This window comes from Balaenoptera musculus, chromosome 18, assembly GCF_009873245.2.
Source record: "Balaenoptera musculus isolate JJ_BM4_2016_0621 chromosome 18, mBalMus1.pri.v3, whole genome shotgun sequence".
NCBI classification, from domain to species: domain Eukaryota; kingdom Metazoa; phylum Chordata; class Mammalia; order Artiodactyla; family Balaenopteridae; genus Balaenoptera; species Balaenoptera musculus.
The window spans coordinates 64,111,815-64,183,903 of NC_045802.1; the positions used below are offsets into that span (position 1 = coordinate 64,111,815).

A 72,089-nucleotide genomic window follows, 5' to 3' on the forward strand; every position below is an offset into this window, starting at 1 on the left:
AAACCACCAGCTGGGAAGTATTCATTCTTTACTACAGTTAACCATGATTATTACAAATCCATCACTTATTTCAAAAATGCCCTTTTAAATAAAAGAACCTATGTAAATAAAGTTATCACAAATATAACATTTAACTGTAAGCAACATGATAATCTAGCTCATATTACTACTATGTTGATTTCTATTAAGCAAAGTGATTTCTACAAAACAGTTAAAGAACTTTAGGATAATTCCATGTAAAAAGCAGACTCTAACAAATTCTATTTGGAAATAAACTGGAACCAATTTCATCGAAAGGAAAAACTTCCAAATGGGTTTTGAGAAAAAAATAATAAAACCACAGCCACTCTTATCAACAATATTTATCTTAATTCGCTCTTTGGATAAATGGACTATAGTCAAAATATACACACAAATATGAAAATTGACATTGATTTTTCAAATACTAACTTGTGAAATAGCTAGAAAGATGTAGCCACAATTCTGTCTGTTCACACAGACATTCCCAATTTAGTGCAGATACATCTCCATTCCACAGATACATTTATTTGCTGATATAAACATGTGGCCAAACATATTTTGTCGGCTCATGAATGGAGCACACAGTGAAGCCAGGAGGAATTAGATGCCTGCCTTTGTAGCTCACTTAAGGAGCTCATGTTCTTGCACATGTTGAAATAGAAAGCAGAGCAAGAAAACGGAAATTTTACCAGTGAGTGTTCAAGTTTGGAGAGAAGCAGAAAGAAGACAAACAAACTGGATTCAAGGCAAGCAGAAGAATATTTACCTTGAATAAAGCCATCTGCCCTTCGATAGGAACTAATGTCTGTAGAGTTTTAAAATAAAAGAAAAAATTGACTTAGGCAGTAACGGTCATCTATTCTTTTAAAGAAGAATGTGATGAGCTCTATATCACGTGCCAGACACAGTTCTGGGTACCAGAGCAAGACGCCATGAAGAACTGAGACAAAATGGGGTAGTGACTAAGGAGGAGATGCCCCTTGAGACCGGTGGTCCAGAAGAGGCTCCCCGGGTGATACTCAGGCTGTGACCTAATCATGGGAAGAAGATGCCATGTGCAGACATGGGGACAGAGATTTCCAGGCAGAGTAAAAGCAAATGTAAGGATCTACAGAAATGAGGACTAGTAAGTGAGTTGTTGGATAGTGGGAGATGGATGGAAAGTTAAACAGGGGAGGCAATGCTTAAAAAACCCTGGTCTTTTACCACCTGGTGAAGCCAGAGCCCTGAAAGGACCCATCCCTACACAGCAGGCCTGCTGGTGGCACTTATTAGTATTTTAAAGCACATTTTAGCAAAGAAGTATGCTAAGGTCTTTATGTATATACTTAATCTTTATAGGATCTCTAAGATGTAGGAATAATAATGCTTGTTTTATACTGAATAAAATGAAACACAGTGAGATTAATTAACTTGCAGAGCCACACAGGCGAGGCCATGATAGGAACTGAGATCTGTAACAAGTAGGCAGAAAAGTGGCAGTATATAAGGATAATTTTGGTTTTTTATTACACACAGAATTGAATTTTCTGAGGGTGTTCTGAGAATTGGCAACAAGTATATGAACAGGCATTCACAGATGTTTCCTTGCACAGAGGATATATATTAAAACTTTATTCCAAGATGTAGTGCCATTTAGTTGCTCTCTGTTTTCAATTTTTTTCAAAATTAAAATCCTAAGTAGACAAACGACTGATTCTGGGTTTTTTGCATAACATTGAACTTAAAGCCATTGTGAACCAAAGTTTGATGCCTAGGACAGGAACATACGTACCAAATCTGCTTTCCTCTTGTTTGTCAAGTTGGCTTAAACATCATGTTCACAGAAAGCAAATCATCCACAGAAAGCAAATCAGGCTTAGCCCGACTCTCAGGGGTTCTTCCTATACATTAGCCTTGTCTATAATTTATTGTCCGTTCAGACAGTCAAGTGGACCCAAAATATAAATCAAAACTATCCAACGAAGGGCTTCCCTGGTGGCGCAGTGGTTAAGAATCCACCTGCCAATGCAGAGGACACGGATTCGAGTCCTGGTCCAGGAAGATCCCACATGCCGTGGAGCAACTAAGCCCGCACGTCACAACTACTGAGCCTGCGCTCTAGAGCCCACGTGCCACAACTACTGAAGCCCGCATGTCTAGAACCTGTGCTCTGCAACAAGAGAAGCCACAGCAATGAGAAGCCCCGCGCACCACACGAAGAGTAGCCCCCCACTCTCTGCAACTAGAGAAAGCCCCGCGCAAACAACGAAGACCCAAAGCAGCCAAAAATAAAATAATTAATTAATTTTTTAAAAAAGAGTAAAGAATCAAAATAAAATTTTTAAAAATTTAAAAAAGAAAACAAACTATCCAGCTGTTAGTCAATGCAAACAGACAACTGGTCTGGCTGCTTTGTTGACTAACTTGACTGCATCTTGAAAGTATGACATTGAGACCCAGCTGAATCGAAGTCCTTGCGATGGTTTTCTCAGTTAAAGTAAGGACCAGATTGTGGAGTACCATGTGTCTTTCTTCTTCACGGAGTTAGAGCTCCTTTTATTGTTGGATTCCGCCTCATGTCGTTACCCTCCTTACCTGAGAGAATTGAGGTTACTGATTACAGGTTTTATCCCGCTTTAAAAGGTACTCTTTGGGCATTTCATAAAGGTAGGTGAATATCAAATTAGAGAAAGGTTGGTTTGTAAAACTCTATTTCCTACTCTTTCATGATATCAAATGCCTTGTATTTACATAAAGCATTTCACCCAAGGGAGCTTTCGAATTCATTTTCTTTGATAATCTTCACCACACCTTTCATGAAGTAGGCAGGAATTATCATCCTTATTTTCCAGATCAGAGACGCTTCCTGGTGCAGCCAAGGTCTTCTCAGTCAGTTTATTCTCTCCCTTTCTGCTTCTTTTTCTCTCCCTCACCCCTAATCTACCCAAATCTTGAGGACTTTAATGTGAATCTTTCTGGCTCCTATCAACCTCTCACTTATTTATAGAACCAGCCCCCAGTAGCTCAGCCGCAGAAACCCAGTAACAAATCCTCCAAGCCGAGTCTTAGTAGAATGATATCCCAAGAGTCTTCTAATTCATCTCTGGTCCTGAATCACATACTGTGAATCAGCATATGAATTCCTATGTGTGAAAAATTAGATGTCCTCAAATTATATCAAGCCAAAGAAATTTCACCCAAATAGCTTTATTAAAAAGCTTGTTGATAACACCATAATGATTTCACTGCTATTTGTTTGTTTGAACCATTGCATATGAATTAGCATGTTAAGGCTATATTCCTACAGCCAAAGATAAGCCCAGATTCTGTGCATGTGTTTGTTTTTAAGCTTGAGGGCCTTTTATGTTTAATTGAAAAGAGAAAATTTTACATTGAGCAGCGTATTAGTAGACATACAGCACGAGCCATGAGAAACGTGAAGGCAAAATTAATTTCTCCAGGAAAGAAATAAAAAAGACTTCCCCTACATCCAAAATCTTTCTTCCACTGGAGAATCCTATGACCTTTCCCCTCCTGGGGCCTCACGAGCAGGGAGAGTGATATAGGATGGCATGAAGGAGGTAAAATGAAGCAAGAGAAAAGAATAGAAATCCAGTGCCATTTGAAACACATGAGGATTTCCCTGGTGGTCCAGCGGTTAAGACTACGCGCTTCCCCTGCAAGGGGTGTGGGTTCAATCCCTGGTCAGGGAAGTTCCGCATGCCATGTGGTGTGGCCCAAAACAAAACAAAACAAAACACACACACAAACACACACACACAAAGTGAAACACGTGATGTTGTCTACGTTATTTTGATCAATTCTGAACCTTCACTGTGAAAGTCTCCTCTCAAAGGGAAGACTCCCTACAGACAATATAAAATAACGGCACTTAATGAAAAACTTAAAAAGAAATCACAGAGAAATGCCAACAAGCATATGAAAAGGTGCTCAACATCACTAATCATCAGGGAAATGCAAATCAAAATGACAATGAGCTAACACCGTATGCCAGGTAGGATGGCCACCATCAAATAAATAAATAAATAAAAGTCACACGTGTTGGTGAGGATGCAGAGAAATTGGAACCCTTGTGCACTATTGCTGGGAATATAAAATGGTGCAACCACTGTGGAAAACAGTATGAAGCATCCTTTAGAAACTAAACATAGGAAAAAAAAAAAAAACTAAACATATTCAGCAATACCACCCTTTCAGGTACATACCCAAGGAAACTGAAAACAGGATCTTGAAGGGAGATTAGCACTCGCATGTTCACTGCAGTACTATTCACAATAGCCAAGAGGTAGACACAATCTACACGTCCATCAGTGCATGAATGGATGAAGAAAACGTGGTGGATGCGTGTGATGGAATACTAGTCAGCCTTAAAAAAGAAGGAAATCCTTTCATATGCTACAAGATGGATGAAACGGGAGGACCTTACGAATGGTGGTTGCTAAGGGGTGGGGGAGTGGAGGTGCTAAGGGGTGGGGGGGTGGAGGTGCCAAGGAGAAGGGGAGTTGCTGGTCAGTGAGTTACGTTTTACAAGATGAAAATTTTCTAGAGATCTATTGCACAAGGAGACACATAGACTGTACTATACACTTAAAAATTATTAAGATGGTAAATTTTATGTTATGTGGCTTTCACCACAATATAAATAAATAAATAAGTAGATAGATGATTAGATAGATAGGTAAATAGATAGATAGATAGATGATAGATAGATAATAGATAGATAGATAGATAAGAATGTATGCGCCCTGTTTCCAAGAAGTCAAGGGTCTAATGTAAGCGTGGGAATAGAGAGCAAACTCATGAACAGCTGACTGTATAATTGCTGCAATAAATACAGGCTTTCACCATGCACCATGGAGTAAAGAGAAAGGCAAAGGGGTGCTGTGGAAAGAAAACTGGTTTTAAAAAGACAACACAAGAAACCTCAGAGGAACTGTGGTACATTGAATGATTAAATACTCTTCTCCACTCACAAGGTATAAATAAGAAGTCTCTACATCCCAAATTGTCCGAGACAGTCCCAGTTATATCTGTTGTTCCAATATAATTATTAATAGCACCCTTTCATTCTCTGGAGAGTATCCCTTGTTTTAATGATAAATTACACAGTCACCCTCGGTATGAATAATGGCTATTCACAAGATCAATTTGCACTCAAATGTGCATGACACCTTATAGTTTTTCAAAACATCCACCCAACTGAAGACGTACTGGGTAATATTACTGACAACTAAGCTTCCTATTTAAATTCACCCTGCCTACTTCTATTGAAAAACATCTGGAATTAGAATCAAGAATCCAAAAATAACTCTGACATCATCAAGTACACTATATAATCCCAGCTCATAAATGCCCACCTCTAAACATCTCAAAATGGACCATACTTGGAACTTGATCCCAGGTGAATGACCCCTCCTGCTTTTCAGTAATTTTGCTGGGTATGTCAGTGAACAAAACCTCTGACAGTTGGTACTGCCCCAGAAGTTGTATTCTGGCTCCATTTGCTGCTGCTGGAAGGAGGCAGTTGGAAGCACGTTTTCTCCATTTGCGATCTTAGCAGTCCCAAAACAAGTACAATCATTTCCTTTTGTTTCTTGAGTCACGTGCACGATCAATATTTTGATGAATAACTCTCAACCTATAGCTCTCAGCCTATCTCCTGCCCCAGCACAGATGACACATGATGTTCACATCAAGTGGTACCAATAACTTCCTATGCATTAAACGTACCCCCCCACCTTTCTCTCCCACTCAAATGAGCATATCAGAATGCAAGGAAGCAATGGGTATGAAGTTATCATAGAGTTAATGAGGAATTCACCCTAACTCACAAATTTTGCTCATTCAATTATTATTTCTAACTACTTGCAGCACTCTCCAGTTGATTCCTACCTTGGATTTATAAAACTGTGCACTGTTCCCTTAACATCTGGGAGGATGTGTTCCAAAGAGAACAAAGTGTGATATAAAAAGTGCCACCTGCTGACACCCAACATATAAAAAGATACCCCTTGGATTGAAGGTCCCTGGCAGAAAGGAACTTACTTTTGATTAAATCAGCCAGCCCTTCAAAGGCTAATTCAGGCTCTGTTTTGTAGGCTCATTTATTTCTAAAGATATTCTTTAAGGATCAGCTGGACATAAATGTGTAGATTTGCATTGTCTATAGAATAAATATGAAGCCTCCTTTTAGAATATTAAAATATGATACAAATAATATTACATAAGACTTGCAAGATCTAGCCAGCGATCTAAATTCAATTCATATATTTATAATATATGTTTGGGAAGATATATAATTGATCAATACATATTCCCTCTCCTCAAGGACAAAACAACCACACCTACTAAAAAAAGAATAAGAGCAGAAACACCAATAAAGACAATGCCTAAAAATTCCTCTAAGCCCTTCCCATATAGTAATTCATCTTACTCTAAAAATAAAATATTTTTTAAAAATAGTAGGTACTCTTATTGTCCTAATTAGACAGATGAGGAAACTGAGGCACTGACAAGCTAAATGACTCTCCCAAAGTCACACATAGCTAGAATTTAGAAGATATAGAAAAATGCTGAAATCATTATTCACAATAGCCAATATTTGGATAATAACATTGTGTCCATCAGCAGATGAATGGATAAAGAAAATGTGGTATATATACAATGAAATGTTATTCATCCACAAGAAAGAAGGAAATCCTGCCATTTGCAATAACATGGATGGACTCTGAGGTCATTGTGCTAAGTGAAATGTCAGATGGAAAAAGACAAACAACGTATGATATCACATATGTGGAATCTTAAAAAAGTTGAACTCAGAGAGTAGAATGGTGGTTAGCAGGGGCAAATGGGGAGATGTTGGTCAAAGATGTTGGTCAGACTTCCTGTTATAAGATGAATAATTTCTGGGCATCTAGTGTACAGCATGGTGATTATAGCTTATAATAATGTATTTATACTAGGAAGTTGCAAAGAGAGTAGATCTTAAATGTTCTCAACATACAAAAAATTGGTTATTATGTGACAATGGAGGCGTTAGCTAAGGCTATGGTGGTAATCACTTTGCAATATATTAAGTGTATCACATCAACACCTTGTACACCTAAACGTACACAATGTTATATGTCAATTATATCTCAATAAAAGGTGGAGAAAAAGAAAAATGCTGAAATCACCAGAGCTGGAAACACAGTGTGGTTACTTGAAAAGGCACACAGCTCCCACAAAACAGAGCTCAAGTTCCACCTGCTGTGCAGTAGCATGAAGGAAGGAGAGATCCCACCTGTGGAAATAATGAGCTAGTGTGGACTCCACTGCAGGCAAAGTAATGAAAAATAGTCAGTGATCATCTCATTTCCATATATGCTTTTACTCTGTCAGGATTTTTCAGATTGTGTTTCCTGTACATACCCTGGAGTATGGGGAGAATGCGTAGTTCTGGAAGGATATACATTAAGCCATATGTATATGCACATTAATATATATGGGCTAGAATAATTGATCAAAAGGAGACCTGGGTGGGTTTTTTTTCCCAACTCCACATACTCCAAAGAAACAAACGAGGCAAAATATTGACTAGCAAATTTCCTGTTCAAGCTTATGGGGTCTTGATGACATCGAGATAAGCCGCGGTGGCTTTGTGCTACTTAAGAGACCATCTAACCTCTTGACTGAATCACAGCTTTATCATCATACTTTCCTATTTATTACTCTGTGTGCAGCACCTCGTCCTCTAGAGTGCTGTCAGAAAATCCCATTCCAGCGGCTGAATTAGCCTAATCACAGTTCTTTTCTATCCCAGCCCTGTTCTGGCCTTGGGGAGAGAATCAGGAGCATAGGGGAGAGGAGAGTTCCGATGTCCACTGACAGCTAGAAGAAGGGGCTTGACATTTCTTCCACGCTCCCAGTCACTCTCTACTTCGCCCTAAGCCTTTATTAACCCAGTGTGGAATGTGGCAATTTCCTAAGCTGCGGTCATTACAGTAAATGCCATTTCTCCCCATAAGGCTCCCGTTAGCTGCTGTGTTCCTTGTGCTTATTTAGCTCATGATATTTCATGCCAAATATTTGAGAGACAGTGCTCAGAAATCGCCAGGCAGCTCCACTGTGAAATACAGTGTTCCCAGCCATCAGGGGAAAGAGTAGGCTGCAGGGATTTTGTGTTTTGTATTTGCTTTCCATTCATTATGTGTTTCTTGCTGAGTCTGACTTTTCCACAAATATTGAAGCTGGAGCTGACTCATGACTCTCTATTAACACCAACTCATGCTGGTGATTATGCATCTTTGGAAAGTGCTTAATAAATACTATTTAAAAATTCTGCTTTATGGTGATGGCAATCGTGCCAGATGTGACATTGTGTTTTTAGACAAAAGCAATCTTGAAAAGGTTTCAAGGTAACATTTAAAATGTAATCCTGTATTTGGTTGCCTAGCAAGATGCCTCATAAGTGTTTAAAATACATAAGAGGTTTGAGTTCAGATAAAGAATGTGTTACCAGATGGTGACAGTAATTACCCTGTTCCCAAACTCGAAGTGTATTTACCCTGTCTTTTGCCTACCAAGTTGCCAATACACCATCCAGCTTTCCAACTGGAGCGCACCATTTCATATTTCCTGCTGGTACCCATATATTAGTGAACGTGTGCTTTTATTAACAGTGTAAGACAAGAATATTTCAGTCATGTTGTTACACCTACTGCCTGATATAGATCATAAAGGACAAGGATAAAATTTAATTTGCAATAACTCTTTGGAGCCAGAGTAATAGTTGCCCAGGAGTCCTCTGTCAGAGCATTCTTGGCTTTTCATTAAGTACCCAGCCACTAAATTCTTTTCAACTCTGGCAGAAGTAGCCAGGGAACAGTCTGGAAGCTCTATAAAAGGCATTCTCCTAATCTTCAAATCGTTGGAAAGACACTTTAGCGTCTGTTAAAATATTTTTTTTCCTTCTAATCTGCCTGAAACTAATAGGGAGAAAATTCTAAGATGTTTCTTAATTAAGCAATAAGAAATGGTGGAGGGTGGTCTGTGCTGAGTTAATCACAGTTGTAAAGCATGAAAAAAGGAAAAGCGTTAAGTACCTCTAGATCCTTAGGCGTCTAATTTCCCTCTGAATGTGCCTTATTGCTATTATAAAGAAATCTTTTCTTATTTCAAAACAGGAAGATCCAAATATGGAAAAGCTCATGTGCAAGGAAAAGGATCAAGGCTATGAGTGAGGCAGAAAAAAAAAAAAAAAAAAAAGCAGCAAATTTTTCCCTTTGGTCTGGAGAGGGGAAGGAAGAGGGATATTTTGAAACTAGGACTCAGAACCCCTTACACTCTCCTTACCAGCAAATCTGGAGCTCCCCAGAGAAGCACTGCAACTCAAACTTGCTATCTCTTCAGGCCATTGGCCCAGTAGTTGCTCCTGCTATGTTTATTCAACTCTGAGATTAACACTAGGAATTCACTCTGGAACAGTCTTTTACACTTCTCACCTCTGTGAAAACTTTACTCATGCCTTAGGTGACCTAATTTTATGGATTGACTTGTTAACAATAGCTACAATAGCAACACAAACCAGAAAACCTCTATCTGCTCTGCCATTATAACTGTGATTTTCATTCTCATAAGAATTGGATGGAATAAGTCCACCATGCCACCAACACACTTCATATTGTTCATCTTTTCACTTTCATTTGATGTTTTATTCCCGGAAGAGACCAAAATCTTTTGGTTTGAAACTTTACATTAAATACTAGAGTTAAGTACCTAACTGGTGTTTTTGTACTTCCTCCTCAGCACAGTCAATCCTCATGATTTGAAGATTCCATATTCGCGAATTTGTCTACTTGCTAAAATTTATTTGAAAGCCCCAAATCAATACTCAGGCATTTCTACAGTTGTCCACAGACATGCATATGCACAGAAGTGAAAAACGTGAGTCCCTTGATGCACACATCCCAGCTGAGGTCGAACAAGATGGTGCTCTGCTCTCTCATTTCAGCTCTCCTACTATAAATGACCGTCCTTTTTGCAGTCTATTTAGGGCCATGCTGTTCACATTTTTGTGCTTTTTTGTTGGTGATTTTGCTGTTTAATGGCCCCCACTGTCTAGCATTCCTAAACTCAAGGAGTCTATGATGTGTCTTACAGACAAAATGCATGTGTTAGGTAAGCTTCGCTCAGGCATGTAATGTTCTGGGCTGTGAGTTCAATGTTAATGAATTGCCAATTTACATTAAATAAGAAGTCTTTAAACAAAAACATACATAAAACAAAGTTATGTAGAGATGGGTTGATGAAAATGTCAGAGGGTCGCAGGAACCTAACCCGGTATTATTTCCCCCAGAAGCAATGATTCAGTATTTGCTAATTCAGGGTTTGCTGTGACTTTATGGAACGTAATTACCATGAATAACAAGAATCAACTGTATAATCAAAATTGTTTACCTTTATGTTCTTCCCGACTCAGCTGGCTCTAACCAAAACTGGTAACATTTGCAGTGGTCTTGAGGGTAAATCAAATCCGTTTTCAAGGAGGTGTTGTTTTTGGTCTCTACTTTCAGCATCTTGATTATAGATTGTTTAAAACTCTTTTGGTTTCAGCCACAAGTGGACCTCATTAAGACCATGTTTCCCAACCTTCCCCTCCTTATAATATGTGTTGTTCTGATGTCAACAGATGTAGCTACTTGAGCCCAGAAAAGCCCTGGCCGGCTTTGGCCCTTCCCACAAGCAGAGGGCTGAGAAAATCAATACGGTGGCCTGCCTCAGCTCTGCTCCAAAGAATAAGAGAGGCTAAGATGAGCTATCGTAAGGAATGTTTGGAAGCCTTCTTCCAGACTTTTGCTGGGCTGGGGAATCCATTGATGCCCATATGCATTTATAGGGTAGAGGGAATCCTTCTTCCACCTCAGTCAGTACCTCCAGCAGAAAGAGCTACATAATCTACCAGGCCCATCACAAAATGAAAATGTCAGGTGCCTTGTGCAGGAAAAAAGCGCAGTTACACGTATAAAATAGAAACCTTTTCCCTTTCTTCCATGATCTCTCTCCCAGCTTGTCATGGTGTTTTTCAATTTGCTATTTAATGTTGTAAAAAATGAAACTACAGCATACATTGTATTGATCATTTTTATATTGTGCACTGACACTTTTAAATGAAAATATAAGTGTATCTGACTCTGGCAGAAATCACTGACATTACACAATCCATGTCCATTCTTTTATCCAAATTCCTGACACCAATGCCAGTTTATTATCATTCTATTTTGAAACCAATCCTATTTTCCCACTCTCTGAACCCCAAAACAAAACAAAGGAACAAAAATCTTCACTCCATCTTTGAGTTTTTTAGTTCACAATAAATTACCAAACCATAGATGAAGACACTGCCCAAGGTTATCTGTGCTCCCTCTGTAATGATGTAAGAACTGGCATAATCAACTATATGTTACAAAACAAACCCTACACGTGAGTATGCATGTTTTCTTGAAGGTTCGACTGCTAATTATAAAAGCCAATGTATTCCTAGATTTTATTTAGCTAAGAAACTCCACGCTAAATTTGGTATCCCACGCTGTAATTAAATTATGTCCAGAAAGATGTTATCAGTTCCTCTCTCCTTTTGCTTCATTTTATCCTTTTGATATTTTTAATTTTCCTCCATCTTACATTTTATTTGCCTTTGTCAGCCAAAGTTTCTGAAGATAAGTAAGGCAAAAATCCCTCAGAAATGAAACGGTCCTCCAGTCCTTTTTATAATCACAAAGCATGAACTTCAGATTCATTAGCTGAGATTCTATGAATGATTGCTGAACATCTATGTGCCAGCACCACTTTTAGTGTCTTCACATGTGTTACCTAACTCAGTCCTTGCAACCAACCTATGAAGGAGGCACTGTCATCGTTTTGTGAAAGAAACTTGAGGGTCAGAGAACATGTATAGTTTGTCCAGCATCTAGAACCAGCAAATGTTAGAAAAAGAATTTAGAGCCAGCTTTCTGTTTCTTAGTTCAGTGTTCTTTCTGTTATATCCTATAGTTTCTCCTCTTTAGTTTAGCAGAGTCTTAAAGATCCTTTAATCCACACCCCCTCGCCCCCCACCAACTTTACAAAATGGCAAAATGAACCTCGGAGAGGTCAGGTTGGTTACCCAAAATCACTCTGCCAGTAAATGGAAAACTTGGGGCTAGATCTCAGTCTCCTGTCTCCCGGCCCACAACTGTGGATCTCCCCATGCTCTTTCTTTACCGCCCTCCTGCAGTTTAATCCTCCCCATCTTCCTGACCTCTAGGGTCACATTGCAGAGTTCCAAGGTTTGCAAAGGAAAAGCTGCCAGGTTTGGAGGGGAGATGATCCCTTCCCTCTGCAAAGAAAGGGGACGTTGAGTTCAGAAGCAAGACCGGCCCGATGCCAAACCCCATGTTCCTGGGGCAACCGGTACCCTGGGAGATGACTGCGTGAGGCACCAGAAGAGCTGCGCTCACCTCAGCAGCCTGAGGAGGTCCCGTCTTAAAGGGAAAGGGACAGCAATGGGCAACCGTGCCCGGATCCCTTAGCTAGGAGGGGACCAGGGCCATCTGTGGGCTGTTTACAAACAGTTTTCAAAATCCATGCCGGGGGCTTCCCTGGTGGCGCAGTGGTTGAGAATCCGCCTGCCAATGCAGGGGACACGGGTTCGAGCCCTGGTCTGGGAAGATCCCACGTGCCGCGGAGCAACTAGGCCCGTGAGCCACAACTACTGAGCCTGCGCGTCTGGAGCCTGTGCTCCGCAACAAGAGAGGCCGCGATGGTGAGAGGCCCGCGCACCGCGATGAAGAGTGGCCCCCGCTTGCCGCAACTAGAGAAGGCCCTCGCACAGAAACGAAGACCCAACACAGCCATAAATAAATAAATAAAAGAACGTGAATTTCTTTAAAAAAAAAAAAAAAGCAAACTGGGCTATTCATTTCAGTAACAGTCAAGTGGTCTTAGTTTGCATTCAATTTAAAAAAAAAAAAAAAATCCATACCGGGGGGATCGTGAGAAGTTACCACAAGAATAATTGATGAATTAGCAGTGCCTTTTACCTCCTGGTTGAAGTCAGACTGAAGACTGCATGGGCCCCAGCGGTGCTGAGTCATTCAAGAAGGGGGAAGCCCTGAGGTGGGAATCCCACATTTCTTGCTGGTGGATCAGATGTCATTTAACCTGAAACAAAAGAGACATGGTCATATCTGGACCCCAAGGTTGCGACCTCAGTCGTGCCTGTTACTTTTGGAAAAGGACTTTTTAATTAGGGTTAAGAATACAAATTTCTATTTATTAGTTGAATTGGGAACAGTGATGAGTGATAAAAGGGCCAAAGTATATTTGCCTTTGTTTCCTTAAATTTTGTTCAGTAAATATACAATCTCCAGGGTTGGGGGTCATGGGGGGGGATGTAGAGTTCATCTCGCTTAGGTTTAACAGTTTACATAAATAGACATTAGTTTGACCTGGTTAACGGTCTAATGGAAAGAATAGTCTGATTGGGACTGCAAATTAAAATTAGCCCCAGCCAAGTGCCATTCACCTGACAACAGCCGATTCTAATTCCAGTGATAGTCAATATCCGAAGATGTTGAAGCTGAAAATCCAACAACAGATACAGATTCCCAGAGAGTGAAAAACATTCTCAAATTTTTAAGTACACCTCACCATTTCCACACAATCTTAATGATATATTTTTCAGAATTTTTATTATTCTTTCTGTTCTTTTCCTTCACAATTAAACCCATAGATGACCAGCTTACATTCCGTCGAGGCTACATCAACCCTCACTAGATTTCCATCTTTGTCCCCAGTGTACTAAATGTGTGAAACTTATCATTAGCATTAATCTTTCTTTTGCTTCATTTTTTTACTCACTTTTCTAAAATATTAAGGAGTAAACATGAAATTAAATATTCAGAAAAGCACACAAGTACTGCAGGGAGAAAAACCTAACAATTCTTGAACCGAGCTGTCGCCTGGCAGGCAACCCCCAGGGTGGAGCAGTTCATAATTTTCATCGGTTCCCTGATCTATGCAAATCCAAAGTGCAATTTGTAAGACAGACTAAGAGTATCAATGCATAATTTTTGGAAGAATATGTTCTACAATGGCCAAATATGTGAAAAACAAACAAAATATGCAAAGACGAAAAAGTGACCTCTGGAAGGTTAAAATGACAAATTGAAACCTTCAAGGATCCAGGCAAGCGCTAAGCAAGGCAGTGGGGCTCATGGGGCTGAGCAAGCGGGGAATCTCTTCATTCCTCCTGCCTGTGAGGCAGGAAATAGCTCACCCTCCAGCCTAAGGCGGGGAGTCAGCCCTTTCCCTTCTGACTCTGATTCTCTCTCACTTCAAAGCCAAACCAAGGGATGAAAACCAAGGAAAGGGCAGAATCCAAAGAATATCTGTGGGAAATCTAACCTGAGTCCATTCTTAAAGTTCTTCATCTCTTAGAAAGAACTGGTAGCTGGGAACATTTTCTCTGGCTTCAGGAGCAGAAAAAATGAAATCGGTAATGAAGCAGAAACACCACGTCAATTGCTTAAAGTTCACTCACATTTAACGTTTCACACCCCATTTACAGTCCAGTTCTTTCTCCACCAAGTGAAAAAGGCAGTGGTGTCCTCTGGGGCTTAACAGAATGGCTGGCTCTCCTTGAAGTGCCCCTCTCTCTGTGTCCCTCCCTCCTTCCCTTTCTTCCTCTCCAGGGGTGAGAGGTCTTCATGCCAATGGAAACCACCTGTGGCTCAGTGACACGCCCACCCCTCACCTGAGCACCAGGAAATTGCACAGCTCCTTCCATCATGAATAAAAGAGCAGTGATCCTTCTGCAGAGCCCTGCTTTGTTTTTCAGCTATCTTTGCCTACTCTGCAGAGCCTTCTTTTGAGTTTGGAGTCACAGTTTCCTGTCGTGATCTATGAAATTGAAACCTGCAGCGTTGCTTTCACACACCAGGCATTCCAAAGGGATTTGACAAATAATATCAACATTTATTGAGTGACTTCTTCGTTCCAGGCTGTTATAGGCTGAATTATATCCCCCCCCAAATTCATATGTTGAAATTTCAACCACCAGAACCTCAGAATGTAATCATACTTGGAGATAAGGTCTTTAAAGGGGTAAGTTAAAATGAGGCCAGTAGGGTGGGCCCCAATCTAATCTGATTGGTGTTCTTATAAGAAGAGGAAATTTGGACACACAAAGGGACACCAGGGGTACAAGTACACAGAGGAAAGACCACGTGAAGAGACAGCAAGATGGTGGTTGTCTGCACCCCTGCCAGCACCTTGATCTTGGACTTCTAGCCTCCAGAAGTGTGAAAAAATAAATTTCTGTTGTTTGAGTCCCTAGTCTAATACACAGGCAGTATTCTCAAGAAGTTAAATATATGAACTCAGTTCATTCTTAAAACAACCTATGTGTGTACAGAGTAGGAGGAACATTATTAATATCCTTTCACAGACAAGGAAACTAAAGCCCAGAGCAGTTAAAAATTAAAAAGTCAAAAAAGGTTAGGTGGCAAATAAGTGACTGAGCTGGAATTTAAATGCCACATACTGAATGACTACACTCTACTCAGAGGAGCACTTCCTTAGGCATTGATATGTTTCTCTTGTAATCTTAAAAGAACAAAGAAGAATTTCTTTTTACTCAACTGAAGGCATGGATTATGGTGTCTGGAAATAAATATTAAATAAATGAACTCCTCTATTTCCTCACTTTAATTTTATATTCCCTGAAGATGAGTTTATCAGTCAGGATTTTTCATATGGTAAGAGAAAAACCAATTTAAACTGGCCTAAATTAAGAAAAAGTGGGGTACTCCTTGGCTGCTTCAAACACTCCCTCAAGGAGACAAAATGGCTGCTGTGATTACAGACCTCACATCTTCCTACCATATCACTCAGGGACGAGACCGTGACTTTTGGCTTTATTTCCTAGAATCCTCAGTAAAAATCCCTTTCTGTTGTTTTGGCTATCAGTTTTGCATTCACAGCTGAAACACTGCAGTCAAGGTTATGGAGAAGAGTAATTGGTTTAAGACGATTAGGTTTCCACCAAAATCACAGAGCTGAGGGTATCAGGAGAGAGACGGTGGAGACTTCCCAAAGTCTTGTTAAATTTTCCAGGGGTTAGGGAAAGGAAGGATTGGGGAGTTATTGTTTAGTGGGTACAGAGTTTCTGTTTGGGATGATGAAAAATTCTGGAAACAGATGGGGGTGATGGTAGTACAACATTGTGGGTGTACTTAATGCCACTGTATTGTACACTTAAAAACGGTTAAAATGGAAAATTTTATGTTATATATGTTTTGTCACAAAAATTAATTTTTAAAAAAAATAGCTTTCTTAATATGTTTCACTTCCATGCCAGCCAAGGCCAGTTCGTGTTTCATCCCCAAAGTGCCCTTTTGCCATTGAAAATAGCCCTTGGGAGCCCTCCCTAACCACTGAACCAGTGCCAAGGGCAAGAAAAGGTACCTGCCAAGTGTCAACAGAGAATTATGTTCGGATTGTACAGAACACTGACTTGTGACCGGGCTCAGGAAACACGGTGCTATTCATGGGAGCTGAGAGCCCTTATCTTCAACTGCCAGAGATTTCACACAGGGAGATAATTAAGGTCAAATCACTTACTGGTGGTTTGAATAGGGGAAAAAAATAGTGGGCTTTTTAAGTAACATATTTTTTTTCGTGGCCTTTTTAGTGTACAGAGGAAGGGAATAAGTTCTAGTGGGGGTAAGCTGACAGATATAAACAGGGAATGAGCTGCAGAGTCTTTCTGTTCTCCTGTGACTCTGTGTAGTTAGGTACATACCCAAAAGTCTCAGCAAAACTTCCAGAGTGCACGGAGTTCTTTTCCTCTGACAGCTACAACACAGGTGAGCAGATTGCCCTGTGATAAAAGCCACTCGGTGGTATCCTCTCTCCAGCAAGCAGAAAAGCAGGTAGTTTCCTGCCATCTAGCTGCAAGGTGAGTTCCCAGTAGTTTGATGTTCTGAGTAGCTGTAGTTTAAAAACAATGAATTCACATACATTACGGCCAGCATCAACCTCAGAACGATTTTATCCTGCCTGCCTTTGTGCAGCTAAGATGGAAAATGTGGGCTGTGACAAACTGTAGCAGAAAAGGAACAAATTTGCATGTCACTGGGTTGGAAGAGCTCTTTGACTGTCAGAGAGACCCGAGGAGGCTGTCAGGCGCTGGCAGACGACAGCACCAGGATGCACCAGATCTCCGCTCTGGACGGCTGACAGCAAACGATTTTGAGTCAGCACAGGATCAAAGAGTTGGGACTGCCTCAAGGAAAAGTGTTAAAAACACAAAGACGCCCACATCTTGATAAGAGCACCTGGCTGAAAAGAGAAATGCACAGAAAGGAAGAAAAACGACCTTGAGTCTATAAAATGTTAACAAGCCTCAGAATTGTAAAATGCCTGAAGGGAAAAGAAAATGTTCAGCTCAAATCAGAGTTTCAGAGCCGAAAAGGTTGGAAGTTATGTGCTGGCCACAACTGAAGAGGAGAAAGTGGTACAGTACTGCTCGGATTATGACTGAGATTACATTTCTGTTTTCAAGGCTGATCATTCGCTTGAGTTACTTGTGAGACAAAGTATCCACACGTGTGGCTTAGCTGAGCATCACTCCTTGGTGTGTAACGCAAGATTTTTGAAATACAAATATTCTTTTAAGAAGGAAAAAGCTGATTAGCAGCAACAGTCAAGACAAAACTCCCCCCCCCCCTTTTTTTTTAAACCAGGAAAACAAGGTTTATTCAAGTAGCAAAGAATCGTAATTTGGGACGTACAACTATGGGAAATCACATGCAAGTCCCCAAAACTTGCCTTTTTTAAAGAAGCAGAAATATTAGAAATGAGACTTTAAGTAGAAATATAAATAATAAATTTGCTGCTTTGGAAATTAAGTTTTCAGCAAAGTGTGCCACATAGTAACATATTTATCAATAGGGAGTAAATGAATGATTCTCCTCCGGGGAAGACTGCAGCATTCTAAGTGTCTTGAATCTGATTTCCCCATTTCTGCTTTGAGGATTTTTTTTTTTTTTTCCTTTTCCCTACTCACCATAAAAACAGCTACTGTCACCATGTCTGGAATCCCCATTCAGAGAGAACCACCAGAGAAAGAGAATAACAGATAGAGCCAGCTGGAAAATTTGAGCCCCAATTTTTTCACTTAAACAAAACCTCTCAGAATAAACAAACAAATGCCTTGCCTGTTTCCCCCCTCTAATCTTTACCTGGGTATACATACTAGAAGAAAGAGCTTCACAAAAACTAGATAGAGACCATGTTTTCTTTATTATTTGAGATTCTTCATCTTTTCAATCACCTAATATAAGATAAGCCACTGTGGGCACCCAAGTAAACATTTGCTTTTGGTACCACCATGGCAATAGTCCCATCTTGAAAAGTGAATTTTCCACAGTAAAGGACATTTTCTGACATTGCTCACACCCACACCCAAATTCAGATATTTATATCTGGTTTCAATTCACTGATCCAGTATTTTTTCTAAAAACTTTACCGAAATTTACCACCTTCTCAGTAACAGTTTTTTCTTTTATTTAATTTTATTTATTTATTTATTTATTTATTTATTTATTTATTTATTTATTTATTTATTTATATTTTTGGCTGCGTTGGGTCTTCACTGTTGCACACAGGCTTTCTCTAGTTGTGGCTAGCGGGGGCTATTGCTGTGGCCTCTCTTGTTGCGGAGCACGGGCTCTAGGCACGAGGACTTTAGTAGTTGCAGCACGTGGGCTCAGTAGTTGTGGCTCGTGGGCTATAGAGCGCAGGCTCAGTAGTTGTGGCACGTGGGCTTAGTTGCTCTGCGGCATGTGGGATCTTCCCGGACCAGGGGTTGAACCTGTGTCCCCTGCATTGGCAGGCGGATTCTTAACCACTGCGCCACCAGGGAAGCCCTCAATAACTGTTTTTAGTTGAAAAAGAAATAGTCCCTTTCTCCAGCTGCAGTATGATCATATAAATAATATTTGACTAAATTATACCCTCTGTGTATCTGACAAGCATAAAAGAGTTTTGCCCAGTGGCCTGAAATGTTCCCCCAGATTTTTATGGCTTGCAGGGGGACATTTAACATTTCAAAGTACGTTAGAAAGGAAAGTCTAAGAGCTTTAATTATCTGATTACCTTGCCTGCACAGGAAATCATTTCCTTCTAAATATTGTGCTTTATCTGTTCTGAGTTTTGAATTGATGGCAGGTCTTCTAGCATTTGTTTTTTGCTCTGACCCCAGGCAATTAACCACGCACGGTAGAGGAAAATAGCTATAAGAACTTTACCAAAATTGTGCGATTTTCTAATAAAACACAAGAGGGCAGGTTTTGCTTTATTGTGAGCCTAATTCCTCTCAATCAAAATGGTCATTTGTGCTCATTACAAATTCAGAAACACCCAGTAACATACAAAGTGAACGAGTAATCAGAGTGTCTACTCTGACAGTGAAATCTCTAGTATTTTAATAAAAAGGGACAAGTTTAAGCTTCTCTCAGTTATGTTTGGGAGACACTGTGACAGTTTTAGCTTTGTTATAAACCAGCAAAGGAGCAGAGAATGGCTAGAAGAAAGGACCAAATTCCGTCATATTACATCCAAGAATTCTGGCTTGAATCAATGTGGGAAATAACATAAGTGGGTTAATGGTTTCTGCCAAATAGAAATTCTGTTAGTGATAATATGCAGGGCATTCAGGCCTTGAATAAGAAGCTTGTGTGTTTGTTTGTTTTGTTTAGTTTTCAAAAATTTTATACTATTGCTCACAATTTTCTTGTGTGTTGTTTTCAAGCTTTCATTAAACTACCTACCCAAGTATAATTAAATTCACAGAAATTATTTTCATCTTGAACTGCCATTATAAGTAAAGTATCATGTCATCTTTGAGAATTTCTTAAGTTTCACCAATGGGTCCATCCATGTAAGAAAGGCACTGATTTTGCCTCGCTAAATCATTTGCCCACTAACTCCTTCCATGGAAACAAGGCTTTTAAGACATCAGATGGTGGAAGGCCCTATCATGATACTGTGAGGTCTTAACTTTCTACCCTTGTCTGTATAAGTGGTAGAATTAGGGCCTACCAATGGTGGGGAGAAGATACACCCAAGAAGAAAATATGGCTGAAAAGTAGCCCCTCGTATTAGGTTGTATGGAGTAAAATTCTATCTGGCATAGGTACAACTCAGAATCTGAAAGATAGGTTGCTATTCATTTCATGGCAGGGATACAAGACCTCATTATCTTATGTTTTATCCAGTACATGTCAAAACATATGCCAGAAGCCCTGAATGAAAAGTTCTACTTTGAGATTAGTTTATTCATTCAAAAAATATTTACAGAGTACTCAGGATGAGCAAGGCCCTGGAGAAATAGGAAGAGTTGGGTTTTGCCACTGCATTGAAGAGAGTAGCTATCTCCCACTGAGGGGGTAGGGGGTAGGGTGGGGAAGGTGAATTGGCTCTTTTATGTGCCTGTATCAATTAACCACCACCATTTTCTAAGTATTTACTTAAAGTGCTTTGATACAATGGCACTGGAGCTGTACAGAGAGCTGTACAACCTGACCTCTGGAAGCTTCAAGTCTAGAAGTGGAAGCGAACGCCATGTAACCATTACCTCTATTGGCTCTAATTTCCTTCTTCTGGGCGTCTCCAACAAGCTGACTGAGCTGGAAGGCTCTCTCAGAGGAGCCTGCCTCCCTGTACAGTGACTTCAAGTGGCTTCCCTGCTCACCCCCCACTCCGATTTCAGTCTTTAGACTGTAGGGACATCAGAGGTGACTCTTTACCTGGGAAAAGGGGTAGTATCTCCTTTTCCTGCCTATATCATAGAGAGCTAGGAAGTAGCAGTTGCTTAGAAACTCAATAGAAAGTAGAAACACCAGCTTATTTAAGGACTTCTTTTTTATTTAATGGAAGTATAATTGATATAAAATATTACACAACTTACAGGTATACAATATAGTGATTCAGAATTTTTCAAGGTTATACTCTATTTAGAGTTATTATAAAATATTGGCTGTATTCCCTGTGTTGTACAATATATCCTTGTAGCTCATTTCATACCTAATAATTTGTACCTCTTAATCCCCTACTTCTGTCTTGCCCTTCCTCCCTTCCCTCTCCCCATTGGTAACCACTAGTTTGTTCTCTATATCTGTGAGTCTGCTTCTTTTTTGTTCTCTATATCTGTGAGTCTGCTTCTTTTTTGTTTCATTCACTACTTTATTGTGTTTTATATTCAAAGCATAAGTGATATCATAGAGTATTTGTCTTTCTCTGTCTGACTTATTTCACTTAGCATAATGCTGTCCAAGTTTAAGGACTTATTTTCAAAAGTGAAGTAGCTATTATGTATTTTATGTATATACATAAAATTTTATGTATATATCGAGTGCCAAAAGACGGGAATTGATGTTCACAAATTAAAAAACAATAGCCCTCAACAGATGAACAATAATCTGCAAAACAATATTTATTTTTATTTTCCTCTTTAGTAAGTTTTCTACTTCTTGTTAATGTGAGATTAGAATTATTCATTAGGATTATTATAATCAGCAATGTTAAATCCTAAGCAAGACACAAATTTATGTCAAAGAATTTTAGAATTAGAAGAGAATTTAATCCACAAAGGAAAGATGTTATTGGATTTCATTTCACTTTTGAATGTTAGCTTTTAAAAAGCGTTTCTTTTAAAATCATAATTCATATACACACAATTTTTCTAATACTACAGATAGAAGCATATAAAGCAATCTGTTCATTTTCTTCAAGGTTGAATATTTCCCCCCATCATTGAGACGTATGGCTGTACAATGCTCAGTGATATTTTCTGAGTTTATCTGCATAGTATTCACTGTAAGTAAATACCAACTTTTTACTCTACAGGTTTATTCTACCTTTAGATTTGCTGAAAGGCAGTCATCATTGATTTATTGTAATGTTAGAAAATGCTAGAAAATTTTATTCCTCTAATATGAACTACAAAATTAGGAAACTATTTCTCTTAGGAAGGCATCATAAAACATAATATTTATGAAAAGTTGCACACACTATAGTTAAAAGGAGCTAAGTATAAATGGTTAGTCTTTATTTCTGCCGCAGATAGATCTTGCTTTTAAACAAATCTTATGAGAATATGATGTATGAAAATTCTGATATACTCGAAGGATAAGCTAGAGGTGGTTATGTGCTTTATAGAATTATTCATAATAGTTCATCCATAAAAAGTAATTTCCCCTGGTGCTTTTAATGTATAATTGATTTATACACAACTTTTCAGGAACATACCTACCATGCACACTTATATCTTCATCTTGAGATATTTCTCTTTGGGTTTAAAAACAGGATGTAAAAATGTGTTCCCCAACAACCTTGAGTTCAGAACATAAACCTGCCAGAGTGGACCATGTTAATAACACATTGCTGAATTTTCCATGAATTCTATTAAAGGGAGGCATTGAGATTTATGCATGTGGCGCTGGTTAAAGAGGTCCAAGCAGGGCTTCACCCCATGAAGGACTCTGGGCTGTCTTGATTCTCCTCTGCTGAGCCTACTCTCAGATATACTTTATGAGACTCACTCAAATTCAGTTCAGATTGAACTCTGTCCATTTCTCTGGCTTCTGCAGTCTTATTCCAGGGGATAACACTGGATATTGGTAAATCTTGCACCCTCTAGCCCCGCCATATGGAGAAGGCTCCAGGGCGCTCTTAACCCCCATTCTTTACACACATCCATTCCAGTAGAGAGGAGCTGAAGTGAGTGGACAGAAGGGCCACCTCTGTGGCTTCACTCCTACTGCATGGATACCAGATATGAACAGATGAAACTGCCTTAAGATCTGAAAAACCATTAACTCCTCAGAAGGAGGGATCATCTTGATACGTCTAAACATTTTCGTAAAGACTGCCTCATTCTTATCTCTCATAATCTGATGATTACTTAGTGGGTCATAACCATTTAATTCTGAATTGTCGTATTTTGTATGGATGGTTTGCTTTTAAATGATAAGACTCGATTAGCATTTGTAAGTAACGTCAGTACAGGGCAGCATTAATGAATTTAAAGTCAACTCTTAAAAATAAGCCAAATGCATGAATAAGTTTTCATCTGAGGCTCCCTAGCAAAGGAATTGGTTTGGGGTCAGCCAAATGAGACCTCAGAGCAATGGAACACTCAAATTGTCTCATGTTCAGGATGATAGGCTCACCAGCCTTCTCCAGTCAGACTTTCCTGGAAAGAGTTACTCTGTATTAGTTAATAAGTTCAAAACAGTATATTAATCAACCAGATTAATTTAAACTAATTTAATCCCTCATCTATTCGTTTACCACTATAGGATCAATGTTTATTCAGCTATTGACTCTGGGGATAGCTCTGCTGTTAAGAACTGCAGACTCTTTATAAACTCTGTAAAGTCTAATTTATAAAAGAGAACCAAATTGATCATTCATTCATTCATTCTCCATCCTGTATGGAAAATAAGGCCTATTTTCATCTTCAAGGCCATTTTAAAGGCTGGGGAGAACAAGAGAAAAGAAAAAGAAGCCGCAGGAAGATGATCAGGAAGGCACCTAAAATCATGGATGTTTATACCTAAAAGAGACCTTGGAGACTCATGTAGCACCTGCACCTTCCTGCCCCCATCCCTTTACAAATGAAGATGCGTGGGCTGAGAAAGATTTAACCATGATCTTGTCCAGCTCTCAAATTACACTGACCTGCAAATTTCAATGAATCCACTCTATCGATTTTTGGAGGTGCTCTCAGAACACGAGGAGGCTTAATCAATATGGGGAATTATTAATAAATACCACCAATCATCATCAGCTCTACCTTTGTTTGATGGTAGAGACACCCTCAAGCACTTTAGCTTGTTTGTTAGATAAACAAAGCAAACCAGAGACTACAGCTAAGCATCTTCCGTATTTGGGATCATCCCACAACAGGAGGAGCTATGCCAAAGATCTTCAAGGAAAGGAAAAACAGTGAGGATTCGTTTGCTCACTGTCAGGGTCAGAACTAAGCCTTGGCCAGCCTCTTCTCTAGGGTAAGGCGTGAGCATCTAGGCTTCTTCTGTGTATCTCTTGTTGCTTAATTGTGTCTCCATTAAGGGTGCATATCCTTTTCGAAGTCTTCTATATTGAAGGAAAATCAGCAGTGCAAAAAGACCAACCAAGACCACCAGCATCCCCATAACCACTGAGAGGGTTGTGGTCCAATCTGAAGTTTCTTCAACTGAAATTAAAGCAGAAGAGAAGGGTCTATGATTGGGATTTTCATCGGCTGAATGAATACTCTTAGAAAAGGGAAGAATAAACCTATTATTAGCCTTTCACATGCACTTTTGTTGATAAAGCAAAACTACACTGGCCGGAATAAAATTTATCTTCTCCTTCCTTACGAACTATTTATCATATCCACAATTGTTTTTCTGGAGGAAGTGGGAAATGGCATTCCATTATTTGAATGTAGATTATTGCATTTTAAAAATTTCTTACGGTAAATACTTATACAGAATAAACCCTCCAAGGAAGTATATAACTACTTTTGTGAGTTAGAAACTCATTTGTAAAAATGCATGCTAAAATGGTATCTGGGGAACTGCAAAATATACAACATTCAGGTCTAGAAATTCTTCTATTGTCTCTACCTTTTTCATGGGGTGATAAGTGAGTAAGACAAATGAGATTGGCTATTATAACAGGAGACATTCAATCGCAAGAACAGAAGGAATTTGGACCCATTTAAATAGTTGTGAATAAAATCTGAATCATCACATGATAAATCCAATCCTCTATTCAAATATATTTTATAAGCACCTTTCCACAGAATTAATGGATTTCATTATTTGTTGTTTCCTTAAAAATTATCATATCCTTGGCCAGCTGTTCTTAAATTCAGTTTCTCTGCACTGGGTTCTTGTTCTATACTCTACACTTCTCTAGATGTAAGATTGTCCTTCTAGTTATTTCCTTCCAATCCCACAGAGGACCCTGACTCATCACAGTGGGGTTTCTCCAAGAGGATTTTAATTTGTCTCTTCCTGCAACAATCCGGCAGGATCTATTGCCCTCCTCATCTTCTTAAAGCACAGATTTTTATTCTGTCATTTCTTGGTTCAGGAGCCAAAAATGATTGCCTTTGTTATTGTCCAAACTCCTCTGCCTAGCTTTTTTTTAGTTACTTATTTTTTTTTAATTGTGGGAAAATACACATTACATATATTTTACCACCTTAACCATTTTTAAATTAAGTTCCGTGACATTAAATACATTCACATTGTTGTGCAGTCATCACCACCATCCACCCACAGAACTTTTTTCTCTTGCAAAACCGAAATAGTAATTCCCCAATTCTCCATTCCCTCCCAGCCCCTGGCAACAACCATCCTACTTTCTGTCTCTATGAATTTGACTACTCTACTCTATGAATTTTATTTAACTTAGCATAAGGTCTTCAAGATTCACCCATGTTACAGCATGTGACGGGATTTCCTTCCTTTTTTAAGACTGAATAATATCCCATTGTATGTATCGCCCACATTGTTTTTATCCATTCATCTGTCAGTGGGCACTTGGGCGGCTTCCACCTTTGTCTGTTGTGAATAACGCTGCTTTGACCAGAGGTGTACAAATATCTCATTACTTGCCTTCAATTCTTTGAGGGCATATATATGCCCAGAAGCAGAATTGCTGGATCGTGTGGTAATTCTACATTTAATTTTTTGAGGGGCTGCCATATTGTTTTCCACAGAGCCTACGCTAACATTCCCACCCGCAGTGCACGAGGATTCCATTTTCTCCACACTCATCAACACTTGTTACTTTCTGCTTTCTGGGTAGTAACCCTCTTAATGGGTGTAGAGTGGCATCTCCTTGTGGTTTTTGCCCAGCTTTTAAAGCGCTCAGTAACCAGGCCCTTCTCTCAAATCCAACTTTAATTCACAGTTATCTACCCAAGCCTTCCACCAGAACCAGACCTTCTTCTCAGGGTCCTCTATATAGACTACATGTGTCTTTCACAGCCCTCTTCCCTGCCCTTCTTCAATCTAAAATGCTCCCTTCTTTCCCCCTCACTTACCTAAGACCTACCATCTCTTTAATCTAGTTCAAGACCCAGCTCCTTTCCCAAATCCCTCTCTCCCTTCTCCAGCCTTTTGTTATAGTTATGTCTCCCCAGGCAGGATTGTAAATTTCTTTGTCAAACCAATAAATGAATGTAATTTGTATCTTCTAATGAGTTAGTGCATTCTAGGCATATTTAGACTCTTGGTCTGTACCTGTTAATTGGCTGATGTGAGAGGACATGGAAGCATGGTCAAAATGCACATTCCAAACTTTCTGATTATTACTATGTTCACTCCCAGAGAAAAGAGGAAAGTTTCAAAGAGATATCCTTAGCTGACCAAAGAACAGAAACTTCAAATCAGTAAGGGGAACAAGCTGCAGTAGATGTAGAACTGGAAGGAAAAACAAAGGACAGGGTCCAGGGTCTGAAAGGCTTTGAAAGTTAGAGAGAGGCAGAGAGAGAGAGACGTGACCTCAGAAATCATCTTGATTACTTTGCAGGCTGAGATTTAGGGAAGACAAAATAGACACCAATGGGGAAACGCCACCAGCAGATAGGCCGTATGTTTTTCAGCTTCTTGACAAATTTAGAGATTTTTAAAATTGTTTTACCTTCCTTTCTCAACCTGCCCTAAGATTCTTTAAATGGCACATGGCGCTATACTGGGGCCTGGGCAAATAAAAAAATATATGTCCCTACATAACACTTAATCAAAATATCCTCCCATATTTTGAACCAGGTGGAAAAGCTAACAAAAAACCTACAACTTAAAAACATGACTTCAAAAAATTCATTAAAAAAAAAAAATGTACACATGAAGCCCCGTGCAGCCCAATCTATTGGCAGGCCACTGTCATCTTCACAAACCCATTCAGCAGGTGTGGTACTGGCTAACTGGGGAAAAAAAAAAAAATTGGTCTACTTACAAACTGATGCAGGGGTATAAAACAAACAGACAACGACAGCCTGTCTTTAAAATTTTGATAGTGTATTCATCATAGATTTTTTTGCATTAATTTGGGTTTTTGAGAATATTACTCCTTAGCTCAGTTACTGAGTTTTTGGCCTGCCCTTGAACTTCGTGCCTGAGGCAGGTGCTGCATCTGCCTCACCATTAGCCCAGCCTTACCTTCAGGTCTTGCTAGTTCCCATCCGTAGGTGGCTAGTGCATTTTGATTTTATTGCTTAGGCATTTCAAACCACGGCCAGTTTTCAATTAATTCAAGTAGAATTATCAAATCGGGTGTAGATACTTTCCCTGTGAAATAAGTTCTCTTAACAACTTTTAATTTTCTAAAACAAGAGTCATCCAACCAGTCGCTTTTCTGATGTTTAATTGGTAGTTTAAAGGCTCATTTTGGTAAATATAGGTACTCTATAAAATTGCCAATACACTTAACTAGACCTGAGTACTTCAATGTAAGGTCGGGGCTTACACTAAAAAGAAAGGGAAAAGGAAAGAAAGCTTCTTTAGAAGATGAACGAATCACGCATTTAGAAGTTGCATTAGTTACCTGGCAGATCAATGGCATAGCTATAGCCAAGCTGGTCTGCAGTTAAAAAGAGTTCCTCATTAGTCACTGGAGGGAAGAAAGGAACCATGTTATACATCCGATTGTGACCAATGGGTGCCAGCTCCTGAGGCCAGGCATCTGCAGGGGGATTGAATCTTTTCATCCACTCGTCAAAAACGGCATCAGTAAAGGAATGAAGGACCTGCAAGACAGTTGAACACGGTGTTAACATTGATAGGTCTGTTCCAATCAGACCAATCTGATTGGAACTTTCTCTAAAATGAAATGGGGTTGGTTCTTCTTGACATCAGGAACTTCTTGGTGACATACCCACTGGCATTTTTAGTGAAGTTTCCAAGGCTGTATGGAATATCTCTCCAAACAGGATTATAAACCCCTTTGTTAAGACAAATGAAAGTTCACGTTGCAGATTTAACATTGGTTTAGGAATATGTGAGGCCTTCAACAAATGCATGTTAATTATTAGGTTCAGAAAAAAAGGCAAGTGTGATGAGATATATAGTGTAGTCAATATTCAGATGTTTTGGTTTTAACAAGAGAGAAAGGAAACGTGTTTACCAGTATTATAATACAAATGGATAGTTTTTTTAAAAAAGACAGAAAGAAAAGAAAAGAAAAAAGAAAGAAAGAAAACATCCAAAATGGGTGTTCAAATTTTTCTCACCAGGAACACCCTTCTATGTGCTCATTTTATAACCCTATCGTCTGAATTCTCAGTGTTACGCCAGCAAAAGTCTAAAAACATTGTAATGTGCATAGTGTTCCATTTTATTTTCTCAAGGAAGCTAAGTCCTTTTCAAATACAGCAATTATTACATGTTTTAAAATATTAACAGCAAAATTTCACATCTATAGTCCTGATTTTGCAGCAGGACGTAAATGTGAGAGGTCAGCCCAGGTGATTAGAGGTTCTCTTTCACTCCTAGACTGTTGTTCAGGGAGCCCAGGGGCCCTGTCTGCTTTTCCTTCCCTGCTGTGTCCCCAGGGCCTGTCAACCCAGGGTTTGTTGCAAGGGGGAAGGGGGACACTTATTTCAATAAATACTTGTTAAATGAATTCGTTTACCAATTTACCAATTATAGAGCTGGTCAAATTATACTATAACTTGTTATTTGTTTTTCAATTTCCCCTAACAAGACCCCTAACTCCTAAAAGCCAGAGATAAGGCCTTTTCGTCTTTGAAGTTTCAGGCTTAGCATACAACTTGGACAGAGTTGATGCTTAATTAGTTTCTGTTAGCTAATGACAGTGCCATGCAAATTAGTTTTATATTTTGTACAATTCAGCCAAACAGGCCTCTTCCTAGCAAGTGCTATTTCCCTCTGTCTGCAATCCTATTCCTTCTGTTTTCTGGCATAAGAGTCTTTCAAGACAAACTCAGTGGTCCCTGTACTGAGACATCTTCCCTGACTGCCCTCAGTCTGAATTCTTAGTCCTTTGCACTTCTTAACCCTTTTAATTGCATTGCCCTTCTGGCTTGTATTACTGTTGTTTATTTAGTAGATAATAGTTTCAAATCTTCCCCAAGGTTCCTTGTAGTTAGTTCACCCATTCAGGCAACAGTGAGAGCTTTCTACATTCAGGATAGTAAAAAGAATCAAGTGATTTACTGAGGGGATTTTTTTCCTGAATGGATTTTTAAAGTTCATGGCAGAGACAATCACGTTAAAAATCAAAACATCAAATTGTAAGACGTGGGCTTTCACAGAGAGAAAGGATTTTCTGAGTTCTGAAATCTTGGCTTTGCGTAACAAACTTTAAACCCCGGAGGAATAAAGGCATAGAGTTTATCGCATGAGCAACAACTTTAGAAGAACACATGATAATGCTAGTGACCAATGTTTCCCACAAGTAGAGTTCAGGAACAGTTCATCTTTGAGAAGGGGCCTCAGCCCTGGAAAAGGAGCTAAGTGTTAGTTGTTGGTGTGGGTCCCTGAAAACAATACCACATGCCCTAAATCTTGGAAACTCCACATAAGGTTAAGAGGTTCCCAGAGAGGGCAATTGTGCTTCCTTTTCCAGGTGTAGCCTCGGGAACCTGCCAGCCTCAAACAGAAGTTTCACCTCAAGCATGGAGCCCAAGCAATAGATGTACAGTGTCTAAGGGTAGCAAGCACTGTGGGTTGCTTACCCAATAGCCTTTCTCTGCTTCTTCCACAGTAACTTCCTTTGTGTTTGGGGTGAAACAATGTATCAAGTTATCCATGAGATTTAACTGCAAGTCATTGGATTGGACTTCTAGGACATTTTGTTAAAGGTGGTTTTCTCCCTTAAAAGTGTCCCCTTTTCCTTTTCCATCTCTCCTTGCTGCTTCCTGGTACATGGATGTGATGGCTGAAGCTGCAGCAGCCATCTTAGCAGCTAACAAGCAAAGTTAAGAAAAGAAGCCGCTCCCCAAGGATGGTAAAAGGGAAAGACAGAAGGTGTTCAGGATGACTATGGAGCTACTATACCAGCCCTGGACTGCCTGCCACTGGAGGTCTTTTACACAAAGAGAAAAATAAACCTCTTTTTTGTTTAGACTTCTGTAATTTTGGTTTTCTGTTTTAAACAGCTGAACCAAATGCTAAGTGATACACGGAAAAAGGGGTGTACCAGAATGTATTTTCCAAGAAAGGCCATACAGCATATCTTGAACTTTTAGATACTGTCTGAGTTCAAGTGAGAGATCAAATTGTGATTTATGAAAAGAAGTAAGAGACTCTCAGGGCATAGAAAGATGCAGATTCAATGCTGTAAGAGGTAAATAACCGGGTGAAAGCACTAGAATTCACCCAGCACAAAGTGTAAATAATGGAGGGGGCAACACTCTAAAGCAATTCATAATTTGGAGAGATAAAAGAACAGGGGAAGAGTAAGAAGGAGAGATTATAGGTCTCAGAAGGGTTGTTAAACCTTATACAATAAAAGCTCTAGTAGGAACTACACACAGAGTACCCAATTTATAGAATGTAGTAAAAAAAAAAAAAAAAAGGCCAGTGTGTGCCAAGAAGATGCAAAAAAGGCAACAGACAAAATGCTGTGAGCAACAATGTATCCAGAGGCTAGAAAGAGAAATAGTGCAACCTTGGAGACTCCGTATTTTTGATGAAGTTGTGAACATTATTCCTAAACGAAATACCCTGAATTGCTCTTGAGAAACTAATGGTATGTTTGTCGGACACAGGTTGAAAATAAGCTAAGTTAATATCTCTGTAAAGGCCAAATGTAATTTGACAATAATAAATAAAAACAAAACAAAGTAAAAGTAAACTGTTGTTGACTTACATCTGCTATAGAGATTCATAGTTATATTTTGGCATTAATAATTGAGTGCTTCAGAAATGAGGTCACAAATTTTGGTATAAAACTTATTCTATCTTGTTCCAACAAAGTGTGGATAAGTACAGGAAGAAAAAAAGAAACCACTAAATTTCAACTTGCGAGGCAGTACTGAAGAAAATGTGATTACATGGGTTTTCAAGGTAAAAATTTTTAAATGTAACCCTCGCAGAAGAAAGCAACTGATCAACAAATGTTGTGCTTACAGGCATAAAGAAACTTAATAAAGCACAGGGAAAGCATGCATATCTTTCTCAAGATCATTGGAGGATAAAGTTACTACCAAACTTAACCTTCATTTAAACGGCTGCAAATTCAGATTCCGGCCACATGGAATCTCGTGGTGACAAGAGAAGGGTATCTGTGCCTGGAGGAAGATCACTATCGAAACCTGAGGCTGACTGAAAAGACATCTGTACCTCATCAAAGACCAGCTCACTGCGGTTTTCACCACCTGAGTTCATGTATTACTATCCAGAAGATGTCCTTCATAATCAGAGTGGATCTTATTGTGGTAACATGATGATGCTCTGGTCCTCTAAGAATTCATATCTGAGCATTTAAAAGTCACATGATAGACACACAGTTCCATATGAGGAGCTCTAATCTAAAACTTGAGTTAGAAGTCACAGGTAAAAAGTTGGGTCCGAATTTCTAAATGAGAGAATTCCTAGTGGTAACTCCTAAAAAAATAGTTAACCATGCTTGTTATTTTATGGTATCAATAATATTTATTTATTCTTGCCTTGTTCTGTCAAGGATCTGAAGCAGTGTATAGTCAAGATGTTGGTTTTACATACCTAAATAAGCCATATGTAATAGGCATGAAATAGTTACACAACACCCAACTTCTACTTAGCTGACTAAGCTCTCCCACAGGGACCTGAGTACTCCATAGACAGCACATTCAGTGAGAGAGAGAAGAAACAACCAGAGAAAATGGGCATTTGAATAATAATAGTCTCCTGGGCAGTGCTCAGCCCGGACGGTGTGTGTTTCCCATTTTGCTATAATTTTCTCTCCCTATCCTTTTCTACCCACTCTCTCGTTGCATCCTGAGCAGACAGAATAGAAGGCGTTTTTCAGGCATTTCGGAGGAGTTACATAGGGAAAGCACCCTTTCTGCACAAAAGATTTGTATAATAGCATTGGATACAAAATATACATATGTATACATAAAATTATACAGTATACACTGTATATAAGATATGATACCATGCATGTAAGAAGAAATATCAAGAGCATTAGGAACTCAGTTGCTATACCCTTGAGGAAGAAAGCTTGTAGTTTAAGCATTAAATTTTGAACAAATGCAAACAGAGAACACAGGAGAGTTCTGCTATTAGTATGCCAATTTAAAAGATGCGATGTATGCCGAACTGCATACATCATAGGCGGACAATACAGGTTGAAAAGAGAGGCCCAGGGTGATGTTAGAAGAGATTCTCGAGAAGAACTGAGATACTCCCAGGCCATTCAAGACTAAGGGACCACCAAAGCTCTAGGAGAGAGGAACTCAAATGAATGCTAGAACCATCTTAGATTTGTATATAAATTATGGTTTGCTGTTATACTACTTAATTCATCAATAATGAAGCGTATATAGTTCATCCCTTAGTTACAGGTTTAGTTCTTCTCAGTACAGTATGTGTTTATCCTTATAAAGTCTAGAGTTGAAAAAGAACCCCTTCAGCTCCATTTAGCCATTTAGCATGTGCAAGTTAAAAATCAAACCATCCCTACAAATTATTGTGTATAAAATCAGCCACAAGGATATATTGTACAGCACAGGGAATATAGCCAATGTTTTAAAATAACTATAAGCGAAATATAACCTTTAAAAATTGTGAATCACTATATTGTACACCTGTAACTTATATAATATTGTACATCAACTATACCTCAATCAAAAAAAGAGTAAATAAGAGTATATCACAATAGTAATGTGATACACACTTCAGTCAAGAGTATTCCTTGTACCTAATTCAATATTATTAGAGCTTTTCAATTAAAAATAAAATAAGATAAAATAAAACCACCCAGACTGAGCCTATAGAAACCCTGCCACCCTGGGAGCTCCTGCCCAGGCAGGTGACCAGCCACCCTTTCTGGCACCTGAGCTCTTGTAAAATTCACCAAGATGTTATGCTACTCAGGAATCAGTGGATGTCTATCATCTCAGTTATTTAAAAATACATATATTAAATAAGTAAATGTGGCATTTTAAAGTCATGAATCCTTACTCATGACAAGACCAATGCCCTATCTTTTCAAAAGTCAAGGGAAATTATTCAGACCTGCCTCACCAATTAGTGTTAATTCCTATCAACATGATCTAACAGGACAATGTGTCCTCAGCTATAATGACAGCAACTGTGAAGTGATCAAATTAGAATTGTCTAAACTGACAAGAGGCAAAATTGTAGCTGGAAGACTCCACGTGGGGAAATGTTTGAGGAGAAAACTTTTCTTATAATCTCTGCTCAGACACTTACTAGTTCATCTGATGTTGTACTCACCTCTTAGCCTCTCTGAACTTTATTTTCCCCATATTTAAAACGAGGAGAGTTGTTTACCAGACACAGTTTGTGAACTTAAAGAATTATGTTTGCATGGCATCTAGTGTAGGGACACATTAATAGATGCTCAATAATTTATTGCACATCAACTAAGTACTAACCACTAAAGAACCTAACCACTGTTCCGGAGATTGGATATTGTATCAATGATCACATTAGCTTCCCTTAAGCTAGTGAAATCTAGAAAATACATCTTTATATGAACAGAGTATTAGGTTTCCAAGAAAAATAAAATATCAAAAGAGGATATTGTATTTGTTACTAACTTACATAGAGAATAAATCTTTTAACTAATTCTTTAAGAACCTTTAGTTTTTTTGCTCTTCCCAGAAGTCATTATCCTACATGAACAGACAGATCACAGAGAAGGAAATGCAAATGGTTCTTTAAATATGTGAAAAGATGTTGAACTTCACTTAGAAGAAAAGAAATGAAAATTAAATTCACTGAAATATTTTCACTTATCAGATTGGCAAAGATGAAAAAGTGTAATAACATACCATATTAATGAGAAAGAGTGGGGGAATTGTCCCTCTGCTACATAGCTGGTCAGAGAAAAAAATCATTCAACCTCCCAGAGGGCAATTTGGCAACATCTATCAAAATTTCAAATGCGTTTATTTAACTTCTGAGCCCATGATTCTATCCTCTTGACTTATCCTACATGTTCATTTATTGCTGTATTGTTTGTAAAGCAAAAGATTAGAAACCACCTAAACATCCATCAGTAGGAGACCAATTTCAGGAAAAATTCATGCTATAGAATACCATGTGGCCTTTAAAAAAAAAAGTGTTTAGAATAGGTAAAACAAACAAACAAACGAAAGAGTAAAACAAAGTCACAAAAGTGTCTATAGTATGCTGCCATCTGTATAAAAAAGAGAAATATTATACATAAATATGTGTGCTTGTATATCTATAAAATATATCTGGAAGAATAGGGAAAAATGGGAATGGATAGCTGAGAGATGGTATTGACACAGGGACTTCATTTTGTGCCTTTTACATTTGAACCTCTTATAATGTTATAAATTTTCTTAATTAAAAAATTTAGGAAACTATGTAACAACCTAAAAATGTGTGCATTATATTGGCAACTGTATAAACATATAAGAATATGAAACAAAATAAGCAGAAATATTGAAATGAAATTATGGACATCTAAAAACTTTTTTGCCAATATTTCTGCAATTATAAATCATTAAACCATTAATACATTTAAAATTGACATAAAACAATGTTATTTTAATTACTCAAGATATTACTCTATGACTTTTTAAGAAAGATAAATATAATAGACCCATTTTTAAGTGCTTTGCTCTTGATGGGAGAAAAGCAATGTCCTATATACTTCTTTTGGAAAATTTCAACTGGACTCATATAACTCAGAAGTATTTTATATTTGCTACTATGACCTATTAATTTTAGTAATTTTATTGCAGCCTAGAAAAGTAGAGTCAGATAAGGTCTTACAGGCTTAACTTAGTGTAATCCATTAGATCTTTGTTTTTAGAAACTCATTTTCTCTTTTCTAGCTTTATATTCTTAAATTCCTTTCTTATCCAAATGATTGTCATTGTTAAGAAATACAAATAAACAACAAGGTTTTACTGTATACCACAGGGAACTATATTCAACATCTTGTAATAATCTAATAACCTATAATAACTATAATGGAGAAGAATCTGAAAAAGAATATATATACATATACATACAATATTGTGTTAGTTTCAGGTGTGAAGTAAAGTGATTCAGTTACATATATAATATACACAATATTATATGTAAATAAATTGCCTATAGCTTAATAAAAAAAGAAAGAAAGAAATACAAATGGCAATAAGGCTGCTTGTATGTCTTAATTCCATTTATAATTTCAGCATATAAGGTGAAGAATAGACACATGAGCTATTCAGTGAGTACTAACCATGCAACCTATGAATCCCCTAGCTACTGTGGAATTGAAAGAATTACAACTTGCCAAATGTAACTTTCTAGGAGGATAATATCCAAATACACTTTAAGAATATTATCTTTAGGAATTGGGAAGAAAGTTACTAGTCTCTAACATAGTTTCTTTTGTGGCAGTTAACTATTTAACTTTATAGTCTATTGGTTTCCCTCTTTTTTTTCTTTTCTAGGTTATATCTACATTTAATATTGAAAACAGAACTACTTAGCATTCCTGTGACCTAATCTTATTTTCCATGATAAATGTGTGCATTTCCTTCAATTACCTTAAAATTAGAATTTCAGAGATTGGTTCAGAGTTTTTCCTGCATTTTAGCATTATACCTTCTTATACTCATTATTGCAATCACATACAACTTTGTACTTCTCTTGCTTGAAGAGATTTCAGAAAAATAAATTTAATAAATGTTATATGCAATGTTTTTGCATAAACTGACTCATGAATTTGAAATTCCAGAAGCTATAACTCTGTTAACTTAAGTGCTTTAACCTGGCTTTCAATACCGTTGAAGCTGAATTGGCTTCAACATGAAACTCTTTGTAAACAGCCTAAAGTAACTGTGAGTTCTGGAACTGGTGCCAAAACATTACTCCTTCTGTGCCTTCACAGGAGGGCTGTGGCTTTTTGTCTATTTATATATACATAACTTATACCAAAGAAAACAAAATTTTAAATATTAAAGGTATTAAAAGTATGAAGACAAGGACAATTAAACAACTAGTGTCTTTGAACTACATGTAAGTCACGGAATTCCTTGTCCGTAAAGTCATAATGTGGGCTTCTTACTAGAGCAGGAAGAGAAAGATGACTAAAGAGACATCTGTACTGCAGAGAAGACCCTGATCCTTTCAAGCTGGGGTTGGCAAACTAAAGCCTGCTGGGTAAATAGGGCTCGCAGCCTGTTCTTGTAAATAAAGTTTTATTAGAATGCCACACTTGTAGGCAGAGAGAGGAGGGGGGTCCCTGGTGGAAAAGAACCAGATATAGCTTTTTGACATAAGAGAGGCCATTTTAAGCCTAAGCCGTTTTGTGATCTAAGCCTGTCCTCAATGCTTGCCCTTGAACAGGCCTCAGTAATAACAATTTTAAGGAAACAAAAGAACCAACTGACTGTTACCAGGCAAGAGAAGTAACTATAGCAAAGGCAACAAATTAGCTGTAAAAGCTCTCAGTTCCGTTTCAATGGTAAAGATTAGCCTGAAGCACTTTCTTGAGCTGTTCTGAAGAATCTAAACCCCCTCTAGCGCTCAACCACCCGATCAGAGGAAGCTAGGATGATGATGTTAACCTTTTCTGACTTGTGACTTCAATCAACTAAAGCTTGGACTCTGTGGACCTTTGCCCCAGTTCTATGCTGAATCTCCTCTGCACAAGCCCCTTCATGAATATTCATGTACCCTTAGCTTAAAACTTCCCCAATTTTGCTGTTCTCAGAGACACTGCTTTGGGAAATATCCCCAGTGTTCTCCTTACTTGCTGCAAGCAATAAATCCTTCCTTCTCCGGATCAGTCTTTGGCTTGGTTGTGTCTTTTGGCTCAATGTCTGCCAAGAGACTGAACCCAGTCTTTGAGTAATACACTCATTTGTTCATGTATTGTCTGTGGCTGCTCTCATGTTCCAGTGGCAGGGTTGCATAGCTGCTACAGAGATCATCTGGCCTGCAAAGCCTGAAACACGTGCTGTCTGGCCATTGACAGAAAAATGTTGTCAAGCCCTGCACACTTAGTGGGTTTCCTCAAAATAAGGACATAAGATTTGGCAATCCTTGAGATTTAGGATTGAAAATCAAATTACTAGCAACTACAGAAATGTAAATCTAAACTACAATGAGGTATCACCTCACACCAGTCAGAATGGCCATCATCAAAAAATCTACAAACAATAAATGCTGGAGAGGGTGTGGAGAAAAGGGAACCCTCTTGCACTGTTGGTGGGAATGTAAATTGATACAGCCACTATGGAGAACAGTATGGAGGTTCCTTAAAAAACTAAAAATAGAACTACCATACGACCCTGCAATCCCACTACTCGGCATATACCCTGAGAAAACCGTAATTCAAAAAGAGTCATGTACCACAATGTTCATTGCAGCTCTATTTACAATAGCCAGGACATGGAAGCAACCTAAGTGTCCACTGACCAATGAATGGATAAAGAAGATGTGGCACATATATACAATGGAATATTACTCAGCCATAAAAAGAAACGAAATTGAGTTATTTGTAGTGAGGTGGATGGACCTAGAGTCTGTCATACAGAGTGAAGTAAGTCAGAAAGAGAAAAACAAATACTGTATGCTAACACATATATATGGAATCTAAAAAAAATAAAGTGGTTCTGAAGAACCTAGGGGCAGTACAGGAATAAAGACTCAGACATAGAGAATGGACTTGAGGACACGGGGAGGGGGAAGGGTAAGCTGGGACGAAGTGAAAGAGTGGCATGGACATATATACACTACCAAATGTAAAATAGATAGCTAGTGGGAAGCAGCCTCATAACACAGGGAGATCAGCTCGGTGCTTTGTGACCACCTAGAGGGGTGGGATAGGGAGGGTGGAAGGGAGACGCAAGAGGGAGGAGATATAGGGATATATGTATATGCATAGCTGATTCACTTTGTTATAAAGCAGAAACTAACACACCATTGTAAAGCAATTATACCCCAATAAAGATGTTTTAAAAAGAAAAATTACTACCATCACCATTATTACCTTTGGTAGGAGTGAAAGGTCTGGGTTTAATCCTCAATTTGTCAGAGGATTCTGCTGTTCTACTCATAATATTTTGGAGTACTGGGTAGGAGTGACATTTTTTCTTATGATTATGAGTTGTATGTACAAATTATATAGTTTAAAATGTGTGTTTTAATAAAAACTTATTTAGAGACATATGGTGTCAATAGATGTGCAGATAGATAGCAGAGGAGGTAGACATCAAAATGCTTGGCATAATCTGATGGCTGAAATGATAGCCTGAAAAGTGCTGTGAGATATCAAGTTAGAGCCAGGGAACAAGGATCATCCTACAGAAGAACAAAGATGGCAATGGAGGACTCACAGACAAGCCCCCACCTTGTTAGAAGTTGGGACCAATAGTCCACATTTCTGATATTCTGACGGCAAAAGCAGCTCATTTTTAGCCAGAATCCTTTGTGAAGTGAGGGAAGCCAGGACCAAACACCAAACAGAGCTTTGGACCTCAGGTACCTGGGCATCATGCAAGGGTCACAGTACCTGCACAGTACTTCCAGCCCATCACTTACCTTCAACACCACTCATCCCACCAATGAAAAATCACTCATCATTATGCTAATGTACGATATGGTATGCTAAATTATGGTATAATTTATAATATTATTATGCTAATTTATGAATCCACCTCTGGACTGTAAACTCCCATCTAGGGTCATTCCAAAGCTAACCATCTCTAAAGTACAGGTTTCTGATGAGGGAACTTCAAATGCTATCTAACCACCCCTATGCTGTAGATTTAAATTAACTTCCATATGCATACATCCCATTCACACAGAGAATAAAACACACGCCAAACCTTAATCTTGTTGTAAAGCACATAAATCCAACACATTATCTAGAAGATGTTTCATCCCTTCTGAGTCTCTGAACATACCACAAAAACAGGATCATTGGCAGCAGAATGTGGCAAAGCATTTGTCCCGTTCAGGAAGGAATGAACCAAATTATGAAGGTTCATCACTTGAGAGTCCAGGGTCCCGTCTGCTTTATCAAATCCCTCCAGGGCATTCCTGAGAGAAATCGGTATGTCAGCGACAAGAGTCATCAATTGATAAAGGTCTCTTTGTATTGTTTCCAGCCTAGATAATAGTCTTCTATTTTGAGATTGTGTCGGGAAATGGGAAGCTCTGTTGTAGCTAAATAGCTAAGAATTAGCGACAACCTTTAATGAGATCTTCTAAAGAGAAGGGACCTCCTAATCCATGCTACTTCCACACCTGCTCGCTTGGAGTCTATATCTTTTGTGTACTGTATGACAATTATCTACCGTCATATCTGTCTCCCATGCCACATATGAACTCCTAGAGGACAGAGACTGTGGTTTCTTCAAATTTGTATTTCCAGGTCTCAGTACCATGCCCAGCACATGGTCTGAGATCAATAAATATTTTTTTGAATTAACATATAATCTTATATTCCTATTTCTCCACTAAATAGATCTGCTGTTTGACTGTAACACATTCAGCATTCTAAACATATCCCCAAATTCCACTTATCTTTCTCTTTTTTCCCCTCCTGATTTTCAGGAAATTTTAATTGTCCATACCCTAACTCAGTGATCCTCAAATTTAAGCATACATCAGAATCACTGGAAAATAAAAATACATATTTCATGCCCCACTTTCAGAGTTTCTGATTCAGTAGGTACAGGCTGGGTCCTAACAATCTGTGGTTCTTTCTACCTGACTCCCAGGTGATGCCAATTATGATGGTCTGGGCACCACATTTTGAAAACCACTCGCTTAACTAAAATCTATGTGAAATGCAATCTGTGTCGACTGCACTTGTATCACAATGAAAAACTAATGCATGCTCCTTTTCAAGGTAAAGGTCACCCTTCACCTCACCTTTGACACTATTCTGAGGGATGTGTCCAACCCCAGCACAGACTCTGGGCTCTGCTACACTTGGCACAACCTCTGCAGTAAGTTCAGCCTACCCTGCCCCTGGCCCCAAATAACACACCAGTTGTATAATTTACACATGGTTGAGAGAGAGAATTCAGTTTGGGAGAAGGCCATGAGTCTATCTGCCATTCTTTTTTGGAGCTTCAAAGATGTTTATTTAAAATCTTATTTATAGCCATACATATTTCTCATAATGCTTACTATCTTTTTAGAGGGAGAAAAGTATTAGTTGGCCTTTAAATTTCAAGTATTGTAATGTCATTGCTGTGCTGTAATCTGAGTTGCATTTAATCTGTAATACTCCTCTGAGATCTCAGACCCCAATATTAAGGTCTAGGGTTGACATTTTTTTAAGGGAGAAAAGAAAAAGAAAAAACATGAGCAAATATTTCAAAAATACGCTATTCAGTGAGGTGCCTTGGTTCTGAAGACTGTACTTATATGTGTACAGAAATTAGAAATACAAAAGGTGGTTTTGAATGGCTGAGTTAGAAGATATTCAAACTACGCTATTAGTGATAGTAGGTGGATGATGATTTTCTTGACACTGATGCCCTGTTACCCTCTTTTACCAAGTGCTTTCCTATTACTGAGCTTTGATGTCTCCCAACACCTGGATGTCCTTCCAGTTCATTACAACCACAGGCGTGAAAATCTAAAAGTATTGTAAAATGCCAGGGTCGCAGAGCTCAGAGCACCAACCTGAAGCTAAAGGTAGAGTTCTGGAAGAAAGGAGGATTGTCAAACTTCTTGAGAGACAGGCAATCTTGTATGTCTTTTAAAGTTGGCAATTTCTCACTGCTTCTTCCCACTTGATTTCTTTTCAACAAGCCTTCATAGGTTCCATTACACAAGGTGACCCGGCGGTTGTAGTCGTCCAAGCTAAGGTGTGTAAGGAGATTAGAAATAATACGGATAGTATCATAACTTTGAGCCCAGCAAACCAATCAAGGTTATAGTCGTGGTAAAATGTTACTACAGTTACCTTACAAGGGTCAAAAATATGTGGTAAAAGTACTGCTTCCAAAAGCAATTATGGATTAAGGATTTTCAAAAACATAGATGCAGGAAATATGAATCAACACATAAATAATGAAGAAAAATTACCATTCCATTGGAAAGACAGTAAGAGGGTTTACTAGGCAAGACGGTGACTCCTATTATGTGCATCTGAATCTTGAGTAACTGAGGAGAGACCAGGGTAGACTGTATTAATATTGAGCTAAGCCAGTTTTGGCAGAAGTAAAGCCAGGAAAGCATTTCAGGCAAACTGAAGGCAAATGAAGGTGGTCAGAGTGAAAACACATGAAACTATGTGGAGGAGAGGTATTAGGAGAAATGCTGTAGGGATGGTTCTAAGGCAGTAGGGATGGTTAATTGGTAAACGTGGATGCTGAGAAGGTCCCGTGCCCATAAGATTATATCCTACATGCCTGTTGGGGCCTGGAATTCCACCATCAGAACAGTATTTCATTTGGTAGAGATAAAATTTTAAAGATGTTTCTGTGTGCATTTTAATGGGTGAGGGGGTCATACTGGGTGTGTGAGAACAGAATCAGCACACACGTGAGGATGAAAGACGCCAGTACCTAAAAACTAGGCAAAAAACAGCCTCCAAAGCAGCCTTTCCCAAGTGTGTTCCAGTGAGATGGTCTGTGAAATAAGGGTGTCAGGGTCAGATAAGTTTAAGCCCCTCTTGAAAAATAAGAACACAGTTACTTATGAAAGGCTCTGAGACATTCTAAAATTTAAAAAACCCTTTTAACTCAGCATTCCCTATATTTATTTGATCAGAGGAATCTCTTTTCACATACCACCTATTAATAGCCCAAGGCACTATGAGAAATGGTGCCTTTATGGAATGACGTTAAGTCATGTACAAAGCACTTACTACATCCTTATGAGCACTGCCTGGAGGGCTGTAGGAAAAGCTTAGGATGTAGAAGATGGGATCACGGTGAGCTAGACCTAGACTCCCGAAAACATGCGCATGCCCAGCCTGGGGTGCGGACGACGAAGCCCTGTGCCATGGAGCGGTCGAAAGACAAAGGGCAAGGGTGCTAGTATAGTGGAGCTCAAAACAGAAGGATCGTGGAGGAAACAAATGAATATAGGAAGACAGAAGAGCTTCTTGGGGAATCTTTTCCTGAGATGTGTGCCAGGAAAGAGAAACAAATTCAAGGAATCACTGAGGACAGAATTCTCTGTGGGGTATGGGCTGCTTGTGTGTTCTTTAGTACTTTCTTTTTTTTCAAATAACAAACATTTGTTGGTGTCACTTACGGTAGAAAAAAGTTTCTACACCAGATGCACATGACCTGATTTTAGCACTTTAGAGATTCGTCTCACCACCCCATTTCCTGTTGCCCTCAACTCCCCAGCACCCTATGGTCCAGCCATATCAGACTGCCTCTAGGGACTTTTCTAACTTCATACATGATGTTCCCTCCATCTAGGACACACAACCCTCCCCTGCCTCTGGTTGAGAGGTCTGTGCCTCCTTGAAGTCTCAGGATACTCGTGTCTCTACCTCTTAAAGACGGTCACTGATTCTCTTCTTGGCTTTGGACATACACCTATTAAAATACTTCTCATGTTATATTGTAATTTGTTTACCAGCCTTCTACCTTTGTAAGTATAAAATGATATTCCAAAGGGAAGCTATATTTTATTCATCCTTGTATTCCCAGCACTATTAAACTGCTTAGAATATGATCGGTGCTTAAGACATGTTGCCTGAATACAGGAACTACTTCTCATTTTAAGACAGTTGATCTCAAAGTGATAACCAAGCATACTCAATTCACAAGTGTGATTTCCGTACCTCTAATTTTTTTTTTATTAAAGGGCTCAGGGGTTTTTAAAATCCCACCTCCCTCAGGAACATAATGTTCAGAAACATGTAAACAGAATCCAACATGCATTCGAAACAGAATTGTAAAGTTATTCTCCATCTCTCAGACATAAGAAAATACAATCTCTGGATTTCCGCTGCAGGTACACATGCGATTTACCTATCACAGACAATTTCCCAGCTGGAGAATCTGGAGTTTTGACTAATCAGAGTCGGATCATCTTGTCTTGCAGCCCCAAGCAGCTGGTCTGTACACACATCACACTCGTTCCTCCCGGTGGCAAAGTTCCAGTAGGGCAAAGCAAAGGACTCATTGCCAGTGAGGCGCTAAAAAAAAGGGCATGACCAGTCATTTAATTCATGTCATCAGATAACAACAAGAAAATGTATAAAGCAAAGACTGATATGGGTCTTGACCAAATACATAATAAAATTAATAGAAACTAATGTTTGGACCAACCTGGAGATCTCTTTCCAGCCACAACAAATGGTAGCGGTGCCAGGTAACGAAGGCAGGGCCTTGGTGTGAGAAATCTATGGCCTTGTATGGGCGCCCTGGTCCTAAAACAATTGGGAAACATATTAGGGGTCACAGAATAGATTTTTTTAAATGTTAAATGTTACCTGGGAGGTGCTGCAGAGCCAATAAGTCCGTGATGTTTTAGTCGGAAAACAACTTTTTAAAATTAATTATTTTTTTTATTGAAGTATAGTTGATTTATAATGTTTCAGGTGTACAGCAAAGTGATTCAGTTTATATATATATATATGTGTATATATATATATATATATACATATATATATTCTTTTTCAGATTCTTTTCCATTATGGTTTATTCCAGGATATTGAATAAAGTTGCCTGTGTTATACAGTAGGCCCTTGTTCTTTATCTATTCTTTAAAATAAATTTATTTATTTATTTTTGGCTGCGTTGGGTCTTCGTTGCTGCGCACGGGCTTTCTCCAGTTGCAGCGAGCAGGGGTTACTCTTCGTTGCAGTACGTGAGCTTTGCAGTGGCTTCATTGCAGTGGCTTCTCTTGTTGCAGGGCACGGGCTCTAGGCGCGTGGGCCTCAGTAGTTGTGGCGCACGGGCTTAGTTGCTCCGCGGCATGTGGGATCTTCCCGGACCAGGGCTCGAACATGTGTCCCCTGCATTGGCAGGAGGATTCTTAACCACTGCACCACCAGGGAAGCCCTTTATCTATTTTATATATAGTAGTGTGTATCTGTTAATCCCAAATTCCTAATTTATCCCCCCCTTTTCCCTTTGGTAACCATAAGGGAAAACAACTGTTTTTTGTCATTTATCTCTCTGAAAGCAACATCAACAAAACAATCTCAGCAGCGACTAGCAGTTTTAGGATAAGTTCTCCTTCATCTCTCGAAAGTTTGATTGGCAGCAGAGATCCAGAGAAATTCAGGTCATCTTAAGAGCTCCTGTTATAAATTTAATTTTTAAGCAATGTTTCATGAAGATAGAATGAGTATCCCCAAAAATAGATCAAGACCTAAATGAAATATATTTCTAAAAGACATTTTCTAACCTATTCCTCACAAAAGCATGTATTTATAGGGAGGGCTTAATGAATAATAAAGCAACTTCAACTGCACTTAGTCCAAATTCAGCATTTACGTAACCAAAAGGCACTTCCACGGATTCTGCCTCAGCCATCAATCAGTTACAACTATTAGCGGACAAGCATGGTCGCCGAGGCCAGAAGAGAGAAAAATACATTCCAACCAATTTGGCTGGCCTCTGGAACTGCCAATTTTAGTGAAAAGCTTTGGGAGATTTAATGACCTCCTTACTGCCTGTTCCATCCTTCTTCTCCCTCTCATAACAGCTTTTGATGGTTATGTAGAAACTTTAGCTAACTTCAGTTGTTTTTCAAAGTACCCATGATAACTTCAGAGAGATGAACAGAAATGAATATAAATTTAATTCCTAGATGCAACCAGAAACTATAGTTTTCTTTTCCTCTTGAGAGACTACCCTCTCATAAAGCAAAAATTCCTCAGAGTGATGACAGGAAAACTACAAAGGTTTATAGCCAGAAGAGCGTCCGTATCTACCGATAAAGAAAGGCAGATGCTTACCTATGAGGCAGGTTTTAAAAAGACACCGAGGGGAAAAAACTGCTGTCACTGATGTTGGCTACGCAGCCCTTTGTAAATGTTTTAATGCAAAACAGAGTTTAAAGTTCTCAAAACAAAATGACGAGGGGGAATCAAGTGAGGGGGAGCGAGTGATAAACACAAGGACAGATGATTTCAAATGAGAATCTTACTATTCAAAGTGAGCTCTGTATCTTCATTCACCCTGACCCCAAAGAGAAGCCCCAGGAGTGGGGATAATTGCAAATAGAGCAAGAGTTCAGGAGAGCACTGAGCAGAATCTGGACGGGACTCCTGCCCTCCTGGAGCTAACTGGTGGCTGTGGCTTTCCCCTGACTGAAGATAACAGAGGATAAAGTTTGATGTACCAGATTCATGACGTTCCTAACAGACAGCTCCCATCCCAGGCCCCAGTTTTTAGGATCTGGAAGAGCAGGGTGCCATTTTCTCAAGCATCCAACCTAACTGTGGTTCAAAGGGCTAAGCCAAGCTTCATTGCTGTGGCTCAGCTCATGCTTTTCCTTGACAATTCAAGTCCAAAAACCCTGGGAGTTACAGCAGTACATGGGCACCACGAGTGATGACCTGAAAGTCTCACAACTAATACATGTGAGTTTAGTGCGATACACACTTCCGATACCAATACTCTAATTCTGCACAAAGAAGCTTCACGTGCTTTTAGCACATGTTCAGTTAATTCCTCTACTTTGAAGAACAGGTCAGAGAAGGCTTCCATGGTCAGATTTAGAAATGTTTTCTTCTGGAATCAAAAGGAAATTTGCCTCCACTTCACCAACTCTTGCCTTTGAGGATGAATAGCTTCGGAGAGAAGAGTTTAGACCCTGAACCAAAAACACAAACTATAGGAGAGAACATTTTCAAATGTCCGCAGCCAACGTCCAGGGAGAAACCACTGCATTCTAACATCGGGCAGCAGCTGATAATTCAATGACTTTCATAAACCTAATTCCTCCTTGATTCCTTGAGAGGTTTTTCTCTTGTCAATTAACTTGCCTGAAAGTACTTGCCACCCACCCACCCATCCCCAATCCCAAACCTATAATAAAATACCGTAAACTCAGGGGAAAAAAAGCCTCACCTAATAATGTATCTCTAACGGAATAATAATGGAGCCACACAAAGAAATCATAAATGCTGCAGTTGGCGATCTGTGGCTGGGTCCCATTGGTCCCGAGCAGGCCTAGCCAGTGTTGTGTGGTGATCACGTAGTCCGGATGCGGCGTGTTCTTTGCGAGGTCTAAGGAGCCCAAGAACTGCTCCCGCTCCTGAGGGGTCAAGGAGTGGATATTCTGCCGGACAACCAGGGGTTTCTTCTGATCGCAGTTGGGGCCAGTCCAGCCAAACTTGCAGTCTCCACAGTTATAGCCAGCGAAGTTTCCTAGTGCATTTTAAAAATTAAGGGATACAAGTTATTACGAAATATTGAGTATAGTTCCCTGTGCCACAGAGGAGATCCTCGTTGTATCTATTCTATGCCTTCTTTGAATGACCATAGCACTTGTCTGTATCATTTTTATGTCTGTTGTTGATTTGTGACTGAAAATGAAAAATTTCTATTCGTTCATGTCCTGGCCCTTCCTTAAAAATGTGTTCATTTATCTATTTCATATTTATTGACTACATCTTAGACACCGTGTTTGCTGCTGGTTCTAGATGTTAGTAAAATATAGACCTTCCTGCTCAAAAGGTCACAGTATTTGTAGGAAAACAAAAAAATGAACAACCTATGTCTCAAAGAGCTTTGTACTTCCCAAAGAGAACACACCTAGTAGGTACAATAAATACATGTATCATACGTAAAATAAATAAATAAATAATAAAAATTAAGGGAAAGATGGAAGAAGAAGTTTATGCAGTTTGGAAGACATTTCTGGGGTAGAACAGAAGAGAAGATCAATTGCTTTTCCTTACTCTCCTCTTGAAATGTTTGTCTCTCCAAGTGGACTGAACACTGGAGAGTTCCTAGAAATATTCCCAGCAAAGAAACAGGACAGGAAATGAATTCCATGCTGTTATGAGCTGAACTGAGTCCCCACAAAATTCATATGCTGAAGTCCTAACCCCCAGTACCTCAGTATATGACTATCTTTGGAGAGAGTGTCTTTGAAAAAGTAAGTTAAAATGAAGTCATTGGGGGGAATGATCACTGGCTAATCCAACATGACTGGTGTCCTCATAAGAAAAGGAAATTTGGACACAGTTACCGAGGGAAGATGATGTGAAGACAGGGAGAAGACACCATCAACGAGCCAGCAAGAGAGGCCTCAGAAGAATCCCAGCTGCCGACACCTTGTTCTGGGACTTCAGGCCTCCAGAACTGTGAGGAAATAAGTTTCCGTGCGTCACCCAGTCCGTGGTCCTTTGTTATGGAAGCCCTAGCAAACGAAGACACTGCTGCCTTCCACGTTCCCTGCCTCCCACGGGTCATGCCGGGTGTCCCTTCCTGGGGTTGAGCTGCAGCCTTGAATGTCATCACTGCTGGGCCCCCCTCCCCTGCAGCACATACGGAAGGGCTGATGCAAAATAGGTCATTGATTTAGAGAAGGAAGAGAATATACACCAAGCTAAAGGTGGAACCAAAATAAATAAGCTGATTTCCAGGAATTTAGGTGAAATCCCACATTTAAAAAGCTGGTTTATTTCACAAAGGAGACAGAGTTAAGACAAAATCAATGGAGGCTGGCAGGTGAATTAGCTGCCATGGTGTCAGGAAGCGCAAACAAACGGCTCTGCTTTGCTTGTTATCACGCCAGGGACTGAGTACTAGTCATACCAAGCTCTAGGCATCTTTCTGATTAGCATCTAAAGTTTAAATTATCTTAGCTTGACTTTTCCCTTTTTAGCCTTGATTATTGCTTTTGGTATGACCAGCACCTCATTCCTTAGGTGGTAATAAGTTAGAATAAACATTTAAATATTATTGGCGTGAAATGTTGAAACAAAAAGGGATAATAACTCTTTATCTCCTAGGGGATGAGAGGGGTTATGTAAAGCACTTAACGTGAGTGACAATCTCCCTTCCTTCTCTTCCTCCCCCTCCTCCCAGATCTTTTTACTTGCTCTTCCTTCTGTCTAGAACACTTTTCCCTCACAGTCTCCCTACATTCCTCTTTGCATGGGTCACCTATTCCACCTTTAAGCTTCACGATGCGCTCTCTACAAGGTCATTCCCAATCCCACACACCAGGGTGATGATCCCATGCTGTGCTCCTATGACACCTCATATGTCCTTTTTCACTGAATTAATCATGCCAACTGTAGACATCTACTGGTCTCAGCTACAGGCAACTGGAAGGCAGTTATCCTGCTGCCTAGGCCTACGCTTGGCCTTGTGCAAATGAATATTTCTTTAATGAATGAAAGAAGCATAAAGCCAAATCACCACGATGGACACTTTAAATATCTTACTATTTTATTTATCAATTATATGTCAATAAAGCTGAAATTTAAGTTTTTTAATTAAAAAACAAGGAGTATAAAGCATGTAGTAGATGATTCAATAAGCCTCAGTTTTCTTCTTCCTTTCTCTCCCTTGTGAATTAGAAGGAAAAGCAGGCCCTGCAAGTAATTTTGATAAACTATAAGTACCAAAATAGATGCAAGTAAAACATACTATGACCATAGTAAAGAGAGGGTTATTTGGATCTCTAAAGGAAAAGAAAATTTTCCAATAACATGAAAACAAAATGATTAGCATGTGTCCTACGTAAAGAAAATGCACAGGCCTCCTTCTCTATTAACCCAATGGATTTTTTGATGGTTAAAGAAAATGTCCTTAAAAATATCATAAGTAGGAAGAATTTTTTTTTAAATTTGTGTTCTATGCTCTTTGTAACATACAAAATATTCTACCTACTCTTACACAGCTTATTTGTATTTTCCTATTTCAACACCAAATGAGAACATAAGTTTAAAAAAAATACTTAAAAGGGAAAATTCTACTAGTCCCAAGACTGAAAATCAAGTTCTTGAATAGTGTGCATTAAACATTAAAATTTTTGTTGATCACTGGAGTGAAGCTATTAAATATAAATTATTTAACAAATATTTATTCAACAGCTACTACAGTATCAAATGCTACGCAAGGTACTTCAGGCTTCACGGAGCTTGGCATCTATTTATTTTCCCTTGGGGTACCTACTAAAATTGTATAATATCTATTTTTAAAACATCTTTGATTAAAATGTATCCCCTACTTTGGCAGCTTCTATAGGAATAGAGTATTTTTTGAGAAGCGATTGAACAAAATGCATGTGAAGAATACTAAATACCTAAACTTCCAGCTGTTTCCCTACAGCCAGGTGACTGGAGGTGAATGTGTAGTTATAGCCCTACAATAGGAGAGCAATTCCTTCCTCCAAAATGCTAAGAAATAGCACACACAAATTTCAAAATAGTAATTTTGATACATTTCTAGATTTAAAGGCATAAAACTTGTCTTTGAATTTTGGGGTCTCATTATTAAAATTGAGTAATTCATAACTTAGGCCATGAGTTTTAAGATCTTTGCATTTTCTCTACCATGATTCTTTGTGGTTGCTAGAAACAAAATTACCAATAACTAATTATCTCCCTCATTCATTTATTCAACAAATAATTTATTAACACCTAATACCTAAAAGGAGGTCAAAACTAATCATGCCCTGCTCTGTGCACCCACAGCTTTATGTACATTCATGCAATTGCCACACGTGGTAACTTTGGACTTGACCTCTCAAAGCCTGTCCTATTGGAATAAGAGTTCTACTTCATCGGGTTCTTATGGAAAGCAATCATGTTAATATAGAGCAGTATTGGTACATAGTAAGTTCTATATGAAGTGTTACCATTACTAGTTTTACCAGATACCACTTATCAAGTCGTATGGTCTAAGTATTTGTTTTCATACCTGTCTTACTCATCCACTACACTGTGGACACATCAAAAATTATGTTGGGGTTTCTTCCCCTTTGTACCTGAAGGGCTTAACATAATTGGTGCTAAATAAACATTGGTTGGGTGGCTGATGAAGGAGTCATGAATAATTAAATAAAAGACATTAAGCCCTAGAGGATACAAATATAAGGCGCAGTGCCTTCATCTAGTGGGACGAGGAACATGGGTGGAACGAAATATCAACACAAGTCTAACTGTGGGAAAAGTGAAAACAAGAATTAACCAAACACCATGAATGACAAAAGACAAAATGATTAATTCTGACTCAGAAGACCAGAGATGCTTCACAATTATGTTGAACAAAGACATCTCATGAAGCCAGAGTTGCCCCTGAAAAGCAATGTAGAAACGCTAATAAGAAAGCATTTGTGTGAATTTGAGCTCACCTATGACCCATAAATGTATTTGATAAAAAAATCCCTTTTCCAGCATGTCTCAGAGAAAATATATCCCACAGCTCTGCAGTCAGATCCCTTTCATATTTGAGCTTCTAAACCTGATTTAAGGAATTTGTTAAAATGCTGAAGACAACTGAAAAGTGCAATAACATAAAAACCTAGCACACAAAATGTTTATTTCTTTAATTTAGATTTCCTAGTATTTCCTAACATCAACTTAATGAGTTAAATTTTTCCATTAGTCCACCAATAGCAGCAGCCAAGATATAGATATAGATATAGATATATAGATATATAAATGAAGGGCCCTTTTAGAAAGGATTGCGTTATCTCACTGGGAAATGGAGAGAGAAAAAAGAAAGGATCCCTAGATACCAGTCTATCACTGAGTATGTCCTTGAGTAAAAATTAAATTTAAAAAGACAAAGTCTTATACCTACTTAGGACTGGGGAAAAAATGGAAAGAGAATGAGAACAACCAAACAATGCACGTTCCTACATGAACTGCATCAGCTCAACCTCCAAAGGCTATAAGATTAATTAAGCTTAAAGACCACCGATTAGTGAATTTACAAGGAGCTCTAAATAGCCTATTCCTTTTAATTAGAGATCTATTATATTAATAACAATACTTTATACTCACATGAGGCCTTTCATCTACAGAGTTCAAAAGGATTTTACAAATGTGGTTTCATCATTATCCCCATTTCAGAGATTGGAAAATGGAGGCACTTAGTCACTTGTACAAACAAGAAGTTCTCGGCTAATTGTTCATAAACCATTTGGTGCACATATTTTTCAAAAATCCAAAGACCCAGCTGCAGCTGGTCTATGCTCAGGAATGCCAACTGGCCTATGCTCAGGAATGCCAACTGGCAGGTGAGACTTGGAAGGTGAACGGTTAATGCCAAAGTCTCCTGAAATTTACCACTTTTTGACAATTAAGTTCAGTAATTTTGGGGGTTCAATTTATCCCCACAGAGAATAAAGACGTTCTCTCTGGAGAATTTGAGCACATAATTTAGGGGTTTTTTCCCCCTCAGAGTTTGCATTTATTTCTTTTTATTGAGCTAAAATCTTTTACCAACTTCAAGATCGTGGAGACTATGGGTTTTTGTGTGTGTTTTTTTTAATTGTGATAAGAATAGCTAACACGAGATCTATCCTCTTAACACATATTTAAGTGTACAATACATTATTGTTGACTCTAGGTAGAATGTTGTACAGAACTCTAGGACTTATTCATGTTGCTTAACTGAAACTTTATGCCTATTGATTAGTAACCCTCTACTTCCTCTTCCTCCCAGCTCCTGGTAACCACCATTCCATTCTTTGATTCTATGAATTTGACTATTTTAGATGCCCTATATAAGTGGGATTATTCAGTATTTGTCTTTCTGTGACCGACTTATTTCCTGAGTATAATGTCCTCCAGGTTCATTCATGTTGTTGCATACTGCAAGGTTTCCTTCTTTTGTAGGGCTGAATGGTATTAAGTTGCAAATACATACTACTTGGCGAGGATGCAGAGAAACTGGAACCCTTGCACACTATTAGTGGAAATAGTGGAAATGCAAAATGGTGAGGCTGCTGTAGAAAACAGTATGGAGGTTCTTCAAAAAATTAAAAACAAAACTATCATATAATCCAGCAATCCCATATCTGAGTATTTAACCAAAAGAATTTCAATCAGGATCTCAAAAAGATATTGGCATCTGCATGTTCACTGCAGCATTATTCCGAACGGCCAAGATGTGGAAACAACCTAAATGTCCATCAAGAGATGAATGGTGTGTTTATCTTTCCACTGTATTAACAAAGCTCAAGGTCATCAACAGTCTGGTTGCTAATATACATTTCTTCATTAATAAATTTTGGTGACACCAGAAGAATCCCAGTGATTCTATTTGCAAAAGAATTTTGAGGCTACCAGAGATCAGGTTTAACTTCTGAAGACCTCCTTCTAAATCATGAAGAAATTACTCTAAGAAAGCAAGCAACTCACTCTTCAGGGAGAATAAACTGAACGACATGTGTCTTGCTTTGAGGCATATGACACATCACGGTGATTATTATGTATACTAAATAGCTGTCCAGCTCAGTCACTAAGGACATAGCCTGGTACCCTGAGGCTCAAAGAAAAAGACCATCTAGCCAACATGAGTGGAGCCATCCAAAGTTGGGATGGAAAGAGCTATGGTCCTGAATGAGTCTAGACAGATCAAATCCTGGAGGAGGGAGACAACTTAGGTCACTGTGACCCTAATTTACTGCCACTTCTAGAGGAATATTTATAACCATTCCCTCAGAACAGGGAGACTGCAATTATCTCTTCTATTCTGCCATCCTTGATTCCTTCCATCTCCACTTTTTAAAAAACTTGCTAGTCAGGTCAGAAATATAGAGTAGATGGTGATAAGGAGAGTTAACAGTTATATCTGAGTTCCTAATGTCTTCTGCCCCCAGGATTCTATAAAATGGAGATTCCCAACCTTTGTAACTTGTGGTACTCTATCATTAATTGACCTGGAAATAAGTTTTCTAGAAGAATTTTTGAGTCATGGACAAAGAAGTCACTGTGTAGTGTGGTTTCCAATCCCACAAGTAATATGAAACCTGCTGCATCTCATTAGACTGAAAAACCATGAGAATCTACAAGATAATGTCTACAGAAGCAAATGCTCAACTAGCTTAGAAAATAATGAACAGTATATATTCAACATGCTATTAAAAACTTTTTGTCACAATAATACCCCAAGACAAAACAGTTCCTTTGAATCACAGAATTAACAATATGACTACAAAATGATTATAAAGCCAGAATTTTTTTTCTTTTCCATTATGGTTTATTACAGAATATTGAATATATTTCCCTGTGCTATACAGTAGCATCTTGTTTATCCACTGTATAAAAAAGTTTCAGAATTTGTTTAAGTTAAAAAAATCTGATATCATTCCTACATCAACATCACAGCCCTTTGTACATTCCCTTAGTTTACCTTTTTATGTCCTTACATAGCTCAATTATCTGTATTTTCCTATGTTCCAGCATCATATAAGAACATCAATAAAAACATAATTTCAAAAGGAAAAAACTCTTGTGCAGCTAGACACTGTAGAACAGTTTCCAAGGGCTTTGCTAAAGTTACGGCTTATGTTTTTTGTGTTCCACATGCCCTGCCAGGCTTTGAGTGTTATCACTGCTGTGCATGTTTGCTGAACACTGGAGGGGAGGCCCGCTAAAGAGGATTTGAGATGGCTCAGAAGTGCCGGAGGATTAAGAAGTGCACAGAGATTTCAAAGAACCAGGTAATAAGAGAGACCAAGGTCTAAAAGAGAGACACTGAGCAAATTTTGAAACGCTCACATCAAACCCAGGTAAGAGTGAGAAAAGCCATTTTTATCTAATAACCAGCCTCTCTTCTTCAGCTCGCGGAGAAAGCTCTGTCATGCCACATCTCTCCGATGCTGGCAAAATTACAACCCAGTCATAACCTTCACGAGCAAGACGTATCCTGCTTGAGACCTGTTCAAATCATTAGGAACGCTGAGACTCGGACTACAGAACACCTACCCTCAACGTCTGTCTTCCAGACGCCACGCCTCACCCACCACCCTCTTCAACAAGTGCAAACCCATTTCAGAAGGAGAGGGCACTGAATCCATCTTGAAAGGACTTGCTCTGAGTTTCAAAGCTGACTCTTGGGCTCTTTAGCTTCCCCCTCCAACAGACAAGCCCATGGTGTGTCGGCATACGTTCCTTTAACCAAGCTTGGCCCACGGAATATTTATTTAGGGTTCATACCTAGACATACAAAGGGTGTGAAGAGTATACCAAGACATCAGCCTTACTCAGTTCCCTGCCTACGATGGACCAACTTGGTTTGCTTTTCAAAGCCTAGTCTAAGCATCTCAAGAGTCCCATCTCTTCCTTGGAAGGGGCTCCTTTCCCAGCGGGCCTGCCCCCCACCCAGCTGGGCGCATGCGCACGTCCGCCCGCCCGCCTCACCTGTGCACCTGCAGGTCCGGTCGAAGAACTTCCGCGGCCACCGCTCTCGGTCGTCCTGGTTGCGCAGGACGTAAGGACCGCTCCAGGGCCTGGTGTCGGTCTGCACCTCCGCGCACTGGCCGCGGCCCTCCCGAGAGCCGCAGACGTCGGCCGTGTCGGCGCCCAGCGGCGGGCAGCACTCCTTGGCCTGCAGGCTGCCCACCGTCATGCAGACGCGGGGGAACTGCGCCCGCACCCGCGGCGGGAGCGCGCAGCCCAGGCAGCCGAGCAGAAGCCCCCATCGAAGGGGGCTCATGGCTTTACAATCAGGAGGACTGTCTCTCGCCTTCCACTCCTCGCCTCTCTGCTGCTTCCTCGTCTTCCACTCTTGAGCTCTTGAGCATTCACCCGGTTTTTGATTTTTTTCCTTTGGGGATTTGCGGTTCGGGGGGTATATTTTTGTTTCGCGTTCTATTCCTCGCCTCTTGAAAAAAAAGACCCACAAAAATTACAGAACCTGCCTGTGTGCACGTGTGTACGTGCACATGCACAGACTGCTTTGTGACTCAGACCACTAAAACAAAGTTAATTCCATTAGAAGCACCTCTAATGGCCAGATTTAATGAGGGTAGCGCTTCTCACCGCCTTCCCCCGTGAAATCAGGCTTTGTCTAATTGAGTTAATTGACGGAGCGCTTCAGTCATACTACTTATTATACTGGTATTTCTAAACCCCCTCCTTTCCTCCTTAGTCCATGGCTTTAATTGCCTTGAACTCAGTTCAAAAGCCAAACGCCGTTTCGCCTTTATTCTGCCTGGCTTGCCAAATCACGGGGCCTTGTGGGGTTTGTGTAAGGGCTGGGAGAAGCCTTCATTAGGGGGCTTAGTATTAGACAAATCCTAATCGTTAGCACATGACCCAAAGTGCACAATGAAGTAGATAAAGTTTCTGGCTTTGTTTCAAGAAGGCCAAACCATCTTCATTATCTGGGCTCATGTGCTCCAGCCAAGCTTGTGACCTCAGACTTCCTGGGGAGTCAATAGATGCAGTGAGCTCGTCGTCAAAGGCCCTTGATAGACCAGCCCCACTGCTAACTGCAGCTCACTCCTGACTGCGCCCTGACGTGCGCAAAAAACCACTACAGGCCATCACACAACTTCACAAATAAAGAAACATTTATTGAGGGCTGACGAACAAGGAATTGCTTTGTTCCACAATTCACAATGAAGGACCCTCTTCCCTCCAAATAATAAGGTACTATTCTCCTATTCAGCACGTATCTGCAGCAGATTTTTTTTTTTTTAATTACACAAAGTACCATGCCACCAGAAATTCAAAATTGTCATTGTTTAATTGTCAAGAGGCAGTGGGACAATTTGGAGCAAGGACTTACAAGTGACGTCTTTTGATTTATGTTAAAGTTAAGCATTGTCCAGCTTCAGTCTAGAAGGCAATGCCTCCCCAGTGCTTCCAGAGGCAGCGAGGGGAGCGTCCAGATGGGCAGCGGTGGCTACCTGTGAGAGCATCCACACTCCCTCCTCACGGTGGAAACAGGACTCTCTTAGTGCCATAAGGGTCTGTGCAGACAGCTCATGCAAAACTGCTTCAGACAGTGTCTAAGAATGCTTTCTATTTGGGCATGAAGATACAGAATGTCATGTCCCAAAGCAAATTCCTAACTGAAAAACATTTTTATACAGCTGTTCCCACCCCATGTACTTCTGTGTCACCCCTATGATATTAAGTTGCCGCGACTAATTAAATGTTGGACTTAACACAGAAGTGTATGTTCTCAACTCTGACTGTACACCGTTGCCAGTTTGTAGCCCAAGCCCATTGAAGTGGACCCTCTGAGGGTGTGGCCCAGACGTCAGCATTTTTTCTAAGTTCTCTAAGCCATTCTAATGTGCAGTCTGAGGTGAGAATCACTGGGTCAGAATAAAGCAAGGCTCCAAAGGAAATGCTGGAATCAAGTCAACTGAAATATTCCATGTGTGTTCATTTCCTCGGGCTGCCTTAATAAATTTCTACTAACTGAGTGGCTTGAAGTAGCAGAAACGTATTCTCTCACAGTTTTGAAGACCAGAAGTCTAAACGCAGCGTGTCGGTAGGGCTGCGCGCTCTGAAGGGTCTAGGGGAGCATCCTTTTTGCCTCTTCCAGTTTCCAGCGGCTGCTGCCATTCCTCAGCTGCCTTGGTTTGAGGCCACATCATTCTAATCTCTGCCATAGGACGTGGCCTCCTCCTCTCTGTGCTTTAATATTGCTACCCTAGATGGAAGCCCTAAGCAGGTCAGAATAGAGTTAAGAAATCCTCATCTTGATACAGGAGCCTAGCTAAAGTAATAATGTGGGGTCCCTCCTCCCATTACATTAACTGAATTATCTTTTAGTATCAAGCCATAAGCCTACATGAAGGCATGTCATCGCAAAATATCATGTGAAACTTGTAAGGAGTTTTTGTATCATCTCATATACATCACAATGTCATTTTTATGAGGATCCATGGGAGAGATTTCTCTCAGGGTTCAATTTCCAGAAAAACGGTGCTTCCCCGTAGCAACTAGCTTGTCCTGAACTTTTAGATCCTATGAATCTTAGGATAGTGTCTCTTTCTTTGCCTTGACCACTTATGACGCTTAGAACCAAATTCATAGCCCCATGTCTAGCAACTGATTCACACAGTGTTCTGTTTGATATTTGCCTTCCCATGTGTTCCTAGATATGGAAATTCTTATTTTATCCTTTTGCAAATTTATGTATTTCTCCAGTCTATCTCAAGTTCCTTGAAAAAGGAGGCGGAGAGATGTATAGATGCACACATACATTTCTGTGTAAGTCCAACAGTAATAAACTCCCAGCCAAGTTGTTTGTAAGCAAGCCGAGGCTTAGAGAAGAATTCAAAAAGAATTCCTGAGAAGCTGGTGTAAGTAATCAGACATCTAAGGACATAAGCCTAGAAGATCTCAGATCATGAGTATGGCTGTAATTAAACATTGCCTTATTTACAAAAAGGAAAGTCTTTGCTAGAAACCAAAGAGCAGAATCCAGGAGGAAATACCTCATGGGCGCATTGAGACCATTTGTTGTCACCGGAAGCCATAAAATCAAGGACTATTCTATGCAATGTTCTGAAAGCCAGTAAAGAGAGGCAGCTGTATATCACAGAGGGAAATAATCTGAGTAGAAAAGTGCCTTATCAGAAAGCAATATATTTTTACCCTTTTCTTTTACAGTTGAGGCAAGAATCTGAATGAAAATTGATGTTCTGCATACTTTGATTTTGCATCTCAGCATCTAGTACGATCTTGCACGTAAAAAGGACTCAGTGCACGATTCTTTAGAGAATTTGTGGACGATGCAGGGTGGACATGAAAAACTTTGGAGGTAGGATGCAAACCATGCCTTCGCTACGTTCAAAGGAGGAAGAGATGGCTCAGAGCCTGGTAAGCAATCAAATGGGGTGGTAAACATTTTAGAGCCATAGCTAAGATTAATACAGAGAAATCAATCATCTGCATCTTTCTTCTGCTTGTCAGCGAGTTGCCTGCTCCTTCTCCAAGCCCCTGAATGTGAAAATCCTCCTTGTTTTTAGCCCTGCTGGACTCCTCTGTCTGATGCTTTTTGATCTATTTTCTGCAGACACATCATGGGGAAAAGAGATTACTTTTTTCCCCTGTGTCCAAATTGTTTCCTAAATGCTGGGCATCTGTCCTGATAAGGGTTTTACTTTCTACATCTAAAAGCTTTTCTTTTCTTCGTGGTGTGAATTGTTCTTCAGAGGAATCAAGGGTTAGAAACGGGCTGTGTGGTTTCTGTTATTTTGGTTGGATGCATTTTTTCCCTCTTGCATGTATTTTTTGATAGTCTATTCTTAAGGCTGTGTTTATACACCAAACAGGTTTTTTAATTTCAGATTTTGCATCACTCATCTTTATATCCATCTCAGTTCCTTGTTATGCACACTTGTGCCTTCTAATCTTTATTTTATCATTTTGGCTTTTATCCTTCATCCTGGTAATGGGTATTCAATATGGATTTTTTTATGTGTACCTCTATAATTTAATGACTGACTTGGGTAAGTAATATAGCTACTCCCCCTTCAAAATACAGATCTGTGGAAGGGAGAGATTCACTCCCCTTTCTGCCCACTTCTGAAGAAACCCAGCAAATACCACCTATAGATTTGTAAGAGGTTGTATGGCCTGAAAATGTAAATTTTTAACACAATTTTAGTACTAACAGATCCACCATAGTTTATAAATGTACAATTAAGACAGTTTGGGATCTGCAAGGATCACCAAAATATAATGTCAAGAGAAAATCATAAGATACATAACTGTGAATTCACTATGCTAACACAGTGAGGGAGTGTATGTGTATGTGTGTGTGTGTAAATGTATAGAATATACACAAGAAACTGGTGGAGTGGCTTTCTCTGGGAAGGGGGTCTAAAGAGCTGGGGAACCAGAGAGAAAAGGAGATTTCTTTTCATTCTATATTTTTGTACATTTTGAATATTGAACCACTCACATGTAGTACTTACTTTTTAATCATAAATTTAAAAATTTAAGTTAAAAAATTTAGAATGATGGGTACTTGTGAGGATGACACTATATGAAGGAACTTCCTGTAAGTAGTAAAAACAATGTGGCTTTGGCACATCACAGATTTGTTTTCTTGGTCTTGGTCCTGCTACTTACGAATTCAATGGCCTTGGACAAAGTAGTTATCTTCTCTCAGCCTCAGTTTCCTCATCTATAAATCACATTCACACTTACACACATACACACATCTAATCCAAGAATCTAATTATAAGTCCTTTTCATAATATGTTTCCTCTGGAAACTAAATCAATACTTCTAATTTCATCACATGGAAAATATTCTTATCTATTATGCAATATTACTACCCAGAAATGAAGAGAACTGTTCTTTCCTAGATTCTGCTGAATTAATTAAATGATGATGTGCTATGTTTACAGGTACGCTATTCTCTTAGCCTTAGAATTTAGGAATCTCCATCATTAATTATAACAAATATATGTGTGGACAAAGCTTAAATAAGCCACAGAGACCGGGGAAACCAGACTTGAGGCAACTCATTAATTTCAAGAGCCGACAAAGATGAATTCTATCATTAAAAATAAGAAAAATAAAATAAAATAATAAATCTTCAAAAAATACTTGACCTGAATCTGATACTTTATACGAAGCTCATTATTTTATCACTGCTGTCCAAAAGCATCTAACCATGGTGCCTGACGCCGTCTTTGGAAAAGATTCCTTCTCATTTCAGCTGATGAGAAGTTTAAAAACTGTTTGGACCAATCATCTAAGAAAACCAATGCCCACACAGAGTCAAAAATAACTTACCCAAGATCACAGAGCTAGTCAGTGACAGAGCCTCAGTCTCCTGACTCATAGTACAGTGCTCTTTCCTGACACTAGGCAACCAGGATGAGTAAAATATAAGATATCTCTTTCCTGATATGGACACTTTTTTCCCTCTCATCTTTGTCTCAAGTATCTTTTATTTAACAGTCACTCTTGGGACCTCCCTGGTGATCCAGTGGGTAAGACTCCACACTCCCAATGGAGGGGGCCCGCGTTTGATCCCTGGTCGGGGAACTAGATCCCACACGCGTGCTGCAACTAAGAGTCCACATGCCACAACTAAAAAGATCCCGCATGCCACAACTAAAATATCCTTCATGCCTCAATGAAGATTCCACGTGCCACAACTAAGACCCAGAGCAGCCAAAATAAATAAATAAATATTTTTAAAAAAATGCAACACCCTCAAAAAAAAAAACCCAAAAAAGTCACTCAATTCTCATCTTTCTGCCAACTCAACAGTTAGGGACAGACAGATAAAAAGTGCTCAGTCATATTTATTAAATGAATTTATGAATGAGAACAGGGAAGCACTGTGCCTTAAAGGATAAACTCATCAGCTGAACATCCAGATGGTCTCCTGACTTACTGGCCCCTCCATCTCTATGGAAAGGTCCAGGGAGCTCCTTTGTTTCCTTCTGAGTTGGGAGGTGGGTTGGGCTCCTCCTGGGAAAACTTTCCATCTCTTCCCCTCTCAGATTTTTCCCTTGAACTTAAGTCTTTCGAATCTCTGAACACAGCTGCTCCTCTTCTTGTAGAAGCAATAGAAGCTTCCTTGTATATGGCACTGTGGCTGGAGATTGCATTCACTTCCAGATGCCCCTGTGAAGGCCCCTTTGAGACTGTGCACTGCTCAATAGTCTGCTTTGGGAACAATCTTTCCATCAGTCTTCCTCCCATGGCTACAAACATCCTTACTGTTCATAGGTTAAGTTTTCTGTTCACAGGGCCCCCATAACCTGATGACTAAAAGCTGTTCCTTCACATTTATATACTAACTTCATTCAATAAAATAATCTAATTTAAGGAAATACTTGAATGTAATCCTTTAAGGAAATACTTGAATATTTTAAGATATAAAGAAAAAAAATCTATCTTCAGAGAGGCCTTTACTAAAGTGTAAGAGAAAAAGCCAATGTTGCAGAATCCTGCCAAGAATGGCAGAGGTACCAGCTATATATGAAGTTTGGTGAGGAGCCAGACCGGTTTCTTCTTCATTTTCCTAGGTATTAAAATCCTGAGAATGTGTGATATTATAATATAGTTTTGCAAGATGTTACCATTGAGGGAAATTGGGTAAAGGGCACATGGAATCTCTCTGTACTATTTCTTACGACTGCATGTGAGTCTACAATTACTGTAAAGTAAGAAGTTAACTTTAAAAAATCTCTAGAATAATGGAGTCAGAAAACACATTGGCAGAACCGCAGTTCCTACTACATTCAAGTATTTAATGACCCTCCCAGTTCACTGATGGAGGCGCTAATACAATCATGCTGAATGACATTTGTCACTGGAATGGATTCCACAGTCTTGAGTACCAAAAGCAATACACTTCTCCTTCTCTTTCAAAACCAACTTCCTAGTTGAATTCTTAACCACCACCCGCCTCCCAACCCCCAACTTGACCGACCTCTTCAAATCAGTACACTGATCTGAATAACTAATCAGCTGAAGAGGGATCTTTCCAAGGGAAGGGGATTACTATTGTGTTCATCTTTGTATCCAATATCTACCACAGAGTCTAACACGTAGTAACTGAGTAATAAATGTCTGCTGGAGGAATAAGTGAATGAATGATAAACAGTGACTATTGCTACCTTAGTGTTGCAGGAAGGGAGACCCCTTCCAGGACCTGAGAGTGCGCTCTTGTCTAACACTTGGAAATGAATTGTCCCAGGAGACACATGTGCTGACAAAGCAAGATACTTTATTGGGAAGGGGCACCCGGGTGGAGAGCAGGAGGGTAAGGGAATTCAGGAGAACTTCTCTGCCACGTGGCTCGAAGTCTCAAGTTTTATGGTGATGGGGTTAGTTTCTGGGTTGTCTCTGGCCAATCATTCTGACTCAGGGTCCTTCCTGGTGGCACACGCATCACTCAGCCAAGATGGATTCTAGCGAGAAGGACTCTGGGAGGTTGGTAGGACATACGGACTGGCGTCTCCTTTTGACCTTTCCCGAATTCTTCCGGTTGGTGGTGGCTTGTTAGTTCTGTGTTCCTTGCCAGGATCTTCTGTCATAAAATAACTCATACAAATGGTTACTGTGGTGCCTGGCCAAGGTGGGCAGTTTCAGTCAGTGGTTCCCCTAACATTAGGGTTCAAGTTAGTTGGGCGTGGGAACTTACTCCAAATAACTTGGTAATTTCTTGCAAATCAAAAGCCCAAATTTGGGGTTTAATATAAATATTTTTCACACTATTTCTGGTAACAATACACACATTCATTTCAGAAAATTTGAAAAACATGGAAAAGTACGGAGAAGAAAATTTAAATCACTCATAATCTTACCATCCAGAAGTAATTCTGATTACTCTTTTGCTGTTTATCATTCCAGAGGAATGTAATGAGTCATTCCTTCAATAGTCTTTTTTAAATCAAACTGTATTATAGAATACACGTTTTTATAATCTACTTTTATCCTCCATGTAATTATATGTCAAAAACGCTTCTCCATAATTTGCAGTTGTTAAAACAGAGAGCGAAGGAAGGCTGAAAGCTTCACTCCATCAAAACCACGTCAGTCCTATCAAAACACAGCAGTCACAGGGAGTGGCAGTATGGGGGGAGGGCAGGGCGTTGTGCTTGGACGGCTCATTGCATCAGATTGTGAAAATGCTGCGTGTGTGGACTAATGAGAGCGGAGACTCTTTTGCAACATGACTCTGAAGGAAAGAACAGTTTGGGCTATTTTCATAACTAATATAGTGTATAAGGAGATACTGCATGAGGGGACATTTGACACTAGGGCAAATCTCTGGCTGCATCTTCTTAGTTACCATCCTCAGGAGACATGCCAGCTTCTTGAAATTTAGACTTCTACAGAATCCAGGGGAAATACCTGCCCCCACTTGTGCTGAGTGAAAGAAGCAAGACAAAAAGCGTTTACACTGCATGATTTCATTTATATAAAGTTTAGAAAATGCAAACTAATCTCAAGTGACAGAAAGATGAGTGTTTGCCTGGAGACAGGGTGGCAGGTAGGGGTATGAGGAAGGGATTACAAAGGGGGCATAAGGAAACCTTTGGGGGTGATAGACATATTCATTATCTTGATTTTGGCAGTGGTTTCACTGGTATATAGGTGTGTGAAAACTCATCAAATTTTCGACTTGAAATATGTGCAGGTTATTATATGCCAATTACACCTCCATAAAGCTGTCTTTAAAAAAAAGGTACTAGAAGCCCCCAAGATGCCCTTCAATAAGTATATGGATAAGCAAACTGTAGTACGTACATAAAATGGAATACTATTCATCAATAAAAACAAATAATCTATCAAGCCATGAAAAGACATGTAGGGACCTCAATGCATACAGCTAAGTGAACAAAACCAATTGGAAAGGCGACATCCTATATGATTACAACTACATGACATTCTGGAAAAGGCAAAACTGTGGAGACAGTAAAAAGATCAGGGTTCAGGGAGAGAGAAGGAGGAATGAATAGGTTGAGCACAAAGTATTTTTAGGTCAGTGAAACTATTCTGTACGATACTGTAATGCTGGATACACATTATTACACATTTGTCAACACCCATAGAATGTATAACACCAAGAGTGAACCATAATGTAAACTGTGGGCTTTAGTTAATAATAATGTATCAATATTGGCTCATCAATTGTAATAAATATACTACACTAATGCAAGATGTTAATAATAGGGGAAACTGGGGGGCAGGGGTAAGAGGGTATATGGGAACTCTACTTTCTGCTCAACTTTTCTATAAACCTACAACTGCCCTAAAAATATAAAGCCTATTATTTTTTTTTTTAATTTTAATGTGCCAGCACTTATAAAATTAGGAGATTCCACTTAGAAGTTCAAGCTTACTCTGAAAGACTAGAAGCTCCAGCAACTCTGCATTAAACCCCACCCCCAATACCCCAGACTCTCCCGGCCAGTTCTTCTTGCCCCACATACACTGCCCACCTGGCCCCCCTAGGTCTCACGGTTGGTGACACCTGCCTTCTGGGGGTGGATGGCCTCTCAGGATCCTGGCTCCTGGCAGGCCCCAAGAAATATTTCCTTAGAGATCTCTTCTTATTCCTTTGTCACTTCTTCCTCAATCTCTATCCTTTTGTTTGGGTTCTGTAAGTCTCTTTTAGGTGCAGTTCGGCTCACTCATTTCACTGGGGGTTCCCAGAGACTAGTTCTTCCTCTTTGTCTTTGGAGAGTTCCTAGGCTGGGTCCTATTCCAGAATGCCTAATTGATACTATTCATTGATCTTTGGTTCCTTCCGCCATCACTCATGTACTCTACCCTGTGCAGCAAAAGTAGAGCAACTATGTGTGAAATCTTGTTTAACCCTTGGCTGTCTGGCTTCTTGGGGGTCTTCCCTAGCATTATCCTAGCATTTATCCTCCATGAAGGAATGATCCATTTCATTATAGAAAGTTTATAAACTATTAAAGAGACCAAAGAAGAAAGTCATTCATTGATAAGTCGTTTACTCAGAGATGGCCATGGCTTACTATTTGACATTTATATTTTCAATCTGTTTTCGGTACATACACATAAATTTAAACAAAATTGTGATATCACGTTCTATATTATAATTTTTCCATTTAGCAATATATTATTCAAATTTTTCTCATGATTTTTAAAGGTACATAATAACTCATTGCACCATAAATAATTATGATGTTTTCATAATTGGTGTAATCGATTTCCCTATTTTTGGACATCTAGAGTTGTTTACAGTTTTTCACCTGTATTAAGAATTCTGCAACAAACATCCTTGTTGCTTAATCTTTGTACTCATCTCTGATCATTTCCATGGATTAAATTCCTAGAAGTAGGACTGTTGTGTCAAAGTACACGTTTATTTTAATGCTTTTGTTACACGTTCCCAAACTGCCTTCCAGAAAGACTGCAGCATCTCCACTCCCAAAAGCATAGCATGCGAGTGCCCAAGAAATAAATTCATCTTTAAGGCCAAAACTTGCAGGAAAAAATGTATTACACATGTCATTAGAGTTTAAATTTTAATGGATTGGGGACTGTGTGTCAAAATGCAAGTTGCAAAAATTCGAAGAGAAAATAAGAATATAACATGAGACCTTCATCGAATATGTCGCAACATTAATATTATAATACTTCTCTTAAATGTTCACGGTTACCCATTCTCTAACTATATTAATCACTCCACAATTGTAGAGGATAGAGGATAGGACAGTATCTCAAAGGAGAGAGAAATGTGGTTTAACTGTATAAGCCTTTTTGGAGTAATAAGAGGTTTAACATGATTCCATATTTCAATTATGAGGAATTTCTTTTAAATCTGGTTATACATAATTTACTATGGCACCTACTCAGAATTCATGCAAAGATTACTCTGTAAGGCGTAGTGACACTGCACGGTAAGTCTGTTGTATAAAAGAAGCCAGATGGCAGGCACTTCTCAGAAAGGAACAATATACTGCATGCCTCGGAGCACTGCCAACGGACTCTTCTCTGCCTTTCTCATCCCCCCATTCACTCTGTCGTCAACATTCACTTATCTTCAATGACAGGTTGCTGTTACCCAACCCTATCTTCTGATCTTCTGAACCCTATAAAGTGCAACCCAGATGAATCACCTTGGAACTTAAGAGATGTATTCTATACGAGTTGTCTTTGGAACGGATTCTGGCGTGTATTCACCATTTCCACCCATCTCAGAGATCTTACAATGGCAGGAACAGACCTTGTTGATCTTCTTCAAGTATGGACTGGTGGTACAATACAGAATTTGGATGTGCTAAGGCATAGATGTGAAGGAGAAAAAATATTTTGTGTGTTATGTTTTGATACGCTGAGCATCCCTTTTACCTGCTAAAGCACTAACATTACAACGTTGTGTGAAATCAGGTTGGCTTTCGATGATCAAAAGAGAACCTATTGCTCCCTACAATTGCTCAGTGATTTCCAAAGGTCACCAATTCAGGAGAATGACTGGTTGTATATCAGCCAAACTATCTCAGGATGGTTTCCCAACAACCCCAGATCACCATGATACCGAGGGCCCTGGGGCAGCCAGACAGGCTCCAAAAACCACCGTGCCAAATGTTGGCATGCTGTTTGCCAAAACATAGGTGAACCCTTCAGATTATAGTTAGAGCTAGATCCCCAAATTTTACAAAGAAAAATTCCCAAGCTTCCTTGGAAGTAGTCCCAACTTGCAGAGGTGTTAGAAGATCTGATGAAGAGAGAAGAAAAGACCAGAGCCAGGCCAGCCCCCAAGAAAATCATCCAGAATGAGAAGGATCTCAGGAATGGAGCCAACTGGACTTGCACATTGCCTGCATTTTTCTTTCGTTCACCTGTTTCCTTCTCAATACCGTTTCTAATAAAATGCTTCCTGAGGTAATTTGTCTCCTTACTATACCCATCTTCTCCCTTGGTGATGTTTAAAGAGAAACAGCAGACCCTAACATACTGGCTATTCACTCATTATTCATCAACTGACACATACAGAGAGTCTGGTATGCGCCAGGCACCGTGATGGGTCTGATCAGAGAGAAAAACACATAAACAGTAACAAAAGTGAGATGGCAAGACCCTCAAGTAGAAGCACTTGAGAAAGGCTATGGGAGCCCAGATGGAGGGGGAACAACCGCCCATGTTTTGCTATTTTTCCCCTCGTGTCCTTCTGCCTGCGATTCACGGCATTAAGGTTTGTTTGAAATAGCCAGTCAGAAGTGAATATTGAATCAGGTTAATTCAGGGAAAAATGCTTATTTTCCCCCCATTGCAAGCAGACATCTTAAGCTAAATTTAGAATTAAAGTATCATTTACAAATTTCTTCCCAGGCACACTTTGGTTTTAGTGCACTTCACAGATATGTGTTTTACAAATTTAAGGTTTGTGACAACCTTGCTGTGTCAGATGATTGGTTAGCATTTTTTTAGCAATTATGGCTATATTCACTGGCTGTACAATATATCCTTGTAGCTTATTTACTATATATTGATACATAGTAGTTTGTACCTCTTAATCCCCTATCCCTATCTTGCCCCTGCTCCCTTCCCTCTCTTGGCTGGTAACCACTAGTTTGTTCTCTATATCTGTGAGTCTGCTTCTGTTTTGTTATATTCATTCGTCTGTTTTATTTTTTAGATTCCATATATAAGTGAAAACACATAGTATTTCACTAAGCATAATACCCTCTAGGCCCATCCATGTTGCTGCAAATTTTCATACGTTTTTTATAAGTAAACCATTCCATTTTTATATATATATACACACACACACACACACACACACACACACCGTATTTCTTTATCCATTCATCTGTTGATGGACAATTAGGTTGCTTCCATACCTCAGCTAATAATGCTGCTATGAACACTGGGTGTATGTGTCTTTTCAAATTAGTGGGTTTTTTCCCCCCTTCGGATTATATATATATCCAGGAATTGCTGGATGATATGGTGGCTCTATTTGCAGTTTTTTGAGGAAGCTCCATATGTTTCCATATGACTGCATCAATTTACATTCCCACCAACAGTGCATGAAGGTTCCCTTTTCTCCAAATCCTCTAACGTTTCTTATGTTGTGGTCTTTTTGAACAATAAACCATTCTGACAGGTGTGAGGTGATATCTCATTGTGGCTTTGATTGCCATTCCTGCTGGGATGGATTATCGATGTTGAACTTATTTTCAGGTGCCTCTTGGCCATCCGTATATCCTCTTTGGAAAAATGTCTATTCAGGTCTTCTGCCATTTAAAAAAATTTTTTTTCTTGATATTGAGTCGTTTATAGATTTGGATATTATACCCCTTACAGGTCATATCATTTGCAAATATTTTCTCCCATTCTTTTCATTTTGTCAGTGGTTTCCTTTGCCTGTGCAAAAGCAAAAAGTATTTTTTAATTAAGGAGCTACATTGTTTTTTTTAGGCATAATTGCTATTGCACACTTAACAGACTACAGTATAGTGGAAACAACTTTTTACATGCACTGGGAAACCAATAAAATTGTGTGACTGGCTTTATTGCAGTATTCACTATATTGCCGTGGTCTGGAACCAAACCTGCAGTATCTCTGAGCTATGCCCGTATTTTGCCTTTCCTCACCCAAGTGACAGAAATCCCTTGAGCTATACCCATACGAAGTACTAATGTGTTCTTATGCAAAGACTATAGGACTTTGGCCTTTGATGAACATCGTGTGGGATATTTCTAAGACTATCATATAATGTACCAGTAGTTTTGCAGACAATATCCCAGTCTTGTGAAGCATCTAGTTCTCAAAGTCTTTGACAAACAATGCATTTCTCTTTGCCATGATACACTTATCTCCCCCATACATTAGGCATTCTGTTACTATGTACACATTGTTTTCTCAGAGCAGGCCGAGGTGGCATTTTTAGTCTTTTATTTTATGATATTGAGATTATCCATCATTTTGTCCACAGTGAAATCAGCAATCTTTGGGTTATCTCAGGAAAATATTTAACCCCTAGGACTGAGGATCACCTTCTATGTCTACAATTCCTTCAATTTGGTGAGATTATGAGTTGGCTTCCCTGCAGGAAGCTTGAGGCAAATGCACTCTTCCTTCAGACAATATCCTGTCCGTTCTATGGCGGCTCCTGCCTGTGAAGCCTGCGTTTCACGAACACACAGGTGAGCCTCAGAAGACGATCAGCCCATCATGTGGGTAGAAAAGGCCAGCCTGCACGCTCACTGCGGGAAAACCAGAATTGCAGGCTTCAGTGCACTCCTGGATGTCAGGATTCAGAGCAAGATGGATCAAAGGGCTTCTGCAAGTTCTGTGGAAGGTCAGCCCCGTGGGGCTGAGAGGACAGCCAAGTCCTGGGCCTCCTTCGAGACCCATGGGAACACACGAAGTGTGGGACCAGTTAATAAATGCTCTTCAGTCTGGTCTCTGGAAAACTGGCGTGATGGTAATTTTTTGTGTCAACTCGGCTGGGTGCCCAGATATTCAATCAAAAGTTATTCTATGTATTTCTGTGAAGGTGTTTTTTGGATGAGACTAACATTTAAATTGGTGAACTTGGAGCAAAGTAGATTATCCTCCATAGTGTGAATGGGCCTCATTCAATCAGTTGGAGACCTTAACAGAACAAAGACTGGTCTCCCATGAGCAAGAAGGAATTCTGCCAGCAGATGGCCTTCGGACTTGAACTTCAACATCACCTCTTCCCTGGGTCTCCAGCCTGCTGGCCCACCCTGCAGATTTTACACTTGTCAGCCTCCATGATCACGTAAACCAATTCCTTTAAATTTTGGTCTCTCAGTCTCCCTCTCTCTCTCTCTCTCTCTCCTCCCCATCTCTCCCCCATCTCTCTCTCTCTCCTGGGGAAGATTCAAAAATTGTCAGAACCACTGATGAAAGAAATTAAAGATGATGCAAACAGATGGAGAGATATATCATGTTCTTGGATTGGAAGAATCAACATGGTGAAAATGTTGATTACCCAGTGTTAATACCCAAAGCAATCTACAGATTCAATGCAATCCCTATCAAGCTACCAATGGCATTTTTCACAGAACTAGAACAAAAAATGTCACAATTTGTATGGAAACACAAAAGACCCCGAATAGCCAAAGCAAGCTTGAGAAAGAAAAACAGAGCTGGAGGAATCAGCCTCCCTAACTTCAGACTATATTACAATGCTACTGTAATCAAGACAGTATGGTACTGGCACAAAAACAGAAATATAGATCAATGGAACAGGATAGAAAGCCCAGAGATAAACCCACACACATATGGTCACCTTATCTTTGATAAAGGAGGCAAGAATATACAATGGAGAAAAGACAGCCTCTTCAATAAGTGGTGCTGGGAAAACTGGACAGCTACATGTAAAAGAATGAAATTACAACACTCCCTAACACCATACACAAAAATAAACTCAAAATGGATTAAATACCTAAAGGTAAGGCCAGACACTATCAAACTCTTAGAGGAAAACATAGGCAGAACACTCTATGACATAAATCACAGCAAGATCCTTTTTGACCCAGCTCCTAGAGAAATGGAAATATAAACAAAAATAAACAAATGGGACCTAATGAAACTTCAAAGCTTTTGCACAGCAAAGGAAACCATAAACAAGACAAAAAGACAACCCTCAGAATGGGAGATATATTTGCAAATGAAGCAACTGACAAAGGATTAATCTCCGAAATATACAAGCAGCTCATGCAGCTCAATATCAAAAAAACAAACAACCCAATCCAAAAATGGGCAGAACACCTAAACAGACATTTCTCCAAAGAAGATATACAGATTGCCAACAAACCCATGAAAGGATGCTCAACATCACTAATCATTAGAGAAATGCAAATCAAAACCACAGTGAGGAATCACCTCACACTGGTCAGAAGGACCATCATCAAAAAATCTACAAACAATAAATGCTGGCGAGGGTGTGGAGAAAAGAGAACCCTCTTGCACTGTTAGTGGGAATGTAAATTGATACAGCCACTATGGAGAACAGTATGGAAGTTCCTTAAAAAACTAAAAACAGAACTACCATACGACCCAGCAATCCCACTACTGGCCATATACCCTGAGAAAACCATAATTCAAAAAGAGTCATGTACCACAATGTTCATTGTAGCACTATTTACAATAGCCAGGTCATGGAAGAAACCTAAGTGTCCATCGACAGATGAATGGATAAAGAAGATGTGGCTCATATATACAATGGAATATTACTCAGCCATAAAAAGAAACGAAATTGAGTTATTTGTAGTGAGGTGGATGGACCTAGAGTCTGGCATACAGAGTGAAGTAAGTCAGAAAGAGAAGAAGAAATACCGTATGCTAACACATATATATGGAATCTAAAAAAAAAAATGGTTCTGAAGAACCTAGGGGCAGGACAGGAATAAAGATGCAAATGTAGAGAATGGACTTCAGGACACGGGGAGGGGGAAGGGTAAGTTGGGACGAAGTGAGAGAGTGCCATGGACATATATACACTACCAAATGTAAAACTGATGGCTAGTGGGAAGCAGCCGCATAGCACAGGGAGACCAGCTCGGTGCTTTGTGACCACCTAGAGGGGTGGGATAGGGAGGGTGGGAGGGAGGCACAAGAGCGAGGGGATATGGGGATATATGTATGTGTATAGCTGATTCACTTTGTTGTATAGCAGAAACTAACACACCATTGTAAATAAATTATACTCCAATAAAGATGTTAAAAAAAAATTGTCAGAACAAGGCTACATTCTGTAGTCTAAATAAGAGCTGCTGTCCTCAGGAAGCAAACACAGGTTGGAGGACAACAGCAAGACAGAATCACAAGTCTCCTCTTCCCCCAGGAAGGGAATCATGTTGGATGAGTCAGACCCCCAGGTTTGGTTTATCAAGGACTGCATGTTGATAAAATGTGTGGGGAACCCCACCAGGCACTAAGCCCCCTGGTTAACCCACCATAATAAGAGGGACTTTGCTGATTTTTCTCTTCAATCCAACAGTTAAAATTGTGGAAGAAACACAAATAAGTAAATCAGAGCCAAACAGAAAAGCTTTGGGAGCTGTACCTTTATCCTTCTCAATAAAATTTAGCATTAAGAAAACTAAAAGCATAAAGTTATTTATGCTCATTCCAGAAGCAGTAAGAGGACTGAGGGAGGATTATTTTTCCCTCTGAAGCACAAAACAAGTAGCTGTTGATGGTGATATAAGAGAGAAGATACTATTCTCTTCAGGATGCTCCAAAGCAAAATTGGCAGCAAGAATTAGACTGCCTAACTTTAAACACACAGAGCATCTCGGATTCTTCTTGGATAAATAAGCGAAGTGTATCATCAGTGGCTAAACACCGTTCCAATTTTATACTGGAAACAAAATGAAGTTAGAAATCATCTGACTCTGGGATCTAACCCCCAACTCCAAGACATGGAGAATATTAAACTAACCTCCCCTTACAACCCTGGACAATCCTGTGTTCCAGACGTTCACCCTTTCCGTAGGGGATGATTATA

At 39.4% G+C, this 72,089-nt stretch overlaps 1 protein-coding gene across 1 annotated transcript; it reads right to left on the minus strand.

The window, feature by feature from the left end:
- Positions 1–23,804: 23,804 nt before the first annotated feature.
- On the minus strand, positions 23,805–54,926 carry DCT (dopachrome tautomerase). Its single transcript, XM_036831118.1, has 8 exons — positions 54,544–54,926; positions 46,280–46,579; positions 43,526–43,626; positions 43,226–43,392; positions 40,914–41,093; positions 39,179–39,314; positions 27,655–27,856; positions 23,805–24,307 (listed from the first exon to the last, which is right to left on the minus strand). The coding sequence occupies exons 1-8, from the start codon at positions 54,836–54,838 to the stop codon at positions 24,135–24,137; spliced, it is 1,554 nt and encodes a 517-aa protein (XP_036687013.1). The 5' UTR covers positions 54,839–54,926; the 3' UTR covers positions 23,805–24,134.
- Positions 54,927–72,089: the final 17,163 nt, after the last annotated feature.

What these genes read in the sequence shown, in the direction of transcription:
- DCT (XM_036831118.1), bottom strand. Translation starts at nt 54,838, where the DNA reads ATGAGCCCCCTTCGATGGGGGCTTCTGCTCGGCTGCCTGGGCTGCGCG. An exon ending in TGGGAAATTGTCTGTGATAG is followed by an intron (nt 41,094 to 43,225) that starts GTAAATCGCATG and finishes TACACACCTTAG; the next exon opens with CTTGGACGACTACAACCGCC. An exon ending in AACTCTACCTTTAGCTTCAG is followed by an intron (nt 39,315 to 40,913) that starts GTTGGTGCTCTG and finishes GATTTCTCTCAG; the next exon opens with GAATGCCCTGGAGGGATTTG.